Source organism: Nannobrachium achirus, assembly GCF_963921795.1.
Source record: "Nannobrachium achirus genome assembly, chromosome: 18".
Classification (NCBI taxonomy): domain Eukaryota; kingdom Metazoa; phylum Chordata; class Actinopteri; order Myctophiformes; family Myctophidae; genus Nannobrachium; species Nannobrachium achirus.
This window is the reverse complement of record NC_137825.1, coordinates 22,103,018-22,174,642: the sequence shown is the minus strand read 5'-3', so window position 1 is coordinate 22,174,642 and position 71,625 is coordinate 22,103,018. Positions and strand designations below refer to the sequence as shown.

General features: G+C 41.9%; 5 protein-coding genes across 6 annotated transcripts in view; 3 read left to right on the top strand and 2 right to left on the bottom strand.

Annotated features, from left to right (window-relative positions):
* The window catches only part of fbxl15 (F-box and leucine-rich repeat protein 15), a 5,870-nt gene extending 1,825 nt beyond the window's left edge, over window positions 1-4,045 (bottom strand). The window contains exons 1-3 of one of the 2 annotated variants that reach the window (XM_080747855.1): window positions 3,915-4,045; window positions 3,535-3,694; window positions 2,271-2,773 (exon numbers count right to left, since the gene is read on the bottom strand). In XM_080747855.1, coding sequence (XP_080603981.1) covers window positions 2,271-2,773; window positions 3,535-3,694; window positions 3,915-3,943 — 692 coding nt within the window. In that variant the 5' untranslated portion in view covers window positions 3,944-4,045. The remainder of the gene's footprint in view (window positions 1-2,270; window positions 2,774-3,534; window positions 3,695-3,914) is intronic. The other variant, XM_080747854.1, reaches the window with a different exon arrangement.
* Window positions 4,046-9,547: 5,502 nt separating this feature from the next.
* gpx9 (glutathione peroxidase 9) lies at window positions 9,548-11,160 on the top strand. The gene is made up of 5 exons (XM_080748249.1): window positions 9,548-9,818; window positions 9,954-10,047; window positions 10,604-10,734; window positions 10,857-10,987; window positions 11,077-11,160. Exons 1-5 carry the CDS (start codon window positions 9,687-9,689, stop codon window positions 11,150-11,152), a joined length of 564 nt encoding a protein of 187 aa, XP_080604375.1. The 5' UTR covers window positions 9,548-9,686; the 3' UTR covers window positions 11,153-11,160.
* A 1,161-nt stretch (window positions 11,161-12,321) lies between these two features.
* On the top strand, window positions 12,322-18,011 carry ndufb8 (NADH:ubiquinone oxidoreductase subunit B8; the record flags this gene model as incomplete). The annotated part of the gene is given in 6 exon segments (XM_080746985.1): window positions 12,322-12,343; window positions 12,346-12,456; window positions 12,957-13,083; window positions 13,609-13,708; window positions 15,465-15,620; window positions 17,862-18,011. Coding segments are annotated over 6 exon segments (612 nt in total). The 3' UTR covers window positions 17,958-18,011.
* Window positions 18,012-19,437: 1,426 nt separating this feature from the next.
* On the top strand, window positions 19,438-50,500 carry sec31b (SEC31 homolog B, COPII coat complex component). Its single transcript, XM_080747573.1, has 26 exons — window positions 19,438-19,532; window positions 20,964-21,068; window positions 21,732-21,855; window positions 23,092-23,284; window positions 23,771-23,866; window positions 28,156-28,296; window positions 28,821-28,963; window positions 29,087-29,186; window positions 29,311-29,472; window positions 30,183-30,335; window positions 31,182-31,415; window positions 34,687-34,761; window positions 34,907-34,999; window positions 35,408-35,528; window positions 36,003-36,181; window positions 37,112-37,238; window positions 38,198-38,343; window positions 38,896-39,069; window positions 40,448-40,603; window positions 41,013-41,208; window positions 42,401-42,802; window positions 44,058-44,122; window positions 45,364-45,489; window positions 46,572-46,691; window positions 47,420-47,491; window positions 48,833-50,500. The coding sequence occupies exons 2-26, from the start codon at window positions 20,990-20,992 to the stop codon at window positions 49,010-49,012; spliced, it is 3,657 nt and encodes a 1,218-aa protein (XP_080603699.1). The 5' UTR covers window positions 19,438-19,532; window positions 20,964-20,989; the 3' UTR covers window positions 49,013-50,500.
* Window positions 50,501-61,346: 10,846 nt separating this feature from the next.
* On the bottom strand, window positions 61,347-66,641 carry scd (stearoyl-CoA desaturase (delta-9-desaturase)). The gene is made up of 6 exons (XM_080747104.1): window positions 66,511-66,641; window positions 65,981-66,253; window positions 64,163-64,293; window positions 63,305-63,510; window positions 62,384-62,616; window positions 61,347-61,737 (listed from the first exon to the last, which is right to left on the bottom strand). The coding sequence occupies exons 2-6, from the start codon at window positions 66,246-66,248 to the stop codon at window positions 61,532-61,534; spliced, it is 1,044 nt and encodes a 347-aa protein (XP_080603230.1). The 5' UTR covers window positions 66,249-66,253; window positions 66,511-66,641; the 3' UTR covers window positions 61,347-61,531.
* Between the last annotated feature and the right edge of the window lie 4,984 nt (window positions 66,642-71,625).

Sequence of the window (71,625 nt, the reverse complement as noted above, 5' to 3'; positions counted from 1 at the left end):
GTATGTCTTGATAATTGGTAAAACAAACTTTTGGCCTATTTGTGGCTTATCATCACATCCAACCATCTTAACACCTTCTAAGCCTGGCCGTACTCCCTCGGACTTCCTACTGGGTCCCATCAGCCACGCCGTCTATTCCCGGACTTTTGATATAAATTATAATAAAAAAAAAAAAAACATCGGAAATTCTTCTCTGTGTCTTTTTGGAGCGATCTGAAAGGGTTAATATGCTCTGACAGTCATTTTCTGGTGCTGGGTGTGATACTCCTAATATCCAGCAGGCCACGCCGTTGACTCACATTCTGGATGGATGGCTGGCCAGGAGGAGCCTCATCCTCTCCCCAGTGTTGAAACTCAGCAAGAAGCTCAAACAAGATGGCTGGTCTTTGTCTCTGTTCGTGGATCGCGGTTTCAATCACGTTCGGGCGCCGCTTCTCTATCGCTCCTTTCCCTGCTTCGCCGCACGTAAACGAATGGAATTGATCTCCCCTCCGCCTCGCCAAAGTAAGATCGCCGACCTCTGCAGGATGAATATGTACGCTGTGTCGAGCACTCCAGTACGTGTTGTTATCATGTGGGCTTTGTTTTTTTAAAACATGTTTGTAAATAAATGGCTTATTTCTTCGGCGCTACCTCTGTTCAGAGGGTTCTGCCGCGGCTTGCAACGTGTTAAGATACTCAGCTAGTGGGGAATGCTCTCTTCCCTGGTGAGAATTGCCCCTTTATATAGGGCTTGTTTGTGTATTGTATGACATCACGCCACATCATCAGCTGTGGACTCTGTGATGTCATCGTATCTCCATATATGGCCATCTCCGTATATGGAGATATAAGTCGTCCATGCCCAGGTATGGGCTGGTGAGGTCAGACTTTGTGTGATGGGTAGGTTATCTCCATATATGGAGATTCAACATTCCAGGTGTAAAGGTGGTTGCACACTGCTGCGTTTTTCGGGCCGAATATCGGAGTGAATTTCGGAGCACGCAAATAAAAAAATCAACCTCACGTTATGTCAGTCACGTTTGCACACTGCCGCCCGTTTCGCGCACCACTCGGTCCCTTGCTCTCTCTATCTCTCTCTCTCTCCTTGCCCTGAAAAACGCATTTCGCAACGAAAAACGCAGCAGTGTGCAACCACCTTAACTATGGCTGCCCGTATGACGTGAGAGGTGGAGGCTGTGATATTTGTGGAGATAAGCGACCAACTTATCTCCCGATTAGGGAGTCTTACTGGTACTGTAGGCAGCAGTGGTGGTGAAAGTACTCTTTTTACTTTAAGTACCGGTAAAAAGTCTCAATACTGCAAAGTAGCGTTACAAGTAAAAGTCCGGAATTCCACATTTACTTGAGTAAGTACAAAAGTATTGGTATCATACCAAAAGTAGAAAGTAGTCATTATGTAGAATGTCCCGTTTCACAAGTTTTCAAATGTGTACAAATCTTTTGGCAATAGCAGATCTAGAAGCTCACAATGTGTCTCATCATTCATGACACATTGTGAGCTTGTAGATCAGCTATTTTTAAATGGACGAAATGTAGATAGTGCCAATGTATGTTTTCTAATAATAATCTAAATCTACAAAGTAACTAGTAGCTCAAAGAGTAGAAGTAAAAGTAGGCCTACTGAAAATTGGAAATACTCCAGTAAAGTTAAACAATACCGTTGTATTGTACTAAAGTGCAGTTACAAGAGTAAATGTACTTTACTTTAAACCACTGGTAGGTAGGTCTGCAAAGAAAAGAAAACATCAGATAATGTGGGGTGGCTGATGCCAAAGGGTGCAGCAAGGGTGGCACAAGGTCTGACCTGATTTAATACAGTTCTTAGTTGCGTGACAGCAGTTAAACAAGCTCACAACATGTCGCAGTGTGACATGTTGTGAGATTGTAGATCTTATTCTATGAATAGTATAGAAAGGGAAGATATGAGATTTTCTTTTTTTGCATAATCAATTTAAGTTTGTCCAAAAGAACACTTTTTTCAGTAATTTGAGAACTACATTATCAAGGCAAAATGTTGAAATGTGCAGCAAGGGTGGCACAAAGTTTGATTCTACTTGCCTGATTTATTCTTTATTAATTAAACTGACGTCGCGCACTGAACATAGCAGATCTACCACATGCTCACTTGTAGATCGACTATCTTCGGTGCACAACCACCAGCATGCAACCAAGTATAACTCAGGTTTCTCTATGCAGTGGATGACTCTGTGGAGCACAGAATAAATGAAATCTACCGTCCCATCATGTTGATAATCACAAAGTAGTACCTGATGGACTGGTTCCTAACCCGCAGGCAACCCGTCAGGTCCAGCTGCTCCAGGCCCCTGCAGTTCTTGGCCACCTCCTCCACGGACTCGTCAGTGACATTGGCGTTGACTGCCACCGACAGAGACCTCAACTTGAGACACTTCTTGGCCAGGTAGCAGATGGCCTCGTCCTTCAGCTGGCGGCAGGCGGTGAGGTCGATGGACTGCAGCCCCCCGCAGTGGTCAGCCAGGCTGCGCAGCGACAGGCTGTCCACCCACTCGCAGTGCGCCAGGCCCAGGTGCTGGAGGTGCGCGCAGCTCAAGGACACCGCCACCAGGGAGTGGCGGGTGAGCCTGACGCATCCCTTCATGTCCACTCTCAGCAGGTGCTGGTTCTGGCCAATCACTGGCAGCAGCTCCTTGTCCGTCACCCAATCTGAGCAGTTGTGAAGTGACAGGTTTTGGAGAACTTTGTTGTCCTTCAGCATGGAGCAAAATGCCTCCTTGGGTATGCAAGAACCAATCTATGAATGTAATCACAGAGCGGGGGAAAAAAGGCAGTTTCAATAAATAACCAAACTAAACCTTTGCTATCAATGTTTGTCTCTCTCTCTGGGACAGTGGTTCTCAACATTTTTCCGGCCGCAACCCCCCAAAATAATCATATGAACTGAGGACCCCCTAGCCTGACTGCAAGCGTCAGACTTTTCACACACTACGTTTCACTTAGGGGGTGGTAATGTGCGGACTGATTTATCAGGCTAAGGACCCCCCACCCTGACAAGCACTTGGAATGGAAGGAGTTGATCGTTTGACTCCATTCCACTGATAAATATTGGGAAAATAGCCGATCTACTGTACAAGCTTGTACTGTAGATGGGCTATTTTCAAAATCTTCGCCTTTTTCTTATGTTGTTTGACAATGTGGCCAATGTAGACCAGTTTTTATAGTAGCCTATAGTTTGTTTGTTGATTACTTTTGATGCAGTAATGGTCCTTTTATTTTTTCATTTATTTTTTGGTATTTTTTTAGGTCCCAAAATTAAAAAGGTCACATTTAAAGTCCTGGGACATGGTCCAGGCACGTTCTCGCTCCCTGTTTCCTGTCTGTCTCAACTGTAATCTATAAATAAAGCCTCCCAAAATATCTTTAAAATATCAAAAATCTAAAAATAAGAAAAATAATACAAAGGAAAAAAATTATAATAACCCAAATCATGTGCAAGGATGTGAGAGACATTGCAATGGAATATTTTCTCCATCCCTCATCATCAAACACACCTACCTGTGATAGATCAAAGGTCCGACAGTTGGCCATGTACACCTGGATGAGGGCATGGAATTGCTTGCCCACTCTCTGGATCCTGACCAGCTCTTGCAGGGGCAAATGGCATAAGATATGTGGAACTAATACATCCTCCCAGGGCAGATCCAAAAGATGACAACTGAAGGAAAAGAGGGAGACAAATGCAGTCCGTTTAATCAACAACATCACCAGCTACACCACGGAACCATCAACACACTGCTACCCATAGCAGCATTGTTTGCCAAATCGTTGTTTTATCAGCTGATTGCTGCTCGCATTAGAGCTAACATTAGCCTGCTATAGCTACGTAACTGCTGATTTTGTGATTATAAAGAAATCGGAAGCATATATGCAACAACCTTCGCACCCTGGTTTCTTCATCTTCCATTTTGACTCTGCAATCGTATATGTTAAACTAGATAAACTGTTATTCTTCATATAGTTATAAGACAGAGACAATGGAGTGGAGCAACTTCAGCTGCCGTTAGCTGTAGACTTGTTTACAACACTTCCGGGTTCGGCAGCGATGGTTCATTCCAGTGAGTGATTCCCACTGATGTATAAATAGTTTATTATAGGATGGTACGCATCACGGCATCAATGTCGTATCAGTTAGGGTGGGGGGATAATCATCAAGTTCAAAATTTGAACACACCCATTTGGGACATGATTAACACTATCAATACAAGACTTTTGACACCAAAAGTAACTCTGTATCTTGAAAATAACCCCCCACCCCTTGAAAATCAAAAAATCCCCCAAAAAGGGGCATTTTCTGCCAATTCCGCCTGGTATGCATGATAGATCATAATTGAAGCATAAAATATTTTTTTGTAGCTGGGCTCTGACAACAAAAATGAGTAGCTAATACCAGGGGTCTTCCACAGGGGGTCTGGGACCCCTAGGTGTCCTCAGAGTTACTAAAGGGACCAGCCGAATCTCTGGTCACCCCAACCTCCCAGTCAGCCAAGACATCTGACTGTAAAATACCCTCCACTCTCTGAATTCCATCCATTTTCTTCAATTGGTGGAAGCTCTTGGCAATTTGTCAGGTATCATTTATACTGTATTGTGACGTAGTTGGCATGGAGGATATGTGGTAGCAGTGCAGCTCCAAGTTCTTTCTTTGACTGAAATCCCATCCCATTACCCTGCATTATCACAGATGCAGGGTTGTTGGACCAAAGTGTTCCAATGACTCCAATGTTGATGGAAATAAGTAAGCCTTGCCCAGCCCTGAGGCTCATAGGGCAGGAGTCTGTCCTGTTTCTGTGAGGCTGCTTGATGACAGTGGACATGACAATAGTTTGTCACAGGGACATACCCCAATCCAGCCTTTGATGCTGAGGTCATACATTCAAGATGTATGACAAGGTCCATAAATGGAGTTCCCTGATGTCTTCAATATTAAGCCCTTATCTAACAGGACTTCATATGGGAATGCCTATATATGGAGGCCACAAATCGGCCACATACCACACTAACAGAATCCATATATGGCCAAGACAGATGGCCAAGACAGCCCATATCTGTGTGACTGGTTCTACAGACAGGGATCTCCATGTATGGGCATAAAAGGGTATGTTGTCAGTTGTCATGGACATCATAACAAATAACTGAGTAAGCATGTATCTCCATATACAGTACATGGATCTCCATATATGGGTACCAGGGGTCTACATGGGTAACAGGTCCGATATACATCACTGGCCAGATGGCAAAGAATTGGCGCCCTGAGGCATCTTACTAATAAATAATACTGAGAATACTAATAAACCATCAAGTACACTACATAAACCCAGGATACATAAAACTAACAGTTTCTAATATTATTCTTGCAAGAATAGGGCCAAAACTGAAACAGCCGTTCGGATGGCCCCCTGTAGTAACTCTGAGGACACCTGGGGGTCCCGGACCCTGTGGAAGACCCCTGGTATTAGCTACTCATTTTTGTTGTCAGGTACAGAGCCCAGGTACAGGTACAAAAGCTTTTATGCTTCAATTATGATCTAATTTGACACTGTTCTGGAGCAGGAGCAGAGCAAGGACTGTACTGAGATAGGCTCAGGGGTCATTCCGGGGGTCCCAAGTGAGGAGAGACCCCCACCAAAAGTCATAAAGGTTATTCTGGCTGCTTCAAAAGTGCAATATATGAACTTAGAATGTTTTAAAACCTTCAAAACAACTCTAATATTATGAAAATTGGACATTAACTGGCTGACAGACTGTTCTGCAAGGTCATAAAATAGATGACCCCCCCAGAAAGGGGGCAGGGGTCAGGAAAATCTGACACCCATCATTTTCTGACAGTTTGGTCCCTATAAAAGCCAAAGCAGTAAAAAGAAAATACATTTTAGCAAAGAAATCCTTAGAAGTACACTTCTTATCACACCATGTAGTAACTCCGAGGACCCCCAGGGGTCCCGAAGCCCCTGTGGAAGACCCCTGGTATTTGTTACTACTTTTTTTTGTTTTCAGAAAAAAACTTTTATGCATCAATTATGATCTAATATGACATTGTTCTGGAGCAGGAGCAGAGCGAGTACTGAGATAGGCTCAGGGGTCCATCTGGGGGTCCCAGATGAGGAAAGACCCCAACCAAAAGTCAGAAAGCTTATTCTGGCTGCTTCAAAAGTGTAATAAATGAACTCATAATGTTTTAAAACCTACAAAACAACCCCAATATTAAGAAAATTGGACATTAACTGGCTGGCGTACTGTTCTGGGAGGTCCCAAACTAGTTGACCCCCAGAAAGGGGGTGGGGGTCCGGAAAAGTTGACACCCATCATTTTCTCATAGTTTGGACTCTATAGAACCAGGATCTGCAAAAAAATCAATTTTAGCACAAAAATCCTACGGGAGCTGTTTTTTGGACGCATCGCACCACACTATGAGCTATTCTTAATGTTTTCCTATATACTGTTGAATAAATACTTTAAAACTCATTTGGGAACTATAGTGCTCTTCCGAGCACAGGTCTCCACCAGGAGACAATAACAACAATTTATTGCCTCCACCAGCCGAAGGCTGAGGGGAGAGTATGTTTTCGCCCCTGTCCGTGCGTCCGTGACGTCAACCATACTATGACGTCTATGGTGACGTCATGGACAAACTTTGGGGACGGACGGACGGACGCACGGACGCACGGACGGAGGGGAAAACATACTCTCCCCTCAGCCTTCGGCTGGTGGAGACAATTAATTAACACAATAAATAGAAGAACTGTTACACCTCAAAGTAACACTGTACCTTGAAAATAATCCCTCATCCCGCTTTAAAATTAAAGATAAAACGAAATAATTCAGTTTTCTGGCTTTTCCACGCATACGCAGTCCACGTATGCCGAACACGTCACACGTACATCGCACTGGGCGCACCCGCCTTCCCCACTGGGTCTGAGTCTCTCCGTTTTACCCGTGCTCTTTTGGACTTCCTCACGTGGATGTCCCTGCAGTAGCTTCCTTGGCCTCCTGTGAGGACGACCAAGCCTGCAAGAACCCCCAATGACTGGGGCACCCGGCGATTCTCATGAGACCGCAGCCGACACCTTGAGTCCTTGAGGGCTACTGAGAGTACTGTGTGAGACTCTGGTGTCTATGGGTGCGCCGTCACTGGACAGGGTTCTCCTCCCGCCCTTGGTGCGACTGTCGAACTCCTCCTGCCAGTGCGTCCTGACCACGTTGTGCTGCCCGGGCAGGGACTGGCCCTCGTACAGCGGGCGTGAGGGGTTGGCGACAATTTTGGCTACCCACCAGACCTGTCTTGAAACACGGACCAAGGAGTCTAACTCGTGTGCGAGTCGTAGGGCTCACTCGAAAGTCGAAACCCTGTGGCGCAATTAAAGTGAAGGATGGCCCAGGCTGCCCCAGGTGGGATTGTGCGCGCTCCACACGATGGAACCCGAAAGATGGTGAACTATGGCTGGCTGGGCAAAGCCAGAGGAAACTTTGGTGGAGTCCCGACGTGCAACTCGGTCGTCCGACCTGAGTATAGGGGCAAAAGATGAATCAAACTCTCTAACTAATCGCTCATCACACCCCATTAAAGTGGGGGTGTGATGCCACTATGATGATACGCGATGAGTAGGAGGGCAGCCGCGGTGACACAGAAGCCGCGGGTGCAGATCTTGGTGGTAGTAGCACATGTTCAAAGGGTTCCATGTGAACCCAATGCTCCCACTCGCCATACCGATGCACAACCTGTCATGCCAATAGGGCTGAGTCAGATTGGCAGGGCTGTTGTGTGCCGGGTCTTGGCTGTACTAACTACGGGGGTTACAATCACCCCTCCCAATCCTCCCGAAGTGTGAAGCGCATCTTCACGCTGCAGACCGCTGCACACAACGTCCCTCCATGTCCCTCGTGTCCCTCATGCAAGGATATCACAGGCACATGCAGAGTGGGGTGGGGTTGCTTTTGCCTCAACGTGCACTTTTGGATGCAAAAAAACGTTTTGATTCCAAGTTATATATATGCTAGCTACTGTATATTTCTGGTGTGAAATGGCACGAGGGACCCCACAAAAAGACCACCCCCAAAATCGACACGTGCTGTGCACCCACAGAAGTGCCCATCTGTGTGGTTCGAACACCTGACCACTCAGTGCCCTCTGCACAGCCCTGCGTGCCACTGCCTATAATATGGCTGAGCCAATTGGCAGGGCTGTTTGTGCGCCGGATCTTGACTTGACTAACTATGGGGGCTACACTTGCAGTCAACCAGGAGCCATAATGCATTATGTAAATGTACTTTATTACATTATAACCTTGCAACATCTACCAGGTGAACCAAAGTCCTGTCTTAAGATTTTCTATATATTTTTTTAATGAAAATTGGGGAAAAAAACATGTCCGATTCAGTTTCTTGGATGGGGTGGGGGGTTTATGTCATCCTAGGTACCAACTCCCAATACAAAATATCTCCCAAATGACCCAATGCACCATCACTGAAGTGGGCGTAATCATTTTCCAAAGTTTTTAATTTTAGGCCATTTATCCCCCCACCCTATATCAGTGGTTCATTTTGTGTGTGTGTGTGTGTGTGTGTGTGTGTGTGTGTGTGTGTGTGTGTGTGTGTGTGTGTGTGTGTGCTTGCGTGCGTGCGTGCGTGCGTGCGCGTGTGTGTGCATTTCCTATGTGCCCTTTCATGCTTTAAAATGATAAATAAATAAATACAATATAGTGTTTAGATTATGGAATGTAGTATGCCTACATTTTGGGAAATGCATTGCCCATCAACTAGTGGTTCTCAAATTTTTTCAAGTCAAGCAAGGACCCCCAAATTGACATTTGAAAAGATATGCCAGGGAATGGGGGTGTCTGTAGCCTAATGCAATAGTGAATGTCAAGCCTAATGTCAAACTGGGAGTTCTTGAAATTAAAGTGGTTGGGAATCTTTTATGGGGGGATAAGAGAAGATATTTTACAGCTCTAGCATGCAGTGATTCCCAACCATTTTCTTCTTTTAAATTTAACTACCAGTTGCATGCATTAGGCTATGGACCCCCATTTAATGGCATTTCTATCTTTGAGACCCCTATCTATTATTGTAAAATCAATGTTAACACTCTGGATCTGAGAGTGGAACCAAATGGACCTGTTGTAGCCTACACTCTCTGAGTTACAGACCCATAGGGTCCATTTGGTTCCTAAATATCATTTAACTTGTGGGGACCCCCTGAAACTCCCTCAAGCACCCCTGGTGGTCCCCGGACCTCCCTTTGAGAAACAATGCACCATACCACTAAGACACTGACATTGACATTAATAACATCATTGTTGGTTTAAAGCTGGTCATAAAACCCTAAGCACATTTTAAGTAGGCTACTGTTCTGAATTTAAATTCCCTGATATCTCTGTAGCCTTGGGTACCAAGTTGATGTTAGTAGTTGTCAATTGAAGATTATGTAAAAAGTATGCCAGGAAATGAGTAGGTTCTGCAGGCCGATGCATGTTGAACAAATGACCATCCTGTCAATTCACCTCTAGGTATACGGAACAATGGAATCAGTCATGCTGAACAGCTGCTGACTCCAGAGTTATGTTTCACTGAATGCAGTGAGCCCACTGGATGGCTTTGTGAATGCCCACGTTTGACAGACTACACGCTGTTTTTCAAGCTAAGGAGCAAGTATGGCGGATAAATCAATCTATGATTTCTGTGCCGAGGAGCTGGATGGACAATCTGTTCCGCTAAGTGACTACAGGGGCAAGGTGCTTCTGATTGTGAACCTTGCCACCTTTTGAGGATCAACAATCGAGGAGGTAATACTTTTGGAAGACCACCAATGACTGTCACATCACATCATCACAATTGATGAAACATTCCGCTAATTGATTATTTTTTGTAAAGATGTCTGAGGTGATGTGTTATTATTCCCCTTTTTTTCCTTTTCTCAGTACCACCGACTGAATGCACTCATGGAAATGTATGGTGACCTCAACTTTACCGTGCTAGGATTCTCCTGTAACCAGTTTGGGCTGCAGGCACCTGGTATGAATGCTACGAATGTTGAACATAATTGACTGACAGACTTCAGGGATTATACAGAAATAGTTCTCATTTAGTTTGAATCGTCTGTTACCGTACAGTACAGCTAGTTCTCTAATGGTTTAATCATTTGAGGACGTTCTGTGAACATAGCAGATCTACAAGCTCGCAACGCATCGCAACACAAGACCTTTTAAGCTTGTAGATCAGCTATTTTCAGTAGAGTGAAATACTAGTGGACCTAGTATAGAACCCTGGGAGTTCCCAGTCAACTAGGGTTTAGTTAATAGCCCATCAGCATCAACATGACACTTCAGGTCTAATTTCATGTGTGAGTCCCGCAGGGGAAACAGGATTGGTTGAGGTCTAACCCTAACACTAACCCGTTTGAAAGTAATCTATGTGACGCTTTTTCTTTTTAATGTTGGAGAATATTTCCGAAACAATGCTTTAAACAGTTTGTGTGGTTGGGGTCCATAGCTCTTTTTCTCAGTTTCATTCTAGCCACAAAAAACAAACAAACAAAAGCTGTGAATTAAGTGTATCTCTTCTCCTTCAGACGTAAATCATGAAACTCTCAATGTTCTGAAGTATGTGAGACCTGGCGGAGGATTTGAACCAAAGTTTCCTCTCTTTGGCAAGGTCGAAGTAAATGGATTAAATGAAGAACCACTTTTTGCCTATCTCAAGGTGATGTATTTTTCATCCAACTTAGCTTTGTTTTGTCTTATTGGTGAATATCATATTTGTAAAAACACCATCTAATATAATGTTACCAATACCAAGATGCTGTTATTTCTCTTTTCCACCAGGACGCTTTACCATTTGTGAACCCTGTTATTGGAGATACAAAGAGATTCTTTTGGTCACCCATCAAAGTCAATGACATTCGGTGGAACTTTGAAAAGTTCTTGATTACAGCAGACGGTGTGCCCTATAGACGGTTAGTCATGCACTAGATGTTCTCCTGGGTTTCTCCTAATTTTGAATTATATAAAAGTACAGCCATTCATTTTGTTTTGTTTGTTTCAGGTATGAACTTCACTGTCCCTGTGAGAAATTGGAACGTGATATCGCAGAACTTCTCTCAATGCAGTTGTCCCATTGATTCTTCACTTTCAAGTGTCCTTTAATGTCAGTGGCAGTGTGAAGATCCCCCAGTAAATGCAGACTTGCACCTGAGCTGGATCTGATGAGAAGTGGAAAAGGACTCAGAGGTTCAGTGCATTCACTCTGAGGCCAGCTTCCCTTCAGCCACTGGGAACAGTTTAAGTGTAGACCTATAAACTATTGTCAATGAGAGACTGTTATTCTGAAATAAAATGTGAAGAGTTTGTTTTACTGTTTGGCTTCTTTATTTATTGTGAGCAAATCATGTGGATCAATATTAGAGTGGCAAATGCATTTACCGTACATGATTCAAAGAGCTATGTTGTGCACGTGCAATGGTCGCTGGCACCAGACAGAATGAGTAACAATAAAGGAATAAAGCCTGCACACTTTTGGTATTTGATGCATTCCCAAGACAAAAAAAAAACATTATTGTAAATGTATCCCTGTGGTGGAATTCAGATTAATCAATAATCAATGATTGAGAAAATGAGGAGACAAGACAATATATTGGGTGGTGGTGGTGGTGGTCAAGTTTATGTAAAATTATATCATGGACAGAAGTAACTCTGGTCCATAGCGTTAGTGGAGTTCTCACTCCACTAACGCTATGGACCAGAGCTAGGACAGAAGTACAGTTTATCACTCTGGGAAGTGGTAAAGTAGTTCATCTATACTCTTACATGCCGTACAGTATGAGTATCAATGATGTGTCATAAGGCTAGATATTAATATAATCAATGAATACATGATCCACTCTATAACGTCACACATAATCAATCATGATAATCTCTAATCTACTACACCACCATTGATTCCCAAATGCATTTGGGTCCCCAGCCATCCGGAATCAATGGAGGTACATTTATTGTAATCAATTTTTTTGTCATAGGAATGCGACAAATACCAAAACAATATTATTGAACTCAAGTCTCCATGGCGTGAGTAATCAAGTGAGTAATTAATTACTTTTTACACCACTGCACCACAGTAGAACAGCACATCAAAGTAGTTACAGTCATGTGTGTGGGTGAGACACTGGTTTATCAGAGTCGTCTAATCAGAGAGTCCTGCCACTGCGGGGTCAGAAACAGTGAAGTTAGAAGGCTCTGTGGTTTATGAAAGGTCAAATGTCCCTTTCTGCGACCCATAGCTCACATCCTGCGCATGCGTAGTCTTATTCCTGTCAGAGACGGCGGCCAGTAAACATGGCTGGTGTTGTTGGTTTCCAGCGATGGGTTCGAGCTCTGACAAGAGCGAGAGGAGCTGGGATGCCAGCCCTCCTGTCGGCGAGCAGAGCAGGCAAGTATACCCTGTAATGAATTGATGAAGCTGCGGTCACAGTATGTTCCAGCTTAGTTTCAGACATCGTTTTCGTGTCAGAGTAGCCATAACCTTGACAAGCTAACGCTAGCTTATTCTCCCCTAGCGGCCACCGTAGCCTCTGTGATGATGATCATCACTGTGTTCCAGTGTTTCTCAAACTTTCAAATTTCAAGGTCTCCCCTTAACTCTGACAGTGTACAAATGGAACCAAATTGACGCGCCAGGGTTCATTAGTTTCCATTTGTACACTGTCAGAGTTAGACATTGTATGGGTCAATTTAGCTCTGGTCCATCGGTGACGCGATGGACCAGAGAGAGGGTCAATTTAGACCCCCTAAAAAGGAACCCACAGAGTCCCTGGAATCCACTTTGAGAAACACTGCTGTATTCTACTATCTTGTTGAGTATTTTCTGTTTAACTTGATTAAATGAAAATGTCATTAAAATTCACACATGTCTTATTATCCACGTCTCAGCCTCGGGACCTTCTAAGGGCATGCTTCCTGGCCCATATCCCAACACACCTGAAGAGAGAGCTGCTGCAGCTAAGAAATACAACATGAGAGTTGAGGACTATGAGCCTCATCCTGATAACGGCGAGGGGTGAGATGGATTCGTCTTGCACTATTAGTTAACTAAACAAAACAACGTTTTCCTGACGAAAGGAGAGTATGTGCGTTGGTGTTCATCATTGGCACTGCTTGCATTTGACTGCACAATTTGACTATATTTGAATGTTTTTAAAATGTTTTAAACACAGCCTTGTACGTTACATTACAAACGGTTGCAGCTGTGCAGCATACTGTACATATGTATCTAGCAGATACTATCTACATATCTAATTTAATGTACAAGCTAGTGTGACTTTTTTCTATCTAAATTTAGACAAATATTTAACACATTTTGACTTTACTTTTAGGGGTTATTTTGATCAATCTGAATCTGTATAGACATGATTCCTGCGATGATATGAATTGAAATGAATTTTCCTCATTAAATAAATCCAGTGTTTCTATATGCATCTATTTGGAAAAGAAATGACAGTCAGCAAGTCACATGGCAAGTTGTAACTTTGGCAGTGAGTGTGACTGTTTACTGACATACCATAACTTTCTTTTTCCCCCGTAGCTTTGGTGATTATCCTAAGCTCCCAGATAGATCTCAGCATGAGAGAGACCCCTGGTATCAATGGGACCATCCTGATCTGAGGAGGAACTGGGGCGAGCCAGTAAGTTAATGCAGCTGTAATGCAGGGAATTTATTTTAAATTTGTCTTTAGCCCCTTCCCAATTCAGAGTGCGCACCCTTCAAAGTGCGAGCCTAGCTAGGGTAGGGTAGGGTATTGCCCTGTGAAGAGCACATAGGACACACGTTTTGCCTGTGAAATGGGACAGCACTGCTGAGTGCGGAGCCAAGCCGAGGGCTTCCGAAAGGAAAAACCTAGTTTTTCCATCACTGTACTTTTTTTTGGGGGGGTTTAAATCTTTAGACTATGGACATTTTAATTGTGGACACTCAGTTGTTTTCAGTTTGATTTGGGTTGAATCGTGGGGGCGCGTTGCATTGTCGAACTCCACTATCCAACAAAGTGCTTGAAGCTTCCACGGTGGCTGTATGCTTAGAAACGGGGGAAAATAGTGCACATTCAAAGGGTAGGTTTGAAGGGGTCTACGAAATGGGACAGCACTCAGCGCGCCCCAGTGACATCATCGCACTTGAAACCCACACTTAGTAGTGTCCAAGGGAAGGGGTGAGAAGGGGCTTTAGTGTCTTCAACAAGCTAAAGATGGCTCAACTAAGAGTTTCTGAGTGACAACCTGTTCCATTAAAAGGCGCGCGCACACACACACACACACACACACACACACACACACACACACACACACACACACACACACACACACACACACACACACACACACACAAAGCTTGAATGCCATTTGGTGGTTTTATATGGAACATAAACCATAATACATTTCACTCTATTGAAATATTGTCCACTGCTGAATCTGGTTTTCGTGTAGACCTGTTTCCCATTAACCCATTTAGACTTGAGGCCTTCTAAATCCTAACCTAAGTTTTCAGATAACTAATTTTTAAATAATTCCTGTAGCAATATACATAGCAACTATACTAGCATCCCTCTTCCGGGCATGATGATTAACAATGTGTCTCGTGAGCCTGTAGATCAGCTATTGTTGTCATTGGTGTAGAGGGCAGAAAGGATCAGCTTGTACTGTAAATGTGGGTATAAGTAATACCCACATTCTTATAAGTAAAGAATGTGATTAATTTTTACACCACTGCACCACAGTAGTAGTAAGTACAGCACAACAAAGTAGTTACAGTCATATGTGTGCTATTTTTGTTGAAGTGATTTAGTGTAGAGGGGAAAAGTAAAGACCCCTGCGGGACTGCGGTCAACAACGCTCTTTTTTTCCCTCAAAGTAATAATTGCTACAGAGAATTAGCACAGTAACAGGGATCTCCTTGTCTCTCCAGCTCTTTAATAAATAGAAAATACACTTTCAGGTCAGGATTTCAGGCCATTTTCATCCAATCAGGAGAGAGAGCAAAGTGAAATTGGAAGTGATGAAATTATAAAATCAGCTGAAAAATTATGAATGGGAACACTATAAAATCGAAGCTGATAAATTGGGTCCTGATGGGATGTAATTATGACCCACTTGAAAATGTACTTGTTTTTATAAAGAGCTGGGGAGACCCATGTTACTGAACAAACTCTTTGGTACTAATGCCATACTATCAGTAGTTGTAGTAATAGAAGTGATATCATGTTTTAATTTTAAATAATATTTTATAAACTTCCAAGGTACCTCACACACCCCTTTGTACTGTCATGTATGTATCTTCAGATGCATTTAAGTCTGTGAGCACTGCTGTAAACACTGTTTGAATTTAGATATCATGAACGGATTCCTCTTAACAATATTGTTGCTTTGGTTTTTCTCATCTTCTTGTAGATGCACTGGAACTTTGACATGTTCATCAGAAACCGAGTGGACACCTCTCCCAGCCCTGTTCCTTGGCACACAATGGTCAAACATCTGTTCGGCTTCATTGGCTTCATGCTGTTTATGTTCTACGTCGGCGAACAATTCCCAGCATACCAAGCTGTTGTAAGTACAGGAAACCATAGTGTTTATTTGTTGTCTCGTTCATGATCGATTTACAGCGTTTCACCTGAGGTGCCAGGACATTTAACAGGTTATTGTAACTAATGCCGGAGTTGCATACTAGTGTTGCACACAGACAATAGCAGATCTACAAGCTCACGTGTCACAGTGTGACACGTGAGCTTGTCGATCTGCTATGTGTGTGTGTTGTGTGTACAACAGAGTATACGTAAATCAGGCATAACAGTGAAAGCGGGTCTACAGTTTGAGATACAAGAGAGATGCAGTTCTTTGAGATTTTATGAAACCATCTATCTGCTCTTTCATCCATCTCCGTCCTTTGTGAACTGCTCTAAAAAAGAAAACACCTCTTCAGACTTCCCTTCAGACTTCCCCATCTAATCCTTTTTCCATTGTATTCACCTTTATTCTTTTAATAACATTTCTTATTCTTTTGTAGCCATTTTTTCTTCATTTCTTTGCTTTAATAAAGTTATATTTTGTACAAAGAAAAGTGCTATAAGTTGGATGTTTTATTGTCTCCACCAGCCGAAGGCTGAGGGGAGAGTATGTTTTCCCCTCCGTCCGTCCGTCCGTGCGTCCGTCCGTCCGTGTGTCCGTGTGTCCGTCCGTGTGTGTGTGTGTCCTCGCAGTTTGTGTGCAGCTAATCTCAGTCGCCGTTGGCCCGGTCGCTGCCAAAGTGAGCACACACATTCCCTGGATGCCAATCTAGAACCTCTGCCCTAAATTTTTCAAATGGGCTTTTTCTAGCGCCACCTAGTGGCCGATGTTCGCAAGACACATTTCTGTGCACTACTCTTACAGATTTTGTCCAAAAATCCTACAAATCGGTAGGCAGTATCTCGACAGTCATGTGATCGACACGGATCTGTCCGATTTTGCATATTCCATCCTGATTGGCTAAGATTGGCTTCCAAAGTTTGTGGGATTGAGCCGTTTTGAACAAAATGCCTCAAATCACAAACGCAAAGTGCAATTATCATGAAATCGCGCACACACGTTACCACTAGGCCGAGGAAGAAATGCCACTTAATTTTTTTTTAATCAGCCTCATGGTGGCGCTATAACAGCCCGATTTGTGGTTTTACCTATAACTCCACCGATCAGTTTCAAACTTTGTAAGCGCACTCCCTAGAGGCTAAGGATAAACCTTTGCCCTGCATTTTTCACATCAGCCTTTTATAGCGCCACCTTTGGGCTGACTTATGTAAAACACATTTTTGGATATTACTCCTTGAGATTTTATCCAAAAATCATGCAAATCGGTACACAGTATCTCTATAGTCATGTGATCAAGTCCGATCCGTCTGATATTTCACATTCCATCCTGATTGGCTAATATTAGCTTCCAAAGTTTGCAGGATTGCTCCGTTTTTGAACAAAATGCCTCAAATCAGCAACGCAGCTTGCGATTACCGTGACATTTGCCACACATATTCCCACTAGGTCAAGGAACAAATGCTACCTTTTTAACATTGTCCTGTTATAGCGCCACCAGCAGGTAGACTTTAGCAAAACTCATTTTTGGAACACAATGCTTGAAATCATGCATGCAGCGTCCGATTGCCATGAAAGATCTAAGGTGAAGAACATATGCCACCCTTTTTACATTGGCCTATTATACAGTAGCACCACCAGGACGCACGGCCTGGTGGAGACCTGTGCTCGGAAGAGCACTGCTTCTAGTTATTGTCTGTACTTTCGCCCATGGTCTGAAAATGTCTGTACATTTAGGATGGTGTCAATGTATCACACAGGCCTCGGGTCTGTTATAGATGATGGTAGTGTTTCACTGCTGGAAACAAATACCAGGTGTTTTTGTGTCAGCGTTTGTGTCACTTTGGGCTGAAAGCCAAATCCAGTATTGAAAATGTACTAGGTTATTTCATTCAGAAAGAACAGATAAATATATATTTACTGATAAGCTAGCACTTTCTTTCCTCTACATTAGAGGCTTAGAAGTCTGTAATCTGACTAAATAAATATGTAGGCAACTGAAAAATGGTGAAAGTTGTCTGAATGGAACTTTTTGCAAGCTTGTTTCGTCAGACTATAATCTGTATTAATGGTTAATGTTGTGGAAAGTAAATTCCATAAGTTTAAACTTTCAATTTAAAATTCTACCCTTTTTTAAATTTTCTATCCATTGTCAAGGAAACTTGTTTTTCAACCAGCAGCGGAACATATTCATATCTTCGATATTTTGTTTTGTTTTTGTTCTAGGGACCGAAGCAGTACCCATACAATAACCTGTATCTGGAGAGAGGAGGAGACCCTAACAAACAGCCCGAAGAAGAAGTCAAAAATTATGAAATTTAATGTCTAAACTGTCACTCTACTGTATATATATTTCTGTCTCCATTAAAGTCTATAAACATATGTCACTTTCTTTTGCATTGTGTGTCCAGTTAGTTACTCTTATTTCACACTTCTAATTTGCTCAGGATAAGAGCGTCTGATAAATGCCTACCATACTTTGTTGTTTTGTTGTTTTCAAGTATTGCTTATTCTAACATAATAAATTATAATTATGATATACTTTTATGCTGTACCTTTTAGAGTAGGGCAGTGGTTTCAAGGTTGGTGTTGATGTAGCTTTGGATCGAGATGATTGATTGACATACTGAATGAGTTGATTGATTGACATACTGAATGAGTTTAGTTTTGTGATGTCTCATTCGACCAGCTCAGTGGCCTTGTGGTTAGAGTGTCCGCCCTGAGACTGGGAGGTCGGGGGTTTAATTCCCCGGCCGGGTCATACCAAAGACTATAAAAATGGGACCCAATGCCTCCCTGCTTGGCACTCAGCATCAAGGGTTGGATTGGGGGGGTTGATCACCACCACCAATGGGGATCCTGTCTGTCTGTCTGTCTGTCTGTCTGTCTGTCTGTCTGTCTGTCTGTCTGTCTGTCTGTCTGTCTGACCAGCTCAGTGGCCTTGTGGTTAGAGTGTCCGCCCTGAGACTGGGAGGTCGGGGGTTCAATTCCCCGGCCGGGTCATACCAAAGACTATAAAAATGGGACCCAATGCCTCCCTGCTTGGCACTCAGCATCAAGGGTTGGATTGGGGGGGTTGATCACCACCAATGGGGGTCCAGGGACTGCAGATGGAAATTAGCCCACAGCGGGCTAAATCTGGCTCATTTACATTGAAGTGAAAACTGACATGTCCATTAATGAGCAAGGTCCCTGTCAAATAAACAGATCTTAACTCTTATTCAGGGCGTTTCATTCAGTGTGCAGTGAGTGGTCCTCATGGACTGAAGAATAGAACACAGGTATTCAGCAGGTGTCCGGGACCCCTAGGGGGTCCTCCAAAACTGAGTGATAGAACCTTTTTTCCCTTTTTTATATTAACCGCTTGAACTCTAGGGTCCATATTATGAGAACTTTTGCCAAAAATAGCAGATTGGCTATTTTCAGCAAAAGTTCTTTGGTTATTTGGTTTGGTGTAGAGGGGAAAAAGAGCAGACTATACAGAATGAAAGGTCAAGTTTATTAAGTATTGTTGGTTAAATGGTTAAATATCTGAAAACAAATTGACATGAATCCAAAATACACTGATGATTGTGCTGTCAAACGATGAAACTATGTGGAATCTATGAAAAAGTTGTGGGGGTCCCTGCTTCATCTCCCTCTCAACTAAAGGGTCCCTGTCTTCTTTGCCAGTACCCCCTGGCATAGAAGACAAGTCATGAGAAAAGTTTACTCGGGTCAAAAGAGGACATGATGCGCGTTGTCAGACAGTGACCCTCGTCGGCCACCGTAGTGAAGTGACAACACGGCAACTAGTGCTTAGGTTGTCGCTGGTCGAAGCGGCTAGCAGCAGCAGCAGTGGATAGCTGTTTTATTTTCATATTCTTGACCATTGGGACTTCAAATAACGACTCTGACGTGAGTGCTATCATATTCTAATGACCGTCGATGGTTTAAAAAACGATACAGACAAAATATTTGTCCGCTCTGTGGCAAGTTATCAACACAAGGCCAACTAGGTGGGTCTATTAGCTAGCTAGCAGCGGCTAGCTTCAGGCTCTGACTTGACTATACGCGGAACATTGACGTGTTATTTAGAAGAGCTTAGCAAATAGTTACACGTCTCCTTAACAGCGCCTGCATGGGGTTCAAAGTACCAAACGATTCATTTAAATCAGTGGTTCTCAAACGTGTTCCCGTGTCAGGGACCCCCAAATTAGTGTTATTTGGTCGCGGACGCGGACGGACCCTCATCTGAAAAGATTTTGTGACAGATAGCAGTCCCATAAGGGAATTTTGTGATGTCAACAACTTTATTCAGAATTGTTCAGGATTTTTCAAAAAGATGTTGAAAATAGCAGATCTACAAGCTCACATCGTGTTGCTAAGTAGTGTGGTTGAGTTCAGTCAGAGAAGAGACACGTACTGTTGTGCATGTACCAGGTGATCATCAGCTTATTGCTCAAGCCAAAGCAAGCAGGGTGTGGAGTGAACATTAGTGCAGACGTGTTACCGTTATGTTGTTAATAATGGCTCGTGTGTCGACTGTGTGTATCTGTGTCTAATCTGGTTTAGACACGTATCCTCTGCAAAGTAAACGACAAACGAAACGCTATTATAGTTTAATCAGAAAACCTTTTCATGTTGTTAAGGACCTGCAACAGTTAATATGTTTTTTTTGTCTCTCGATTTGATCCCGATTTGAAAATAGTTTGTGCATATCCAAAGCAGGCTATTTTTGTGGAGGGAAAAAAATACATAATAAAAAAGTGGTTTTAAGTGTTTAAACTGCTCCTCAGTTAGCTGTAGACCCCCTGGAACCCCTCCAGGATCCCAGGGGTTACCTGGAACCACTTTGACAACCAGTGAGGTAAATAGCTAATATGCTAATATAACAGTGTAATATACTCTGCATCAGTAGGGAAGCACCCTAACAGTCGCAATCATTTCCTTATTGCAAAATCCTCAAGTTTATTTGCCAGAATTGCCACATCACAAGTTATCGAAATCTAAAAGGGTAGGTAAGATTATTTTCCATAAGTTCTCCCAAAGTTTATAGCCACACAAATGGATAAATAAACTGGGAGATGGGGGGACAATCATATCAATTACAGTACATAAAGTGCATGCTCAACAACAGAAAAACAAGAAAAACTAACCTTAACAGTCTCTTATGCAAGTAAGATAAATCCTGTAGCTCTGTTATAGAAAACTATATAGATGACTGTAAGCATTAACTTACTTGGACAAGTAATCAATAACTCAATGAATCACCAATGGAGCTAAGCATGGAAGTTTTAATTGAATTGGAAATCCACCGCAATTAAAGCTGTTTGATTGTCTGTCCAGGACCTTGCAAACAGCAGTGCAGGAAGATGAGACTGAAGGAGATTCAGAGGACCGCCCACCAGGCCTGGAGTCCTGCAAGCCACCATCCCATCTACCTGGCATTAGGTAGGTACATCTAAGTAACCCACCATCCCATCTACCTGGCATTAGGTAGGTACATCTAAGTAACCCACCATCCCATCTACCTGGCATTAGGTAGCTGCAATAACCGAATTGTCATGAGTTGTACACTCTGGGAGTGTACAAATATGGGTCCATTTGGCCCATTTGTACACTCAGAATTATATCTGCATAGACCAACACTGACTGTGTGTGCATGCTTCAACCCAGGGGTCTTCAATGTTTTCAGGCCAAGGACCCCTTAGCTGACAGTTAGATGAACAGGGACCCCCACTATTGTATAAAATTGTGCTCAGATTTTCATCGATTTAATCGATAGTCACGTTTGACAGCACTGTCATCAGTCTATGTTGGAATTGTGTTAATTTGTTTTTTCAGACATTTAACCACTTAAATCGATGATACTTAGTAAATGTTACCTTTCACTCCAAACCTATTTGCCAAAAATAGCAGATCTACAAGCTCTCAACACCTCGCAGCGCGAGGCATTGAGAGCTTGTAGATCGGCGATCGGCTTGTAGATCGGCGACCCCCTGTTGAAGACCCTTGCTTTAACCGGCATTTCTTCTTGCCTATCCTTGCCTCAACAAATGTATGAAACACGTAGGTTTACATTTGTACCATTTTCTTTGTGTGTCAATACAACAGGCACGTCAGCTCACCAGCTCGATGCCTCCTTCAACACCACTGCTGCACTTGAGATATTTGAGGTGGACTTTTCTGATCCCTCCCTGGACATGAAGCTCAAAGGGTCATTACCGACCACAAACAGGTGAGGAGGAGGTTCTTGAGTTCGTGCAGTCTGAGGAAGAGTCTGAGGAATTTGAAGTTTTGAATTTAGCAGCCATGATGTGTTTATTTTATAACCTCACTATGTAATTTTTTTTAATGAATACAATGTTATTTTTTCCAATCTGCATAGTATAGGTATGTTAATACTTTTACAATTAGGTCTGGTTGTATTTTGTCTCCCTGCTCTTCTATTGAGCCTTTTAGATGGCTGTCAAAGGTCACCTAGACAGTAGACACAGGATTTGACAAAACATTTGACCTTAAAAATGTCCCTGTGCAAACAGGCCTGCTCTATTAGCTCAATGGTAAAAATGTCAGTGCTTGAACCAGTTTCAAATCTGGAGTAGAAGAGGAAAGTTACATAGGGCTTGCCTTTGCAACAAAAATATATATTATACAGTAAATGTATTAATGTATGTATGTATTCGTTAATTAATTGGTTAATGAATTAATTCATTTTCTAAACATAAAAAAGGTCACATTTCTGGCATAGACGATGTACTCCAAGAATAGTTTGTTACAGTACCTTTTCCAGTGGTCGGTAGACAGAGAAGCTTATCTGCCTCACAACTAAAGATTTATCAGCATTTGGCTTGTTAAGGAGAAAAAACGGCTGGTGTTTCTGGATGTAATCCAGTTAGAATGTACATGTGTTGTACAGTTCTAAATATTAAACCAACTTGAGGCATGGTATATTTCATAAAAAACAAAGAAAGCCTCATTGACGCTTACGCCAAGTTAAATCGAAGGTGCCAAAGCCTTTGCTCTCTCTTTCTCTCTCCGTTAACCTACACCTCAATCAGCAAGGCTGAGCTCTTGAACTTGAACTTGTAATAGGGTACCTTTGCACATCGTTCTCCTCATCCCTATGTTTGCAGTTTAAAGCACTGCTGTCATCAGCTAACACGTGCAAACGAACACAGGGTTACTGTAGTTTCACAGACAAACCTATTATTCTTCAGGATCTGTGCAGACCGTCTGTTTCATTTAATTTACGTTTATCAAAAGAGAATTTAGAACTGTCAAACTGCAATACATGGTTGAACATGTCAATGCCTTTATGTCATATACGCATTCTGTTGTTGGTGGTCTGTGATGCTCTTCGACATTCAAAAATAGAACCTGGCTATAAAAGACACATCAACAGATTTTGTCTTTGTGTCAGGGCATATAATTTGAAATAAATACTCCTTCTCACCTTTCTCTATTCCAATAGGTTAAACAGTATCATTTGGGTTAATTTTGGATTGGGAGCAGACGATTCTGAAGGAAGACTGATTGGTGGCAGTGAGAACGGCACATTAACGGTATATAACCCAGAAGCCATCATATCCGGGGGAGACGCAATTGTGGGACAGTCTGACAAACACACAGGTCCCATCAGAGCACTTGACTTCAACCCCTTTAAGGTAATCAATGTCATCAAGGTGAAGCCATCCCATAGCACACTGTTTCACTGTTTCGTTTTTGAAAAAAAAAGTTTTAAAATGTTTAATATGTTAAACTTTAAAAAATATATATTTTACCCCTTTTGTTAAATCAATAAATGGTTTAATATTGCATAAGTTAATCAAATTTAAGACAACTTTTGAACTACTGGTCATAGTGTGGGAAAAATCCTAAAATGAAATATAGATTTTACTGTATTATACTTAGTTGGGTACGGTGTCACACACTGACAATAGTAGATCTGCAAGCTCACAACGTGACCTTGTAGGTGTTTGACACTGACGGGCAACTGTGTACAAATATGGCTTTCAGATCATGATGTTAAATATTTATAGTTTTGTAATAAACAACTCGAGGGTTTTTCTAAATATGCTAGTGGTCTAGAACTCAGAAAAGGTGGAGAACACTGCCTTAGTTCACTATTCCACTTCTTTATTCTCTTTCAGAGCAATCTCCTCGCATCAGGAGCCAATGACTCAGAAATATACATCTGGGATCTCAACAATTTTAACAACCCAATGACGCCTGGAACAAAGACACAGGTAACTGGATGAGTGATATTTTAGGACTGTAAACATTGATTTTTTTCTTTAAAAATATTCTATTGCTTTTTTTTGATAATTTGAATGATCTTGACGCAGTTTAAAAATGTATATTTGTAATTGTTTTTATATATGAACAAATCAACCGTGAAAAAGTTGAATATATCTTTTAGAAAAAACTAAATTGGTTTGACCACTTTGTTCTACATTGGTGTCATGCACCAATTACATTGCATGCAATGTAATTGCAAATAAAAAAGCATAATTTTGTGCTTATATTTTGGTATTTCTTTTATATCTTTGCCAATAATTACATGCCCAAATTCTTTTCCCGAAAATCATTATTATTGATTGTAATAACCAAATAAATCAACTAGTTCTATTATCTTATCTTATCATACACATGTTCTACATTAACAGCCCACCTAGTTAATGTTTTTGGGGCTGCTGGGGTGCTTATGTTGCTTAAATGCTGACCCAAATTGGCTCTTGAAGTAGAAAGAACAATCCCACAACAGAAGTTGAGTTGAACTGTCGTCTCCCTGTTCCCTTACCTTTTTGTAGCCGTGTGAGGTAAGAATGAAAGTTACCGTCTGGTGTGTGGTGTGTTTAATTATCTTGTGCTTGTGCGAACAATAATAATATAATAATTGTACTTTTCAGGTGGACGATTCCATCTTTGTTTTATTAAATAATCTCAAAGATCATAAACAGTAAAATTTGGATGTAATTCTTTGACTGTAATGAACATCTAAAAATGTCTGATTTCAGTGTGTGGCTTCCTTTGATGTAGATGTGGGTGGGTGACGTGACGTAACGTTTTCGCTGTCCTCGGTGTCAAACATGTATAAATAAAAAATATATTTGTCAAAAACCTTCTGAATATTGTGCAGGACATTAAGCTTTATGTGAACTTACTCAAGATTAAAACATTTCATTCCTCATTTCTTCAGAATCTTCAACCAAACATGGCAAAACTCATATGGTGTGACTGTCCTGACCTTGTTTCTCAAAGTGGGAACTTGAATAAAACTAAGAAAAAGAATTGCTAAAAATCATTTTAAAATGAATTTAGGCTAAAAAAAATGTCTATTTTGAGCCTATATCTTTTCAAAGTCAAAGCATAATGTTTTCAGTCATTTCTGATCAAAAACATTTTGTCCCCCAACCCAAAATCATTTGGTGTGACACTAGTTTGGAAAAATTAAACAGGCAATTATTTGGACACCTATTGGCTAGAGAGGTCCTTCTTCTGTAAGGCTATTCAGCACTCCCAGCACAACTGCAAGACAGGTGTCTGAGGTGAGTTATGATTTTAACATTTTCATGAAATGCCATCTTGTTGAAACGTTGACAAACTCACCATTCTGGATGTCTTTTGGTGTGACACCTTTTCTTTAAAAAAAGCTTAAGTTATTTGAAGTTTTGGTCATATTTCCATGTAGATCTAGGCTGCTTTGTTATAGCTAGCATGCTGTTAGCATGCTAATGTGTACATAGTAGCCTCAAGGTAAACCTAAATGGAGAAAACAGTAATATGGTGTGACACTTAATCATATGGTGTGACATGTCTGCTTGTCACACCATATGACTTGACTGTCACACCATATGATTTATACTGTATTTAACTACAGATATAACAACAAATAACAAAGTTCCATGTTTCTTTTGTACATTTAAACATTTGTTTTAAACATTTGTACATAAAATGTAATTTAGCTTCATTCAGTGATACTTCAAATTCATCAGACAGAGCAGAAACCCCTTCACAGAAACCTTAACATATTGTTTCAATCTAAACAATATTTTCTCTTTGTCTTAAACTATACATTCCATTTTCTTTTGTCAGATGGAAAATGACAAGTGCTGAGAGAACGAGAAAGTACAGGGAGAAACTAAACAATGACCCAGCAAGGAGAGAGGAGCCAAAGGGGCGAGACTGCATTTTCTACGAAGAGCAGGAGGTTGTCTGTGGCATAGCAGAACCGCAACAAGGCAGCCGGTTTGCTACCCTCACCAAATACGACTGGCTGATGTACAATACAGTCTAAATGTATAATCTAATCTGATCTAATACTTTTGTACTTTGACTCACTGGACTGGACAGTGGACAGTGTTAAGGTAGGACCCGAGACAAAACTAGCGAAAATAGGTGATCTACAAGCTCTCAACACGTTGTGCTGCGAGAGCTTGTAGATCAGCTATTTTCAGAGTTGCGCAACCCAGCACTCTTTAGCTAGTGGAGATGTGGTGTAATGTCATGATTCCTAATTACATTTGTTCAACACAAAATGCTGTGTTCAAGTTCAGGAGACTTCGGAAAAAAGCAATTTACCTGAATGCTGAGTTCTGTTTCCACTAATTGGTGTTAATAAAATGTTGCCTTCAATGCCTTGGCTCCAAGTGTGGCTATGCGCCTTATTGTCCCTTTAGGATCCTTCTGCCGTGGGCCGGCAGAAGACTTAGGTGTGCGTAGCATTCCTGTGCACATCCTCATCATCCATCTACTACTACAATTCTTTCTTATCCCATGTTAAAGCCCTACAATAATATCCTGTTCAGAAATATTAAGGCCATGTTATCCTGGGTAATTGTTTAATCAATCAGTAAAGTTCAGTACTCACTAATAGGTAGGTTAAAACACAGTTTGCTTTGACACATGAAGATATGATCATACGGTGTGACACTAAATCATTTGGTGTGACATTCCAAATAGTGAGAAATCATACCTTTATTAATGATTAAACCAAAAAAATGTTTATGGATTACATAGAGAATATTATCAGGAAGAGTCACAAATATTTGTGTAATTTTAGAGAAAGTTTTGACAGAATACATTTAAAATATGTTGTAAGATCATGAACATGGGCCTCACACAGAGTGTCGATTATGAAAAAAATATACAGATATAATTAATTTTCAAAAAACTATAGTGGATCACTGGTTAGTTATGATAAAGGACTTTGATAAAGTGAGTAACTTAAGAAAGATGTACTCCATTTTCATTTTATGAACAATTATTTTCATGTCACACCATATGACGATTTTAGGCACAAGTACAACAAACTGCTGAATAAAGTCTGATTCCAATAAAATATCTAAAAACAAAATGTATTTCCATAAGGTTGAGAGTGAGTAGAACAAAAGTAAATAACTTTTATGCCTGCAATTTAAAGTTTTTTTAAAAACACATTTTTTGGGGCGTCACGTCACTGACCCATGTATTGATTGATGTGTGTGTGACGGCACTTAATGTTTAAAAATCATAATGTAATCAGAATGGCATTTTAATGAAATACAAGAGATTTGTGCACGTATTTACAGTAGATTTCAACCTGCGTGTGTGTGTGTCTCATCCCAGTGCATCATCAGCGTCAGCTGTTTGGAATTAAATCTTAAGTTAATATTTACATTGATAGCATGGCATGTGAACTGTGATTACATCATTTGACTATCAGATGACTGCTGCTGGCAGTCAGTGGTGGACAAAGTCAATTTTACTCAAGTATTCAAAATTACAAATTACGAAGTATTTCTTTTTAGAACATTTTCAAAAGATGTTAAAAAAGAATCAGAACATTTCTAAAATAGTGATCTACCAGATCGGCCATTTTCACTATATTTGTAATATGGCGTAATTCATAATATTCATAACTTCCTAGAAATGAAGTTGAGTCAAAAGTACAATATTTCTATTTGAAATGTAGAAATGTTACAATCTATGTTGTAATGAGTGAAAGTCATATGCTTGTGTTAATTCTGACAGCAAATTTAGATTTAGTTTAGTCATAGATAATCTGAGGGATAAAATGAAAATTCGTCATATTTTAGTCATCTGAAAACCTTTTGTTGAATAAATATAGATTTTAGAAATTATACATTTATAGATTTTAGTCTACTAAATCTACAGTTGAATTTGTTGACAAAAATGTAATTTGCCGTGCCTTGATGGCGTCATAATGGCAGATTTTACACTTGGTTGCATGCTCAAAATAAGCTTGCGATGCATTGTGATTACTGTAGATCTGCTATTTTCAGATCACAACCAAACATAAAATGACTTTTGGATCTACTGGATCTTTTCTCCACTAGTCCCTCCCTAACATTTTAGTCTAGTTTATACTCATTGCCGAAATTGTCAATCTATTTAGTCTAAGTTTTAGTCATCATAGCTTGGCCTTTGTTTAGTTTTTATTTAGTTTTCGTTATCAGTGGAAAAAAGGGTAGTCGAAGGAACTTTTCATCATAGTTTCAGTCCACGAAAGTGACTCTTCCTCCTTGCTTTGCAGCCTGCTGAGGACATCAGTGTTGTGTCGTGGAACAGGCAGGTCCAGCACATCCTGGCCTCCGCAGACCCCAGTGGCAAGGCAGTGGTCTGGGACCTGAGGAAGAACGAACCCATCATCAAGATCAGTGACCACAGCAACAGGGTGGGTGTGGATGCATTCACATGAGCAACACAGCAAAACCCTAACTAAATAAAGTGTTTAGGTTGGGATGCCGGTTTTATCCAATCAGGAGAGAGGACTCCTACTGGATGCAAGATAAACAAGTGAAATGGGAAGTGATGAAACAACAAAACTTGAACACTATAGAATTGAAGCTGATGAATTGTCTTTGTGAGATTCTCTTACCTGATTGGATAAAATTGGTATCCTGACCTGAATTTAAAGATTTCTGTTTACCAAAGAACTGCCTAGAGAGACAGATATATGTACATACCCATGTCACTCAACAAATAATCTATAGCAAAAATTACTTCCTATATATGTAGCTCTATATTCCGTTGGAATATAGAGCTACATAAACGTATAAATTAAACCACCTCTAAATGCACTCTCAGGAGTTTACAGTGAAGACTTGACCGCTTCCATACCAATGAGATTCCACACCAAAGCAAATCTGTATATTGGTATATATATATATGCGTCTCAAGGATTTTATGTATTTCTAGATGCACTGTTCAGGAATGCTGTGGCACCCTGATGTGGCCACACAGCTGGTCTTGGCCTCTGAAGACGATCGTCTGCCAGTGATGCAGATGTGGGATCTGCGCTTCGCCACGTCCCCCCTCAAAGTCTTCGAGAACCACACAAGGTAAAGGCTATCATTATTTCCCTATTTCACGATGAATACATTTTGGGGGGGGGGGGGCTATTATTACTATATTACTGTATTTTGGCTTTTAAGTTAATGTTTTGGGATTTATTGTCTTTTTAGGGGAATTCTGTCTATATCCTGGAGCCAAGCGGACTCGGAGCTCCTTCTCAGTAGCGCCAAAGACAACCGCATCCTCTGCTGGAATCCCAACACTGGAGAAGTATGTCCCTGCTGGCAGCTGCTTCTTTTTGAACTTCTTGATTCATTTTGTGCGATTTATTGTTATAATAGAATAGCACACCACCATTGTTATTAACATATTGCACGTCTCTTCTTGGTTCCAGGTCATTTATGAGCTTCCTACGATCAACCAGTGGTGTTTTGATGTCCAGTGGTGTCCCAGGAACCCAGCTCTGCTGTCGGCTGCCTCGTTTGACGGGAGGATCAGTGTCTACTCTGTGATGGGAGGGAGCCTGGAGGCTCAGCAGCAAAGCACTGTCGATAAGGTATAGGCTTGCATGTCTCTTACTTTATACTTACCGTATGTTCCCTTAGGTCAGGGGTCTTCAACAGGGGGTCCTGCAATCCTAGGGGGTCCTCACAACTCCTCAGAGATACTGCAGGGGCACTGCCAAATCTCTGTGTGATAGGAACTTTATAATTTATTTGGTTACATTAATCACTTGAACCCTCCCTATTCTGGGAGAGCATTATCCGAAAATGGCAGATCTACGACACATTGTGAGCTTGTAGAACGGCTGTTATCGGCCCAAGAGGTTCGGTTTACAGGGAGAAAAGAGTAGACAGGTCAAGTTTACAAAGTATTGAGGGTAGTTAAATGTCTGAAAACACACATTTAACTTGAATCCAATATGTAGTGGGGGTCCCTGCTTCATCTCTCTCAGCTAAAAGGTCCTTGGCCTGAAAAACGTTGAAGACCCCTACCTTAAGTTTATGTGTTGGAAAGCGATGTCATATTTATCAGTGGATGAATGTTTTGTCCTGGGCCCACACATGACTTGTACTTTTGCTTGGCTTTCTGGTCAGGTCTTGACCACCCTATTTCTATAATTAAATAGCTGAAACAGCTGATGGGCGTGAGCTTGTAGATTGCTATTTGTCCTACGACGACGTATACCGTATAAAGCGTACGTGGTTCAGAAAACCCTCTAACTTGTACAGTACTTCCTGCACTAAACCTTTGTGTTTCACACAGATATCCTCCTCGTTTGACTCAATGGACCCCTTTGGGACAGGACAAGCACTTCCTCCCCTCCAAGTTCCTCAGCCCACAACGCAGACCACCATCGTTCCCCCTCTGAAAAAGCCGCCCAAGTGGATCCGCAGGCCAGTGGGGGCTTCGTTTGCTGTGAGTTTGACAACTCTGGGAAAAAAATCATTGCACGCAAGAAAATGAACCACTTAGGTTTGACATGCAGGTTTCATGGATTAAAGTTATCAGCGTCGACGACTGTCTGATTTCAGTCATTTGCATTCCATAGAAGTTCCATAGAATGTCTTCTATGGAAACATGCCATGCACCGAAAATATAATTTTTCCAATCTTACCTGTTGTGAGCTTGTAGATAGCCTATTTTCGGTTATTCATTATTTTACAATCGCCGTCAGATATTTATTAATTCAGGTCGGTAACCACTGCCAGTGTTTTTCATGGATTTTTACCTTATTTTGAAGACCCACGGAAGCCACTACGTGCCCACGTGGTGTAATTTCATGCTGTTCAAGCTTCTCCCTGGGGTGTCTTCTTTCACCCAGAGAAGAAAAATTGTTAATGCCGCTTAGATACGGCCCTGTGGAAAAAAAGTGTTTCACGACAACCGACGCAATCTAGAGATAAATTCCGAGATAACACGATTTTAGTGCAGAGAATTGCATAGAAGCTAATGGAGGCTTTCACTTCCTGATGACATCATCTCCTAAAGCATCATGGGAAACTGAGTTCCTGCATAACTCCGGGGTACAGGAGACGGCGATGTAATATAAAACAATGAAAAGACCAATTGAGGGACATACTAAATGGCAGAATTTTGAAAAGCGAGTGCCGCGCTGCGAGCTTGTAGATCTGCTATTTTTGAAAAACCATGAAAATTTGTGCAAGTCTGAGCTTGTATATCAGCTATTTTTCAGTAGCTAAAGTATAAAATAACCCCAAGGCCTAAATGCTTTAATCCATGTGGTTTTTCTTCCGTGTCCAGTTCGGTGGGAAGCTGATCACGTTTGAGAACCCCAAGCCGGCGGCGGTGCAGAGCCCCCAGCCCGTGGTCCCCAGACAGGTGGTGGTCAGCCAGGTGACCACGGAGACCCAGTTCGTCCAGCGCTCCCGGGAGCTGCAGGCGGCGCTGGAGTCAGGCTCCTTCGCCAGCTACTGCCAGGGGAAGATTCAACATGCACAGACGGAGGCCGACCAGGACATATGGAAGTTCCTTCTGGTAAGCTTTATAGCGTTTATCTATAGACTATGTATATCTTACTAATATAATAGGAGAGACAGGCCATGGAGCCCATGAAAGCCTATTCCCAGCAAACCAGTAAACGTAACGGTTCCCCGCTTGGCATGTACATTGCTCAATACTCTGGCAAGCAACTAAGCTATGTTTGCCGCCATGATTGTACTTAAATGTCATACAATTAATATAAAACGTAATTTTTTATACAGGCATATATTTTAGCCACCTCTCGCTAGGACCCCCCTCCCACCCTACTGCGCATGTGTGACTGCAGTGCACGCAGTAGAGATGGGATTTATGGCTCTCTGAAGTGAGCCGGATCTCTGGGATCCGTTCCTTTCAAAGAGCCGTTCAAAAGACTGGCTCATTTGAGTTACTATGTAGATTTTGATTATGATTACAAATAACTTCAACCCTATATAAATGTATTTCTGACATACATATGTAGCCTACATACCTGCTATTTGAAAATAGCCGATCTACAAGCTCACAAATGATTTTTTTTTTCTTTTTTTTTACATTTTATTCTTTGGAAAACCTGTGAAACAGGACATTCTTAAAGTACATTTTGATACCAATACTTTTGTACTTTTACTTAACATTCCAAGTTTCTACTTGTGGCAGAGTATTTCCACATGGATTGCAGTATTGATATTTTTTTTACTTAAGTAAAGAATTTGAGTACTTTTCCCACCACTGTTCATTTACAAAAGGAACGGCTCCCTACTACGAACCGGATCCCATCGTTCATTTCAAAGAGCCGTTCACAAGACTTGATTCGTTCGTGAACGTCCTATATCTAAGACACAGTAGCAGCAGTAGCAGGCAGACAATCGTATGGCATTTTTGGACACAACACGGATAGTATTGTTATTGCACAAGATACACACGCTGCAAACACATAAACAGCTTTTAGAAACACTTTTTCCCTTTCGGTTTTCGGCGGCGGCGGGGGGCGCGACCGGACCGTTTTAATGCCTCGGATCGGATACAGACAGAGAAAGATACACCGTCCTCCGTCCTGTGTGTGTGTGTGTGTGCGTGCGTGCGTGCGTGCGCTGCAGTGAAAACCTGTCTCTTTCTCTGTCTCTCCGATCCATGTTCACAAAAAACATTGCCTCACTCCATAACCACTGGATCGTGCATCATAATAATGCATAGAGCACGCACGCCGAACGCACAGTGACACATTCGCGATCGTGCAAATGCTATGGTGTAACTAAATAGCCTACGCATGTAACATTGTGTTGACGGAGGGACGCTGCTCTAACGTGCAAGCTTCAATCGTTATGTTGCTTTCTGCAATGGAGAGCAGGAGTAGGATGAGGAATAGTGGAATACACAAAAAACATACCAGCGAGGCATTTATGTAATTTCCAACATCAAAAACCCCAAATATTAACAACAATCAACGGGTCGACATGTCTCAGAACGTGCCTACTTTCGCCATTTGATTTGTCCTGACTCCTATTATATTGGTGCTAAAAAAGACTAACTCACTTTCAGACAGCCCAGACCGGGTGGGGAGGTGGGGCCACGGCCGCTTAAGGCAGTGGTTCTCAACCTTTTCAGGTCGCGACCCCCAAAATAATCATATTTTAACTGGGGACCCCCCCCACCCTGACGAGCACGTGGAATTGTAGGAGTTGGCATTACATTTAATTTGACTTGATCTATTCCATTGTGAAAATAGCCGATCTACATGCTCATAACGCCTCGCGATCTGCTATTTTCACAATTTCTGCCTCTAATATTTGACAATTTGACCAATGTTTGACCAGAGGTACTAAAAAGGTCTTTAAAGTTTTAAATTGTCACTTAAGAAATGTGCAGATACCCTGTATAGTATACTGTAGGTTGGTCTGTTTACTGTTGAGTGAGAAAACAGTGTTAAGAGTGAGTTAACATTTAGCTAATCATCTGGGGACCCACCAAAATAATTTGGGGACCCCTTTGGGGGTCTCGACCCACAGGTTCAGAACCACTGGCTTATGGGACTGGAGGAGGTTGTGTTATTATTTAGGTGGCGTAGAAAATTACAGTAACTATATATATATATTTTACCATTAGTGTCCATGTGTACCTTTTTGTTAATGATAAATCTTGGATATTATCTCACTACCTTAATCAGAATACGTACCAGCCAGTCTGTCCGCATTTCTGCTAACTCTGCGTCCGACTGTCCGTTGTTCTATTGTGTAAAAAACATAATACAAAAATGCCTCGCTGATCATCTACTTTTCCTGTGGCTGGGCAGGTGGCGCAGGGCCGGCCCTAGGTGGCTGTCAGGGGCCCCACGCAGTCAGGGCCGTGTTTTGCTGTAGACCATTCCCTTTAACTGGCCAATAGGGATATGTGGGCACTTGGAGAGGTGGCCACCTAGACAACTGGGCACTAGGGACATAAAGGGGAGCACACACTGAACGCGGGCAGCTGCGCAGCGTCGCATCGCGGTATCGACGCACGTGAAGTGCTGCGCGGTAACCCCAACTGGATGCGGCGCGCTGCCACACAGCACATCCATTTCCCCCGGTGGGGAGAAGCATGGGAGAACATGTTCAACGCGCGGCAACGCTGGTCAAATAGAACAGTGGCGTATCGGCACGGCAGACGAGGCGTTCCGCGCCGCCTCCGCGTCCAGCGTGTGTTCCCCTTAAGCCCCCACAGGGGGCTTTTTTTCTAGTCTATGTAACGGAGGTGATCCGAACCTCCCCACCCGGTTTAGAACCCGGGTCTCCCGCGTGAAAGTCCAATATCTTAACCATCACTCCAAAGGGATATCCCTATGGAACGAGAGCAGATACTAGACTTTTGAGGCTTCGCGCTGGGGCTGCGACTCTCTCCGCCACATCTATATATACGTGCCCTCTGGTATCTTAGATGGTTAACAACTCAACACCTATATTATACTTAGTTGCCCGGGGGGACCACAATTATCTTTTTCACAATAATTGTGATGTGTAATTTAAATAATCCCATCCCTACCCATTATCAGTCTTTGTTTCAGTTTTGTCAAATGGTTTTGTAGTGTATTTTTCCAGCTTTCTTTATGTTTTGTTGAATTAGGTTGGACTTCATAATTGGCTGATTGTTCTCTCACCCCCACATGATTAGTTTTATCTTATTTGATCATTTTCCTCCTTTATATCTTATTATAAGCTAATTATATAATTCTCTGTCCATCAATTGGGTTAGAACATATATTTTGTCTTTGTAAACTGTAAAAGTAAAATTAACCTCTTAACGTTTACAGGTCAACTTTGAAGACGAAGCCCGTGTTAAATTCCTCAGACTTTTGGGTTTCAACAAAGATGATTTGGACAGAAAGGTAATAATGTAATTGTTTTACTTTTTTTATTTACGTATAATGTATTTTTACTGGTAAATAAAGTTTATATACTCTAATTGAAATTACAATTAAATTATCTCTTTCAACCTCTCAACTTAGTCTTAACTGGATTCTTTTCATCTAGATTTCTAAATGTCTGGGGAAGAGTTTGCAGCCTAACGGACATGGAGTGGATGCTAAAGATTTGGCTGAAAAGATGCAGCAGCTTTCCACAGAGGTCAGGAGTCCTTGAAAAACAAATAATATAAATTGTCTAAATTGTTGTATCAAAAAAGGAATTGAGAGCCTGTACTCTTAGAAATATTATAGATAGAATATATTTTCAATCTTTTAATGAAACATTCAGAGTCATTGAACTTTTTGAGGCTATCATTTAGTTTTTGTCGAATCAAGTTGCTGTTGTATTTGCGTAGTATACCCATGGATTAAAGTTCTCAGTCGCCACAACTGATTTCAGTCATTTGGATTCCATAGAAGCCCAGCATGTCTTCTATGGAAGCATGTTGTACAGCAAAAATTGCCAATCTACAAGCTCTGCTCTCAATGAGTCTAATCGCACTTTAGGACTTGCCCATACAAAATCTTTCAGTGGTGAGATCTTATTTTTTACTCATTGTACTTGCAGAGGGGCGAGGAGGCCAGCGCTGCAGGTGACATCAGGACATCTGGCTCAACCTCACCGCTGGACTTCTTCAGTAACATCCCCAAGGAGAGGAGTCCCAACTTTCAGATCCCTGTCTCATCTGGTAAAACTTTAAACGTTTCAAGTATTCCATGTTTTATCTCGCTGTTGGATATCTGCAATTCATACCTGTGTTCCTTCCTTGTTGCTTTTAGTTTTTTGTACAGCCAATACATTTTTACCCCCTTTTTCTCCCCAATTTAGTTAGTTATGCCAATTAATTCCTCCTCACACACATATCTGTATGCTACTGACTCACCTGCCAGTGAGGAGCCCCCACCGGGAGGACGTAGGGATTCGTCCTACTCCTCCCGCCCCAACACTCCTTGCTGGCAGATGCTACACCAACCCATAGGATTACGTGCAGTGACATTTATCAGCCCGAACAAGGGCCAATTGTGTTCGCATAGACGCCCGAAAAAGCTGTATGCACCACTGTGGATTCGAACCCACAACCTCCGTGGTGGTGGGCAGGGACCACCCGAGTGCTTGTGTTACGGAACGCTCATGTGCTTTTTTTTTTCTTCCCTTGTTGCAGACACCGATGGATTGATCAGCCAGGCTCTGCTGGTGGGGAACTTTGAGGGCGCCGTGGACCTGTGTCTGAACGCCGGCCGCTACGCCGAGGCCATCCTGCTGGCCATCAGCGGGGGAGAGGAGCTGCTGCAGAAGACCCAGCAGAGATACCTGGACGAGCAGCGCAACAGCATCTCCATGGTGAGACCTCACACATGGTTGTTTTTAGTAAATGGTAAATGGTGCATTTATATAGCGCCTTTATCCAAGGCTCTTTACAGAGCTTGTGCATTACATTCACCCATTCACACACACACATTCATAGTTTCATACTCTGATGGCGGAGGAAAGCATGCAAGGCACCAACCTGCTCACCGGGAGCAACTTGGGGTTCAGAGTCTTGCTCAAGGACTCTTCAACACTAACTCTGGCCGGGGAGCCTGGGATTGAACTGGGAACCCTTCGGGAACCCTCCGTGTTTTCAGACGGCAACTCTACCCCTGAGCCACTGCCGTCTGTAGTAGAGTTGTTCCCTTACCGATACCAGTATCTTAACCTATTTAGGACAGGAAACCCCTTTGTTTGCCTTTCATGAAAGGGAAGCCATCTTGGGGTTCTTGTTCATGTACAGCATATAGCAACATATATTTTCAGAAAACTTAGGTCAGGATTTAGAGGGTGTTCTAGAATCGTCCTCAGTCCTAAATGGGGTAAATGGGAGGTCAAAAAGTGCAATATCTTCCAAAAACCTCTATTTTATTAAAGTTTCTATATTTGAGAACATTTAAACCAAAGCTGTGGAGAATATTGGATGAGGCTTATCTTTTTTACAGACATAGCAAGTCTGCTACTGCAGTTCACACTTGTATCATGTTCCCTCTCCCTGAACGATTCTAGTAAAGTGCAATGTTCAAACAGGCAAACACAGGATAAATTATTATTACACTTGACTGCACTCTGATGTTGTAAAGAAATCCAAATAATAAATGTCCAATATCTCAGCCAAACTGACGTATTGCTTGGCTTCTGATCCTTTTAATTACTCTAACCACGCTATAGATCGATCATGCACGTCCAGCCTTCTTATCGGTATTGTACAGTACGTTGACTCTGTTCTGTCTGCTTCTGCAGCTCATCTCGTCGGTAGTGACGCAGAACTGGAAAGACATTGTGCAGAGCTGTGAGCTGGACAACTGGAAGGAGGCCCTCGCAGCTCTCCTGACCTACGCTCACCCAGAAGAGTTTGCGTACCTGTGTGGTAAGTTCAGATGCAGACAGTGGTGTAAAGTAACTAAGTGTAGGATACTGTACTTTAGTACAATTTTGTCAGGGTATTTTCTTTCTTTCTTTTTCCTTTACTTTACTAGAGCATTTCCAGTTTTCAGTACTTTGCCTCTGAGATATAGTGGAGTAGAAGTAAAATATTGTACTTTTACTCCACTATAATTATTTTAAAACTTAAGCTACTGGTTACTCTGTAGATTTAATTATTATTACAAAACAAATTATTACAAAACATACATTAACCCTAATATACATTTCGGCCATTTGAGAATAGCCGATCTACAAGCTCACAATGTGTCGCGATGTTACGCTGTGTGAGCTTGTAGGCGGCTATTAATACATACATACAACAATACATACAAAGTGACATTCTGGATGAGTACTTTCTACTTTAGGTACTTTAAGTACAGTGCATTTTGTTATTGATACCTTTACTTAAAGGAGCTATAGTCAACTTTTTCATTGTAGGGCCGACACTTTGTTTACATCCTAGTTTATAGACTAGAATGTAAACAAAGTGTCGGTCTGACAATGGCCAAAATTATTATTTTATCATTATTTTACCCTTTTTGTGGTAATTTTTGAATAGAAACACATATATGAAGGTTATTTTTTTATAAAATATTTTCGAAACATTATTTTTATTTTAGCATCCGTTTTTCAAGAAAAAGTCGACTATAGCTCCTTTAAGTAAAAAAAGAAACACTGTTGGTAAGTTGTTCGGGAGAAGCACAGCGCATGAATCACACCGCGACTCGTCTCGTCTTGCCTCGAGGCGAAGTTGCACCAACTAGTTCCAGAGGGGTTTGTAATTACCTGCCCTCTCTTTACATGTCTACATCTGTCCCCAACCTCCTCATTCTCTTTCTCAACCCCCCCAATTCCCCCCTGTCTTTTGTCCTCCTTTCATCCTCTCCGCCTGCCCCTCCGTAGACACTCTGGGAGCGCGTTTGGAGGGTGAGGGAGCAGAGAAGCGATGCCTGCAGGCATGTCTCTGTTACATCTGCTCTGGGAACGTGGAGAAGCTGGTGGAATGCTGGGCTCTGCAGAAGGACTGCTCCAGCCCCCTCGGTCTGGAGGTATTGTTGTACGGCCTTGGGTTGTAAACATCCAAAGTCAAGATGTTCATATATAGGGGGCTGAGCCTTGGGTCGCCTTCTATTCCAAATAATCACTGATGTGTTTTCTCACACTTTAGTAAACTCCTTGAAACGAGTTCTCACATAGAGCAGTGGTTCTCAACCTTGTTGGTCGGGACCCCCAGCCAGGGTATAAACTACTGGTCAAACATTGACCAAATTGTCAAATAATATAAGAGGCAAAATTATTCTACAAGCAAAAAATCTACAAGTTTGCAACAGCGAGACGCTTTGAGCATGTAGATCTGCTATTTTCCACAATAGTTATCTGTGGAACAAACTAAATGTAATGCCTCAACTACAATGTCAAGTGCATGTCAGGGTGGGGGGGGGGTCCCCAGTTCAAATATGATTATTTTCTGTATATGATTATTTTCTGCAGTCCCCAGTTCAGATATGATTATTTTGGGGGGGTCGCGGCTTGAAAAGGTTGAGAACCACTGACATAGAATGATGCATGATTTGACACGTTTGTGTGTTCGTGTTCGGCAGGATCTGGTGGAGAAGGTGATGGTCCTGCGCAAATCGATCGAGCGCCTTCGCAACACTGAGGTGTCTGTACAGAGCAACGTCTTGGCAGAGAAACTAACCTGTTATGCTGGTATCCTGGCTGCAGAGGGGAGCCTGGCCACTGCCATGTCATACTTGCCTGAGAACTCAGACCAGGTAAGAGAGGCCAGAGCAACACACCTTGTTCAAAACCCAGATCATACATTCTCTGTCACGATCCAACGCTTTTTCTCTTTTTTTCAGATTGTAATGTGTGTGCATATATTAGGGATGGCATGGGTAATCAACTAGATGATACTAGTATTATGTATCAACCTATTTTCCTAATACAATACTACTAAGGGCTCTTATCCCTTATCAGTAAACCTTTTACAATTACCTTTTACAACATTTGGGATTCGTTTCGGCTTTGTCTGAGACAGAACAGTAAAATGTATATTTCCCCGCCAAATTCCCTAATATGAATCTTGTAGTTACACTTTAATCCATGGGGTGGCACTGTTTCTATGTTGTAGGATGCCTTGTTCCCAGTATGGCAACTATGTCTTCCTAACTAACCCAATATACTTTACCAGGGGTTGACACTAAGGTCTCAGAGGCACATGCCTGTCGGGCAAGTACAGGTCATGTTCTACTTGCCCAAAGGTTATGCCCAATTGCCCACTTGCCCGAAAAGTACAGTAAATTGTCCATTATAAAATGATAGGTACGATTTTAATTACCGCTTCTTTGCTTTCTGGGTCTGTGCGATAAAAATGTCATACTGTACCTCAATACTTACAAATCCAAAAACCAAATACCTACATAGCTACGATTGAATATGTCTATGGTTTATATTTTTAAATGTAGCAACAGTAAAAACAGCACATTATAGGTAAACAGTGCTCTTATTTTACATTCCGCAGACCAGAAGACAGAGCATGCTGGGCACGTTCAGGTGTTTAGACAAATATCTCTTGTGTTTATAGACGGTTGCGTCGTCCTCTCAAATGAGCACTTGCCCGGTCGGACAACCTGAGAGCAAACTTCACCTGCCCCCAGGTTTTATTTACCTGCCGGGGGCAGGTTGGCAAGCCTTAGTGTCAATGCCTGCTTTACTCTTTGGAGAAAGAAAAATGAAGAGAATGTCATGTCCAAACTCTGTCAAACAAAGCTGCTTTACAGAAACAATTCGTTTTGACATTCCTTTTTATGGAGCACAATGCCTTGTAAGATCGTAGATCTGCTATTCTAGTAGTGCAACACCGGCATGCAACTAAGCATAAATCAGTTCACGTGAGTGTGAGCAGGTGTAACTGTAACCTGCTGTACATTGTATAACATGAGTGGAACACCCTGGCCTGCAGCTCAGTTATTAAATGTCCAACCACAAGTCCAAGTCAACAGCATACGTACTTCCTGTACACATATCGTCGCTCTCGGGCAGAAACCTCTTACCGAGTGCGCCATCGTGCCCCCAATTATTATAACTACAATTTAGTCATTTAGCATTTAGTGCATACTGATACTGCATGTGTTATTTCTGTGTCTCCAGCCAGGGATTATGATGCTGAAAGACAGGCTGTTCCATGCTCAGGGAGGGGCAGCGGTGGGACAGCAGCCCCCCGTCCCCTACGACAAAGTGGACTTGTCTCCGGCCCAGCCCACTCCTGCTGCTCAGCCACCTGCACCACAAAAAGCACAAGTCATGGTATTACACTCTCAGTGACTCAGTGAAAAAAGAAAACGAAAAAAGAATTTGGAATCCAGTATTTAAAATGAATGTTAACTACCTACACAATATTGCACTGTTCTAATTAATTGGTTCTCAAAGTGGGGTCTGGGGGGTCCCCAGCAAAATGTGTTAATATAGCATCAAAATCAGTCCTATATTCGCTATTTGCAAAAGAAATGGAAAGATTTTGAATATTTTTAAAAGATCTTTGCATCAAAATCTTGTATGGGGATCCCTGGCACAAGATATTTTCAGATGGGGGTCCACGGCCAAAATACATATTGATTTGGGGGTCCTTGACATGAAAAGGTTTTGAGAACCACTGTTGTAAACGGATGTCTTTTAAAAGACTCGAAATGATTAAGCCTTGACCCTTGCACCACAGGGTCAGTACCAGCCTGCTCCTCCTGCCCAGATGGCTCCTGTTGGGCAACCTCCAATGCCCTCGGTTTTCACTCCACAAGCTGCTCCTGCCAACAGCGGGCCTGGCCTGCCTCCTCCTTCCTCCACTGTCCTCCCCCCTAGCGCACCACGCCTTGGCTTACGGCCTCCCTACCCCCAGCATCCCGCTACTGCTCCAGGTCTGCCATGCTGCTACTATACATGATTATTCTGTCTATTATTACTTTTTCCATTCATTGAATAATTGAGAAGCACTTTTGTTTTGTGTGAGCAATGTTTTCAAAATGTACGAATAAGTTCCAATTCAGGCTTTTGCAAATCCCGCCCCATTCTGCCCTGTTACTATGGTGGGACATTAACCCTGGGCAGATTGTTTTTATAGTGGCAGTGAATGGGATTTTTTTATTTTTTCATAGCCTCATTACAGCTATATAAAGTACCAAAGGAAAAACATCTAGGTGATATTAATAAAAAGGGAAGACAAAGGTACAGTAGTTACATTGCAAAACAGGGGGTTTCCCCGAAAATATATGTTTTAATTTGTTTAATCCCAGTGGGACAGAATCACCCATTGCAGATTCTTTTATAGTGGCAGTGAATGGGATTTTTTTATTTTTTCATAGCCTCATTACAGCTATATAAAGTACCCCAAAAAACACATCTACGTGATATTAATAAAAAGGGAAGAAAACGGTACAGTAATTACATAGCAAAACAGTAGTTTCCCCCCGAAAATATATGTTTTAATTAGTTTAATCCTCTGGATCAGAGAGAGAATAGAAATAGAAAGAGAAAGCGCGTTGCATCTTGGGTAGGAAGAGGACAGCCAGATTATAGTTCTCCTCACATAATAGGCTGGCTTTTCGTAATTCTGCCCATTTAAAATATATGTACCCAATCGTAACTCTTAGTTACATTGATAAGGTCCATGTGAACTAGTCTGTTGAAGCTTATTCATTACAATGATCGCAAACGCTATGGTCGCGAGCGGCCTGGCCGAGCTCCGCAGTGCGGACAGCCGGTGAAAGACGGCTGCCACTTTCTCCGACTGCAGAACTCCACCCAAAAAGTGAATGTATTTTTCTGGTTGGCCAGTCAGGGAGTCTCAGGGACCAATCAGAAGGCTGACAAACGGTGAATTGACTTGAAGTGACTGCGCCGATTAGTCGAATTAACCACTTGAAGCCTATTTTAATGTCATCAAAGCAACGCGTTATGAACTTGTAGATCAGCTATTTTAGACTATTTTTAAAATCTGTATTTTTTTAATAATCAGTTAAATGAGTTTGATTAACTGTTGTAGCCTATGTCTGTTCACTCATGACATGAGTTAGGGTGACGTCTTGTGTTTCGTCCTCTCTCTCTCATCAGGCATCATTCAGCAGCCGTTCCATCCCCAGCCGCTGGGCGGACCCCCAGCCTTCCCTCCGCCAGGTCCTTCTATGCCAGCCACTAACCTATCGGGACCCCCGCTGCCGTCTCACTCATGTGCCCCCGGGGGCCTGCCCCCCATGCCCAGCCCCGGGGTGCCGCCGACGATAGGCTTCATACCCTCCACGTCTTTGCCGTCAGGCCCCATCATGCCTCCGTGCTCCCAGCCCGGAGCCCCTGTCCCCATGTACCCTGGGCCACCAGCGCACAGCCAGGGCCCCGCACCGCCCGCCATGGCAGCTAGTCCGTACCCGTCCCTCGGCCCGGGATACCCACAGGGAGGGCCTGGAGCTCCTTCTGCCAATCCCTACCCTGCTTCTGCTGTCCTTCCACCTCCCACAGGTAGACCACACAGCACCGCAGAGCCCACAGCCAGTGCGGACCACACACACACACTGTTTACTGTTTAGCACATCGGTTCCCAAACCTTTTTAGCCCCTGACCCAAAAGAGAAAATTCCCCATTTCCGCTTAAAAGTTATACATTTGTGGAAGTTATGGAATTTCTTTTAATGTAGGAAAAACTAAAAATATGCGTTCCTTCGCAACAAAGTGCTGGATCCGAGGAAACGGCATGAACATGAACACTAGTAGTCAACAAATGGCACTTGACAGAGAAATATGATGAAGTGCTACAAACTGTACAAACTAGGAACCCCCAACCTTCATTCCATTTGCCACATAAGTTGCACTGAGCAAAGCTCTGTGTAACCTTAACCATGTTATGGACGGAACATGTTGTCAATGGATAATCCCTCCTGTTGAGATGTCCTATTATTCATTTTGACTTTCAGGACACTTTCCTTGGCTGAGTTCCCACTGTGACGATCAAGGTGACAGGGTTAAGGGCCGTCCACACCAAGAACGTTAACTATAACGCCATAGCTATAACGATAATGATATGAGCATCCACTCTGATGTACCCATTACGTTCTGTTGAACGTGATCGTTTACCAAATCACTCTGAATTTTGTTTAACTATTTTTTATAGTTATTGTGTATATATATTTATACTCGGTGTGGATAGCCATTTAGGGTGGATATATGACATAAGCGTGTAATTGATAGTGTTTGCTTTTGCAGCTACTTGCTTGAGGTTAATGTAATGACTTAAGAATAGATATAAACTAAAGCAACCTCTTGTGCATAGCTGAGCCCATGTTTCAGCCTAATTTGGTTTAGCATTTTCCACACACCCTCTGGTGCTGGTGGTGACATACAGATACAGTCTATACATATATACGTTACGTTTAGCTAATAACCCAACTAATGAAAATAAACTTTTTTCTTTTTTTATTATTATATATAAAATATTTAACATCCATAGCCATGATATAATCATGTTGTACCACAGGCAATTTGCGCTTGGCCATTTGCCGTAATCTTTTTGGTTTTGTTGTTGTTTTATGTTGCGGTGGTACTCGATTAACAGGCAGAAATTGTACCACATAAACCTTTTCCCTCCTTGAAATGCTTTTGCCGTATAGACTAATCTTGGTTACTCGTTTGATAAAGGCTCATCTTTGGCTGCTTGGGGGTATTTGATTGGAGGGGAATAAATGCCCAGATGATCTAATACTGTATCCACTGTGTTACAGGAGCCCTAGACGGATGGAATGATCCTCCAGCAGTGCTACGAGGTGGACCCAGGAAAGGGAAGAAGGTACATTTTGTGCTTCCTTTTTTTCGTCAACCCCAATTTAGTCGTTATGCCAACTAATTCACCTGCCAGTGAGGAGCCCCCTCACTAGTCTAGAGCCTTCGTTCTACTCCTCCCGCCCCCAACACTCCCTGCTGACAGGTGTCGCCCCAACCCGTAGGATTATGTTACGTGCAAAGACAAATATCCCCCTCCCCGCCTGGCTTCCCTCCCCCAAACATGGGCCAATCATATTTCGTACAGACGCTCGTCAAAGCCATTATGCACAGCAGTGGATTCGAACCCACAACCTTTGCTCTTATTGCCGTAGAATAGTCTGCACCTCACTCTGCAGAACACTGATGCTTAATGTATGCTCCATCGTACATTTGTGTGTCTCCTGCCAAATATCACGATAACACTTTGAATTCATATTGGCCAGCTCTAGGTTCTCCTATCTTGACAAAGGGGGAATGGAGAACCCAGGACAGTGGTAGTAAGTGTGGTGTAATAAATAGAATGTGTTCATAAGTGCATAACCTGTGCACTGTTGATGATAACCCGGTGAACTTCGCATGGACTTTGCATTAACAAGTGTGACGTTTTTGCAGCATGTTGCCTACTGATTATTAGGTCTTGATATCAGTAACCCCTTTAATAGTATTCATATTAACAGGATAATCTGAGAGTGTTTTGGTGTAGATATAATGAAAATAAAAATGAATATAAATGAGTAACTGAGATAAGAGTTGCGATATTGGTGTTCAATTTCTTAAAAAAAAAAAGAGAAAAGGTTTTATGAGATGCTATGAACAAGGTCAATGCTGCAGCATACTTCTTACCGAAATAAAGTTTGTCGAAGTCATAGAACAAAATGAAGACAAATGTGGAGAAAAGGAACATTTGGCACTGCATTGCTGCAGCTTGTTTTGAGCCATACAAGATTTCCAACCAGCCGAACATCACTGCAGAAGACATCAATGTATGTTTTGTTATCAAAACCTACAAATGGTAAACGGTGTATTTATTTAACGCCTTTATCCAAGGCGCACGCTATGTATCTAACGTTCAGCAGTCAAAGCAGAGCCGCATTGAATATAAAACATTTTGTCCACAGAACTGAGAACCGAAAAGAAAAGTGACTTGTTTTGAAGTATGCTGCCAGCTTTAGTGTCATGTGCACACAGCTCATTATCTGAGCATGTTGACCGCTAGCATGTTTTCTTAACCCTGCTCCTGCTGGGTGGGCTGTCTTCTATGTGCAGGTCCCTGATAACTACACTCCCCCTGCGCCCATCACTGCCCCTGTGATGGGCTTCCCAGTTGAGGCCCCCCAGCCACATGAGCACCCCCAGGTTCCTCCAGGGGCCCCTCAGGAGCCCAGTGTACAGGTCGGTGGCAATTAGCGTCTGTAATTTCTTTTTTTGCATCTGTTGCTATACTGTAATGTCATCGCTGTTGGGTTTTTTCGTAAATTAAAGCCCTACTTGATTGATCTACAATTTTAATCCTGAAAAGTAATAGTTTTGGACATTTGAGGTTTCCACCCGATACCCCAGGGTCATACCATACCAATTCCAGTGTCAGAAAAGCTGGTACACATCCGGCTTAAAATTCTGGTATTGATCAGCTGGTATGGATCTGTATCAGTCTGTCATTCCAATACCATGTCATTTATCACATGATGATATGTAATTTACAGTCATCAATTATTTTGTATTTTGAATGCTTTAGTTGATGTTGCACGACTGTTTTATACTTGTACTTTATTATTTTACTAATATTTTTTACTAATAACTTGTAGCTGCGCTTAAACAATAATCATTGTAATTTTGATTCTATTCCTCCTAGATTCTTTTAGAATTACACACTGGTATCGGATCTGTACTCTATATTGACCAATGCGCAAGTTCTGTGTATCGGGTAGTGGTTATGGGTAGGGATGGAGCTCGTTATTTTTTTTTTATAATGAGCACCTTATCGATCCTGGTAATTGATCCGGGCTTTTATCGAGCCCACAATTGAGCGTTTTCGAATATTTTGTGGAAATGAGACGACAAATTGAGAACATATTAACTGATATCTTTTTTTATTAGCCAGTTTTTGCAACTGGGAGTTTGTTGCTGACCATTATCTATGAAGATGATAATTGACAAAAGTAACAAATATCATTAAATATCATTAAAACAATCATTCATTAGTGTGTAATAAGTGTTTAATGGCTTTATATTATGAATAGTACTGTAATAATTTCTTGATCGCCTCTTGTCTTGATTGTTTAAACATGACGGCATGGGCCGCTATGCTCGATAACAAGCTTGATAAGCCCAAAGCTTATTGATACCGGGTACTCAATACATCTGTTATCAGGTTATCGAGCTACCCTTGTTTAGGGCTCCATCCCTAGTTATGGGTATCGGGAAGGAAGAAAATGTCTCTCTAGTGATTTTGTTGGTTGAATTTGTTCCCTCAGCTCCTACAGCAGCTGCCAGCAGAGAGGGTGGAGGAGCGGGAGATCCCTGCTGAACACATGGTGCTCAGAAGCACCTTCGACAGCCTGGTGCAGCGCTGCCAGCTAGCTGCAGCAGATCCAGTAAGTCTCTTTTTGTCACACTGGTGGTGTTCAGAGTCTCGTTGCTGTCGGGCAGAAACCTCCCATCCCTAATAATCTAAGCTTTTGTGTTTTCTTTTTTAATTAACACCTAGGGATCGGACGATACGTAATATTATCGTTTATCGTGATAATAAACACTCATGATAATCGTATCGTGGAGATTTCGATTTATCGTGATATCGTCCTCCATTTTGCACTGGGATCAATTCACTGTTTATTTGCCGAGCTGCATATCCGGTACCACTTAAACCCTCTATAATTGGTAAAAAGTACAAATATACAGTACATACTTGATACAGTCTTTTTTTCACTCCCTATCAAATGTCTTTGCCAAAAAATAGCCGATCTACAAGCTCACGATGCGTTGTGAGCTTGTAGATCTGCTATTTTTTGGCAAATGTTCCGCCCCAGGATAATGAATTTAGATTTTCTCGATGATATCGTAAATCGCGATTTCTTTTGTCACAATAATCGTGATATGAAATGTTCATATCGTCCCATCCTTATTGACACCCTACTTGATCATAACTACGGCGTCAAACAATAGTAGCTGATCCACAAGCTCAAAAGGGGTCGCTTCGTGCCACGTCTCCTGCTTGTCAATCCGCTACTTTTGCATTAAAAAAATAATTTAGACTATTTGTTTTCATGCAGTTAATATGAGATTATTAAAAAGATGTTTTGTTTTTTTCCGCATTGCATTGCAGCAAACAAAAAGGAAACTTGATGACGCAGCCAAGCGTCTGGGATACCTATACGACAAGCTGAGAGATAATTCGGTAAGGAATGGTCAACATATTGAATAGTAATTCAGTCAAGTCAAGTCCCTCCTTTGTATTTGGACAGTAAAGGAGAAGCTTTCTGTTGTTCTGTCTCTGATACTCTCGATTATTGTAATCACAAGCCACTCTAAACGCTAGAGACTGGTGAGAATCAAATAGCCTGCTTTGCTGAAAATGGGTGGAAACAACTTAGAGATTAAAAAAAGAAGTAACTCAAAGCAGTAGGCTTTAATTTTATGAGCATAGATTTTCTCCACTGTTTCAGACACTACATTGAATTCACATTCCCCATTTCCCCCCAGACTTTTATTTCTTTTAGGAAGAACATTGATAGCCAGCTCTCTTCAAGGATGCCCTGATTACAACATGATCACAACATATATAGAAAAGAGCCTATATGAAATAAAGTAAAGTGCAATATAACCAAATAAATCACACCTAGTGTGAAGTTAGCAGTGCTATTTATGAGTTCATTTCATTAAGCATCCCGTGAAGTTTGGCCAATGTGATCCTGGGTGTGCAATAAAACTTTGAGCACTTTGTGCCGAAACGTTGGCCAGATGTAGGCCGCGGCTTCAGAACCCGGACAACAAACTTTGAGTGCTTTGTGCCAAGATGTAGGCAAGAATCGCCAGATTCCACGATCCAGAGCCCGGACAAAGCCAGATGTTGGAGCTTAGCTCCTTCCAGGAGCACCGCTCAAAAAAAAATCAAATATGCATCCTTAAGTAGTATAAAAACCAATTGATCCTGGAGTTTGTTCCATTTGTCTGGGGCATAGAAGATGAAAGCAGTCTTTCCTTGTTCACTGTTCATTCTTGGAGTGATAAGTCTAATGTGTGTCTGTGAGCGTGTTTTGATATCCTGTAGTTTTTGTTTGTCTGGCAACGCAAGTACTCGAGTATTATCCAGCAATCACTTTGTATTGAATAAAGGGAGTCCAGACAAGGCTCTGTCGGGTGGAAACCTTGTATGTCCAAAACACTTACTTTTCAGATTTTCAAATTCAAAAATAGCAAAGGTAGCAGATCAACAACCTCAAAACACATTGCTTTGCAATACTTAACCAGCTGAGTGCCTTGTGGTTAGTGTCCGCCCTGAGACCGGGAGGTCGGGTCACACCAAAGCCAGTGCCTCCCTGCTTGACACTCAGCATTAAGGGTTGTGTTGGGACTGTCGGGGGTAAGTCGCTGCGACATACTAGAGTCATGTCCAGGGGGTGTACTTCTACATCAAGCTGCCTCACGCTAAGGAAACAAGATAAAAAAAACAAGAAACGCTTGTGCACCTATAATATATGAATACCACGTCATATCTTCTCCTCTGCTCCTCTGCTAGCTGTCGCAGCACATCCTGGGCGGGCTGCATGAGATCAGCCGCTGTGTGGCCAACCAGAGCTACCAGCGCGGCCTGGAGATCCACACCCAGGTGGTCAGCAGCAGCAACTTCAGCGAGATCTCCGCCTTCATGCCCATCCTCAAAGTAGTCATGACCATCGCCAACAAGCTGGGTGTCTAAAAGAAAGCAGTGGTTCTCAAAAAAAAAAGAATCGTGTCGAGGACCCCCCTCCAAATTGATAAGTATTTGGCCGTGGACCCCCACCCCCCCATTTGAAAAGGCTTTGTGCCAGGGACCTCCCAGAAGAAGCAAAGATTTGAGTTTAAAATGTTGCTTTAAATATATATATATATATATATATATATATATATATTCAAATATTTGCACAATTTAAAATAAGATGCAGATCTACAAGCTCACTTTGTGCCGCGCTATGGGCTTGTACATCTGCAATTTTTGAACAGCCAAAGTATAAAATGTGTTTAAAGTGGTTAAAATTATTGTGACTCCTCCTGGGGGTCCGCTGCCGGACCCCACTTTGAGAACCACTGGTCTAAAAGCACCGTTTATACTTTGTCGCACAACCACGATGCTAGCCGGGAAAACGGCCGATCTACAAGCTCACAGCGCTTCACATCGCGACTCATGTGTGAGCTTATAGCTCTGCCGTTTTCGGCGAGCAACACTCGCAGGACAAACACAACCAAACTTCAGTGTTATTGATCCTATTGTTGTTATATAGATTATTTATTTCTTTTTGAGCTAATAATGATGACATGTGCTTTGATAATAATTACCATTAATATAAAAAGATTGTGGTATTCTTTATGTAACCTACTCCTTTTTCTAAGGAATCTGCAAGCTTGCGTGGTGAGTTTGGTGTTTCTGAGAGAGTTGTGAATGTTACTGTGGTAGTTAGTGCACAATGAGGTGAATGTGGTGTGGAAGTTGTGATCCTGTGTAATTGTGAGATTGGGGAATATTGGTGTAAAAAATAAAAGTGACTGGAACCAAGGCTTTGGTTGCGCAGGTGGCCACGCGATACACTGTATACAATATATTACATATATATGACGGTCCTCTCACTTTAGCTGTAGTTGATTTCCCCCAGCTTTTGTTTTTCAAAAATATAGTAATGCTACTGCCAAACTTGTGTGGGGCTAGTGGTTATCTCCAAAGCAAGGTTGGGAGAGAAAAAAAAACAAGCGTGGGAATACATCATCTGGCCGCACTTTATGTCATCTGTGATGAGACTTCTCCAACATCGCTTTGCTGAAGATGAATTATGTCAACGCACACAGCAGATTCAGGACATTCACGTCAACGGAAAAAAACTAAATAACTTAACGTTTTACACATACTGTATGGCTTAAATGTTTTTTGTCTATTTAACTGTGCCATTGGGGTTTTCGGGCCAAAGCACTGCAACGGAATGTAATTCAATGATGATTATCAAGGTAATAGATTTTATTCTTTCAGAGCCAGGGGCGTCACAAGGGGGGTTGGGGGGAAAGTGGGACTGAGTTACTAGGGCCCAAGGTAGAGAGGCCTTAATTATTTTATACTTTAGCTATTGAAAAATAGCAGATATACAAGCTCACAGCGCGGCTGCGAGCTTGTAGATCTGTTATTTTTGAAAAGTCGTGAAAATGAGTGCAAATCTTTGAATATATGTATTTTTTAAGCGAGTGGTCCCTGGGGGGGGGGGGGGGGGTCCCTGGAACTAAATATTTTGAGATATACATATCATTTTGGGGGTCCTTCACATGAAAGAGTTTGAGCACCAGTGACATAGAAACATAGGTTTTTCAAAGAACCTTATAGAAGGATTTGAAATATTCAAAGACTTGCACACATTTTCACGATTTTTCAAAAATAGCAGATCTACAAGCTTTTGCTCGCTGTGAGCTTGTAGATCTGCAATTTTTCAATAGTTAAAGCACAAAATGTGAGTGAATCCTTGTGCCCAGGGCCCAGAATTTGGTGCGACACCCCTGAACGGAGCTGCTGCAGAGTGGCTTGTATGATTTTTTTCCCCCCCTCCGTTAGCTGTGCACTTCTTAAGTGTGCATGCATCTATTGTTAACTGCAGTTTTTTGTGTTATTCTGACTCACTCAAGTCTTGCGCATTTCTACAAGTATCTGCCTTCCCAATGTTAAACTATCCCGGTCCACCTCGCATACTGTACCCCTCTCTGCTGAACCCATTTGACTCTTCTTGTTTTAGTTTAGAAGATAGGACAATATAAACAACTCAAGTGTGTTGAATTGTTGAGAGTGGTTACAATTTGAGGAAACGTAAGTGTGCTCTACTGAAGTTTTGTGAGTAGTATTCTTTAAGTCGAAGGACACAAGCAGGTGAATGTCTGTATAAGCATTTGGCAGCGGAAGGCATTGAAGTGCCTCAGTGCTCATTTTGGTTGCACAGATATTTATACAATCCATGTTGCTTTTATTATTTTCTGTATCTTTTCCAATAAAATATAATTTAAAAGAACTAAGACTTTCAATTCTTCTTTTGTGCATTATCGTCCTTGATTGGATAATTCTTCTTCTTTTGTGTATCATAGTCCTTGATGATTGGGTAATGTTAACAGTTAATTTATTGCACATACAGTATCATTGTATGTGCTGGAGTTGTGCCGCTTAAGGGTGACCTGAGTGGTCAGCGCCATCTAGTGGACAACTCATTGGGTGACATGTGGTGAAGATGGTTTGTCATCAGAATATGTAACTGATTGAAGCTCTTATGTGGTGTGGACACGCTGGTGCCTCTTCAGGTACCTTGACTGACTGAAACCTTTCTCACACTGTTTACACACAAAGGGTTTTTCTCCATTGTGGGTACGCTGGTGTGTCTTCAGGTGACCTAACTGACTGAAACCCTTGTCACACTGTTTACATTGGAAAGGCTTATGTTTGGTCGGTGTGGACGTGCTGGACATGATGTATCGACAGACAGCCCGATTTTCTCATTCTTTTATAGTCTTTTGGAGAGGTTACTCTGTATTTTTCAAGGGTTTCCCATTGGATGATGTAAACACAGCCAGACAGAAGTCCTTGTCTGTTTTTATAGTCCATTTATAGTCCTTACCCCACCCGTTACCGTTACTACAGGCTTAAACACAGACCCTCACAGACATACATAGATTTGTATGGCCGTATATGGCCTACTTGTGCGCCAGCAGAGCGGGCGTTGTAATTTATATTGACGTAACTAAGAATGCTGGTCCCTCATTGGCTGTTGATGGTGATGATGACTGTGTTAATTCAAGGGTTTTGGAACCTGACCAATGACTTATAGTCTGGTCAAAGTGTCATGTGAAGCTCATCAATCCACCAATCCTCAAGCTTATCGGACATATGCTATACTACGGGCATAGGCGGCCCCTCTCATGGCCCTTATATGCTTTATGCAAGGGTGTCCTGTAAGGCAGGGCAATTTTATTTGTATCACACAGTGCTGGTGTTGAGACTGAGAGACCGGTTGTTCACCTCTCTCCTGTAGGCTGTCTCATTATTGGCCATCAGGCCTATCGCTGTGTTATCAGTGAAACTGATCGCTCGTGGCCACAGTCTAGATCAGGGTTTCTCAAAGTGGGTGCTGTGAGTGACGCAAGTCCAGGTGCCTCAGAATACTACTTTGATAATATCTGGAATTTGTCAATATCACTTCAGTTTAACCACTTATATACTTGAATTGAGGTTTGTTCAGTAACCCGAGTTGCACTGTACTTAGTGTGATCTTTTTCAGTACACCATGTCTCTTCAACAGAAATAGCAGATCTACAAGCTCACAAGGTGACGTGTTGTGAGCTTGTAGAATGGCTAGTTTTGGTGAATGTTCCTCCATTTTAGGAGGTTTCTATCCAAGTTCATTTTCAGTGAGTAGTGTTGTGGCTTATATGGCGTCATCTATGGATCTGTTTTGGTGGTGGTTGTCTAGGGTTATAATGGGCTCTAATGCCTGACAGCGAGTCCCCAGTTCGATTCACGGCACTCCGCTACTCTCTCTCTCTCTATCTGCACTGTTTCTGTCAAATAAAGGTTCAGAAAAGACGCTGTTGCCAGGAGGAATCTGCAATAAAAGAAGCATTGAGCAACAAAAACAATGTAGTGCCTCAAATAAATTAGCTATCACACAAAATCACAACACTTGTGGTCAAGAAAAAATAATTAAGTAACACAAGTAACAAAAAAGATCACAACCAGTGTGAAGTGAGCGGTGCTATTTATGAGTTCATTTCATTAAGGGTCCCCGCGTGACCTTGGCCATAGGTACAAACAGACACCAATTGACGAATCACAGTTCGGACAGACAGACAAAGCCAGACGGAGCGCGTCGGTATTTCTACAAGTCATCTTTTGGACAACCAATCCTAACCCTAACCTCCGTGGGGTGAGCAGCGATACCTGCCCCTGAGCAAAGCTACCCAGTGTCTGATAGGCTGAGTCAGCTGCGCGAAGAACCACAGCATTATATAAAATGGTACACTTCTGGAAGACCTAGTCTTAATCATGTCATGAGGGTAGGCCTACTAGACTACTATTAGCTATGTAGACGTTCTTTCTCGTAAGGACGTTAATGACGTTCTCCGTTTGTTTCATTACGGACTCCAGGTGCTCCTTGGGGACCGTCTTTGGCACGTTACATTTGACACCGGAGAAGCCCTTGCACTGACCATGCAACGTTTCACTGTTATAATTGACATCCGGGCCCGAGAGGCCCTTGCACTGATCGTGCAGTGTTTCAAAGTTGTTCTTCAGGGAGTGAATGATGAGCTGTTTCTGCGCGTCAGGCAGCAGTTCCATGTCTTCCTTCTCTATCTGTTCCTTAACATAATCGTCATACCTCTTCTGATGTTGGTCGATCTCTTCCTGGCACTGCTGTAGGTACTTGGTAGTCTCTCTGCACTCTTTTGTAATGTTGGGTGTGTGAGCGGGTTTCATGACAAGGGGGTTGGATATGTAGACAGGCTTAGACTCCAAGAGATTAATGAGGTTCTCCAGTTGTTTCATCCCAGACTCCAGGCAGTCCTTGCGGCGTTTTTTCCCCGGTGTGTCAATGTGAAACGGGAGGCTCTGGTACTGTTGAAGCCGCTCGTCAAAGCTCTTCTTCAGGCTCTCAATGATGGTTCGTCCCTCCACCTCAGACATGCTCCTCATGGCTTCCCGATTCAACACGCCTTGTACATAGTTGTCATAATCCTTCTGATCTCTCCAGTCGTCATTGCGCTGCACCAGGTATTCAGGGGTCTCTCCATAGTCCCTTTTGTTGATGTACTTGGGTCCTGAGGGCTCGGGGAGATGCCGTCCTCCCCTCCTCGCGTCCCGCTGTTTCATAGCTTCCGGATTCGTGTGTTCATAGCTGTCATGTTCCTGCTGAGCTCTCCAGCTTTCCTTGCGTTGCTTCAGGTACTCGGGGGTCTCTCCAAAGTCCTTCTTCCTGCTGTATATGGGGAGAAGACCTGAGGTCTTAAGGAGGTGTCTGTCCCCCCTCCTTGTGTCTACATAGACAGGCGGCGGTAGCTTCCTCGGCACTGATCTGATATTCTCAATGATATTTGACTTCACAAAATCCTTATCACATTTCATAGGCCTCCTTGGTGTCGGTGCCGATGTTATCCAGTCAATGATTGACTCCTTTTTAGGTAAGGACATACCTGGGTTATATAGAAAGGAACACAAAAGGAATGCTTTTGTGCGTATGTCTGTGGGGATGACACATGGACTTTGCGGTATTGCTATTTAACTTTTTGTGTTGCATTAGAGGTTAGTCAGCCGTTATAAAGATCATTAGGGATATAGCATGACGTCACCAGCAATGTCCAATACCACTGTTTCTCAACCTCAGGTCCGGGGCCCCGCATGGAGCCTTACGGGCCTGTTACTCAGAGAGTGTTCAAGTTGGGTTCCACTTGTACATGTCTTAATACCGATGTTGCTATTTCAGTCATTGCCATGGGCATGTTTTGTTAAAGAATTATTTGTACAAACTGATAATAACGAAAGGCATAATGTGCTGAAGGCTAAGTGCAGAAACTCCTTCCCACCACACCGCCATCATAGGCTGTCTGGAAGTCCACATTTGGGCAGCGGTTTGGGTTACGTCTGTGCTTACGTTATAGGCCTCTATATAACAATGTCCAGTAACCACAAAGGTCCATAAATGGACTAACTCACATGAGTATAAATATAGAAGTCTGTATTGGTATTCTACCTATATACTGGGAGCAAACCATTAAAGCCATCAGGGGTGAATATGGAGGCAGAGTTGGAAGCCCTCCGCAAAGAGAACGCTGCCCTCAAACAGGAGTTGATCATCCTCAAGGAAGAGTTAAATGCCCTCAAGGAAAAGATGCAGATGCAAGAGAGCCTCCATGAGGACCTGCAGAACCTCATGAATTGGGAGCCGGGCCCAGAATTGACTGAGGACTTTGGTGATTATTGATTGGACACAATAAGGACAGGATCTTAAAGCAAAACACTTTGCAGAACCTAATTTCTGAAGAAACTGGAGAGACTAAATGAGGACAGGGTAATAGTACAGCAAAGCATGATCAATCATATAACCCGGTTTAATTCTTTTCAGTTTTCATTTATTTACTAGTGGGATTGATCTCTTAATTGGGAGAGGCCAGTTATTGTCACTATTCTTTATTATCATATCTTTATTCAAATTGAATTTATTTTTCCTCCAAAGAACTTTGGTACGCTTTCACGTACAAGCTACAGGCCTGAGCTGGGTGAGGCATTGAGAATACTTATCATACTGTATGTCCTGACTCGTACTGTTGATACTGCAAAGGTTTGGGGTGGACTTAGCAGGACCATATTTTTTTCTTTCTTTTTATTAGAAGACGGTAGAGTAGAGTAGACGGTAGAGTGTACAGAGACAGGAAAACGAGGCCCCCAGATCATTGATATAATACTCTAAGGGCCTTGTTTCCAGGTTCAGACCAGGGCCAGCTGTGGGTAAGGTAACCGGAACAGTCGCCCCATTCGTTTCGCTGACCGCTCGCCCCCATCAGTTCTTGTATTGTTTTCCTTTTACTGTGGTTAAGGTTAGGAATAAGTTCAGGGTTGGGCATAGTTTTGTGAGGTTACATTTAGGAATACGTTTATGTTTAGACATAGCTTTACTGGGGTTGTGTTTAAGAATAAGGTTAGGTTTAGGCATACTTTTACTGAGGTTGCGTTTAGGATTAAAGTTAGGTTTAGGCATACTGTAGTTTTACAGAGGTTACGTTTAGGGAAACCTGGTGGCGACCATTCCAAATTTGACTCGAGGCGACCGTGTTTTGTGGCGAGCGTTCTTGTATTCGTGGGGAACTGGATCCTTCCATCTTTTTTATGGCGTGGCTCTGCAAGAGACTAACCGTCTACGAGAGGGTCTCTGTGTGTACTTGTATCTGTGTGTCTGACAGTCTCGCAGACCACTGGAAATCAGAGCCAAACCTTGTATGCATGCTTCAAAATTGTTTATGCTTTTTAAATATATTGAATATATATCTGAACAAGAAATGACACAGTCCTTTGATAACGGCTTGTGCCTTGTGGACTGGCCTTGTGGGGCAGTTTAGTAGCCTTGTGGAATCCACTGGGAACTGAAATCTGTCTTAAACCATTTATATTATTATAATAAATATATAAAGTCTCCTGCAATTTGCAGGAGATTCTGACATTGTCTGTCTATTATTGTGGGCTCGCTGAAAGGCGGGACCAGTATGTTATACCAAATCTTTATAGGTCAAGTTTATTCTCCTCAGAAAAATGACCGACAGTCCAAGGACAGGGCCCTTAGCTAATGAGGAGCAGTGTTCTTGGTGGCATCACCATCAACAAGTGCAACCTGATATAGACTAAATAACAACAACACTTGGGCTCGAGACCAATATGTGTTATATCAGTATGTTATACCAAAACTTTATGGACCAAGATTATCTCCTCAATGACCGACAGTACAAAGGCAGGGCCCTTAGCCAATGAAGAACAGCCAAAGGGCAGATCTTTGTGCCCATACATGGTGTTCCATGCGAACCCACACTGTAGGTTCGTAGAATATGTATGGAAAAAGGGAAAGGGACCTGGATATTGAATAGGGGCACTGTCCCAAAAAAGGTTGAAAAACGTTGGCCTAATTCTACTACAACCATGGCTGCAGCATCTGTGTATGTACAGTAGGTGGCGGCAATAGACCTCGAAGCTATCACTCATCATACACGGGGAAAGTTTATGCTCAGACTTAATTTTAACTCTGTGGTTCAGATATGGTCGATCTGTCCAGACTTGCTCCCTGCCTGTAATTGTGTGACCTGAACATTTGGATTGGCCTCGGGGGATCGTCAGTTAACGCCCGTCGCTGATTGGCCGAGTTGAATCAGACGCTGTAAGCAGTCGTAGCAGGTGATGCATGGCGTGAACTTCTTGTCCTGTAGTAACCCTCATGGCTGGGGTGAGGTGATGATGTAACTAACTTCCCCTCACCTCGCATCATACGAGCGAGGAGTCAACTGTGTTTTAAATCTGGCTAGCTACCATTTAGGACAGTCAGTGGTTCTCAACCTGTGGGTTAGGCCGGGTCCCCATGCATGAGTGAATTTAACTTTATAGGCCTATTGGACTTCTAGGAACTTTTTAATAGGCCCTACCTAAAAAAAAGAAGAAAAAAAAAAGACCATTAGGCCTACTGCATCAAAAGTAGGCCTAATGGTCAAATTAGCCAAAATTGGCAAATAATATAATTCTTTTTGAAAATAGCAGATCTACAAGCTCACAACAAGGTGTTAGATCTGCAAATTTCACAATATTTATCTGTGGAACAGTCAAATGTAATGCCTCAACGCAAATGTTTATTTTTTTATATATCTGTAGGCCTATGTCTTAATTGTTGATCTTTGTGTGTGTAATCTCGTCAGCATTGCAAATGAGGCTGAACCTCAATGCTGTTTCAATCAATCAATCAATCAATCAATCAATCAACTCAATTCCAAGCACTTGTCAGAGTCCCCAGTTCAAATATCATGATTATTTGGGGGGGTCACAGCCTGAAAACAGGCTGAGAACCACAGATTCTTTAGGGGACTGTATGTAGACAGTTATGCTGCACCAGTGATCCAACTGTTATAATATGGAGAGCTCTATCTGTCTATCCCTGGAAAAAAAGGCTTGGCCTCATCAATATAAGCTAATCACAGCAGTACATGCCCAATCGCTCATATATGGACTTTTGGGGGTTACAGGAAAAAGTCCACTGAATTAACTGCAAAAATGTGCAGCAAAACATACCATTTGGTATCGGAAAAAAAAAATGATGCAAAAAGTTACATTATATAGTCCATTATATAGTCACTTAAAATTAAGCACCTTTAATTAATAATTTCACATTGACTGTAGTGTAGTAGTCACAACATGAATTTCTTATTGTTATATCATGAATGGAAATAAAATATAATATTTGACAAATTGCCAGTGAGGGAGAGGAAGAAACAAAAAAAAGTGCTATTTTGCCAGATTTGACAGTGATGGGATAGAAAGGAAAGTCATTTGCAGAGGAAAAGTTAATGCACACAAAATAAATAAATAAACAGCAGCAATCAATGCAATTACAAGTTTATTGAAAATACCTCTGAATTGTATTTCAGAATATATTTCATATTTTACATCATTCAGAAGACTTAACAACCATTTGTTCCCCTAACAACGAAGAAGAATAAATAACTTTTGAAGCTCTGAACACCAGACGTTCTTTGCATTGCTCGTGGTATAAACTTCTATGCTTGGTGGGTTCTAAAATGCTCCAACATTCCTAGTTTCATATTGAGATGTCTTAAAACTAGTTGGCACATCCATCAGGGTCACTTTTCACAAGTTTTAAATTGATCTGGATAAATAATTGATTAAACATTGCACTTGCTTTTCTTTTTCTTCTCCCCTTTTTCCATTAAAACAGGATAGACCAGTATAGTTTCCATTTGCATTCATTTTAATGTGGCCAATCCCGCAGTTCACCTCTTTGGTCGATCACAGTGGTTCTCAAGACTTTTTTATTTCAAGGACCCCCGCAACTCTTGAGAGTTACAGACCCTGTAAGGGTCCATTTGGAACGCCCCCTCAGGGAACTCTGAGGATCCCCGGACCCCATGTTGAGAACCACTGGTGGTCTGTCTTAAAATACTCATGCATGTATAAAACGGCACAAATTATTCCACGCAGTGCACACGGTTGTAAAACCTGAACTTAAGTCAGATCAGCTGAATGGTAATTGTACCTTGTATTTTGGAATAGGATGTGACTCAAGACCAGGAATGGATCAGGAAGTCATAATAAGGCATTAGGTAGGGTCCTGATCTTTTGGCCAAAATAAATAGACGCTGTGTTCAAATGCAATTTTTGTAGACAGTCCACCAAATCTGAAACTTTTAAAACCTACTGTACCAAACAAATTGCTCTGGAGAGCCAGAGGACATCAATAAATAAATACATAAATGTGCATATACCAGCAGGAAGCCAGGATAAAAAGCAACGCTCCTCAAATTATTTTTTGTGACAATCAACTCTGTAGAACACCAAAGGGAAACTATACCATTTCTCACAAAAACAGTACAGCAACAGTTCTGATTATCAAAAAGCTATGCTACTTCACAGTACGTTACAAAGATAGACGCAGTGCAGCAGTTTTGCCATTAGAATGACAGGAGGAGAAAAAAAGCAGTATACCACAACACCCACGACCATGCAAGGCATGTTTTTGTAACACCCAGAACTGTTGCATGAACGGTTGCTACCGTTTCCAGAACCGGTTTTATCCCACTTGTCAAGAGCATGGTATGTGCACTTCACGTCTGCTATACATTTACACTACTAGTGGTTCTCAAAACGTTTTAATTTCAAGGACCACCATAACTCCTGAGAGTACAAATGGAACCAAATGGACCCGTGAGAGTTCATTCGGTTCCATTTGTACACTCTCAGAGTTACAGACCCTTACGGGTCCATTTGGAACCCCCTCGAGTAACCCAGAGGGTCTCTGTACCTCACTTTAAGAGCCAGTGAGGTATATATATATAGGAATACATAGGAATCGTTAAAGGGAAATTAAAATCTTAAAGGATCCCAACCCTACCCCCAAGATTCTGCTGTTTGCTCTGGCCGTCTCCCCGTGCTGTCTTTCAGGAACAAGAGGACAGGGAGGACAGATCTCAAGAACAGCAAAAAGCGACTGATACTACCATATTTAAAATGTCGAGCAGAAAAGCAACATCGAGCTACATAATGTGCAATAGATGGCCTCTATGCATGGCGATCCAAAACAAAAAAGTCACTTGGCACATTTCTGGGTACAATGGCATGTTTGTTTAGAAATAACAAAGATAGGTTAATTGCAAAAGGTCTTGTTTTGAGAGATATTCAACATTTAAAAGTTAACAATGAATGGCAGTTTCAATTTAGTTTGTGAAAATGGGTCCCTAAGACTGTCCTGAGATAATGCTACTGAATAATCCCATGAGAGTCAATAAGTTATACCAACATGAGGTTATGTGTACTGTATTCTATGTAGTCAATGGCTAATGTCTATATTTAACCACTTAAAACACTTTATGCTTAGTTGATACTAAGAGTTGCTCCTTTCCCACCTACACCAAATCTCTTCGGCAAAAATAGCAGGTCTACAAGCTCTCAACGTGTCACACTGGGACCCATTATGAGCTTGTAGATCTGATCTTATGTTCACCCCCAGAATAGGGAACGTTAGGGTTCATGTGGTTTAGAATATTTTTTGTTTTGTTTTGTTTTATTACTCTATGGATGAGAATTTATAAAGGAAGTAATAAAAGCTTTTTTTTTCTTTGTAATTATAAAAGCTCATTTGGAAACATGCTCTTCACTCGTTTTCTTGTAAAGTGTATTAAGTAGATCAGTATCATGAGCTGTAAAATGCATTAAGGTCTGGGTTCCCTCAATTTGAGTTATTTTCAAGTAAATAATAATAATTCAACAGGGCAGTAAGTAATTCATACTGTTATTGCCCTTTTTTGTCTTTTTCTCTCATTGAAGAAAACTAAACTGAGGGCAAGTTGCTTAAAGTAGGGTTAATTGAAATAGCTGTAAAACGTTAGCTGTAAACAGTAATAACAAAGGCCATAGTATCCAAATAAGCATCATACCCAATGGAATGACACACTGGTATTCTATATTTCAGTGCTCTATTCATTGTAAATATATAGTAGTATTGACTGAATAATATTAATTTGCTTAGATCCAGCAAACACACTACATGAAAACTGCCACAAATGGTTTGAGGGTGTGGTTGACTGTTGAAATGATGCTATTTCAGTCCTATAGACACAAAGTCCAAAGACATTTCTGACTGATTGCCTCTGCAATGATTTGTATCACTGCAACAAAACCAGCTGTCCTAACTATAAGAGCGATGGCTACGCTAGGAGCGTGGGCAAAACATCTTTTGTCGCAGCTACACACCACCAAAAAACATGAGAAATGAGTTCAAGACTCAGTGACATTTATCTTTAAGATACAATAGATTGTACAGATGTCAATGGAGTGTTGAGGGCATGGATGTAGTAGCTACACAAAAGAAAACAGAGCTCCTCCAATATTTACACTATTTTACTAGTTGGTTTCCTCGTTTTAGCGTGTTTGTCTCGAAGCTGACCCACATCTCGGAAGGTAACTTCTTTAGCCATGTGCGCTTCTGTGGCTCCCGTCTCCCGTGCGCTGTAACCTGGCATGGACTACTTCGCGGGATACCCTCTTGGGGTCGCTGGCCAGGCCCAGGTAGCACATGGTGTCGATGAAGAGCGTGGTGAGGTTGATCTTGCAGCCAAACTCGCTCGTCGCGTAGTCAAAGGGAAACGTGTGGTGGTAGTTGTGAAATCCCTCACCTTAAAGAGACAGTAAAAAGCAGTCAGTGCATGCAAGTTTAGTGCTTATCGGAGCAAATGAAGGAATAAAGAATAAAGAATTGATTGAGCTCATGAATGCAACCAAGGTTATGTTTTGTACCCATTAAAACCTGGGAAATCAGCTGTGTCATTTTAGATGTTTGCATTGGCTGCTTTGTGCCACACTAAAGGCTTGTACATCTGCTATTGAAAAAGTGTTTTAATTACAAAAAGGTTTGAGAACTACTGGTTTAGAAGGCATTTTCAGAATCGGACTTAATGGGATACAGCTAATATATGGGACACACTGCGATTTAAGGTGGTCCTGAAGGTTTATTGTTCATTCGAGCACAAGGAACTGTTGTTTTTACACTTGATTTTCAGTGGCCACATCAAATAGCTTGTTTTTACCACCCAAACCATACATAATAAAATAAGGAGGGACAAAGTCTTCTTGAACACACACTGTCGACACACATCATGCGCTAATGGGCTGTGTTCTGAGAGAAAACACCTATGTTCCCTTGTTCCCCAATCAAATTCTAATGAATATGCATGACAAACCTTATGTCCATTCCATTACCTACTGTACAACATACAACACTTTATTTTTTTGTTTGTATTTTATAAGGCTGAATGTTCATACCTATGGCGCTGAACGCGACAAACTTGTTCTCCCTGGGGTTGATCTTTTGGTCGTAGGGTCTGTTCCCCCACATGTGAGCGGCGCTGTTGACCAGCCAGGTGGCGTTCAGGACCAGGGTGTACCTCAGCAGAGCTGGGACGAAGTATGCCACCCACAGTGACTCCCCCCACAGGTACCAAGGCACCATCATGGGCACGCCAAAGCACAGGAGCAACACAGACGGCTTGTAATACCTAGAGGGGAGAGCACAACCCATGAAGGCACTAAACCACTTTACCATTATTCTTAAGTGGAATTTGTTTAGTTTTTTTTTATTCCCTCAGTCAGAACCAAGCCCCCAGAACGGCTTGTAAATATTGAAGCTACTGCCCTACTGTGTGTACTGTGTGCCCTTATCTCTTGTGATTGGGAATTTCAAATTTCAAATCCCCTCCCCTTTGAAATCTCTTGTCAATGGGACAATGTCAGACTGAAATCAGGCTACAGAAAGAGTTAAAATTAGGTTTTTATGTGGCCACACCCACCAGTTCATTAAGTATGCCTGGTTGTCATGGTGGGTGGTGACCCAGCTCCCACAGTGTTGGGTGAATGGTAAAAGGGGGATGTGATGATATAGGCCTATGTCATTTTATCTGTGTTTTTGCATCGGCACTTTTGACCCATGAGGTGTCAGAAGAAACCCAAAATACAAAAAGAATACATAATTGCTCATAACAACCACACTAGGGGGTCTAATGAAGTACTGTCAACCTCCTAGACACATGAAAACCAGAAAAAGTACAAAACTATGGCACCGCCTCTTTAACATTTTCTAATACAAAACAGTTTAAATCAACAACGCCACAAAAAGAAAAGGAAGGAATACAACAAAAAAAACATTTAGACAGATACTTCCACTTTGGCTGATTTAAATGTACTTACTTCCTTTGAAACATCACAACTTTGTCCGCCTTTAGGTCACTGAGCTCCAACTTGCGACCCTTTTCAATGACGTCAGGGTGTTTGCGCACCAGCAACCAGCCAATGTGGGCATAAAAGAAGCCTCGCGTGGCGTTGTGAGGGTCAGCATCGGTCTCTGAATATTTGTGGTGAACCCTGTGGTCTCGAGCCCATTCAAAGATATCATTCTGTGGGTTGAAGCAAAGACAAAGATTACACACGCTGTGTAGTCAAGATGGTACTTACACTGTTATGATAACTGCCATTATGATATTACTCCCAACTATGTCTGTGCGTGTGTGTATGACTGTCTGTGACCTTAAAGGGATATTTCACTTTTAACATGTTTGGGATTATTTAAACGTCTACTCAGGCTTTTATGAGCAACCCAGAAAGTTGGCTTGATTCAGGATTATATTGGATATTTGACTTCATAATCCATTTCAACCATGATAGATCCATCGAAAACACCTGTCCTTGGTTCTGGTGACTGATATTGTCCTTCTAATGCGTGAGGGGCCATGTTTTTCAATTACTTTTTTCATTCATTTTATATAATTTACAAAAACTAAAGAAAAACTAAAAGCGTTATAAAAAAACACTACAAAACCAAGAACATGTGTTTTCGAAGAATCTATCATGGTTAAAGTGGATTTTGAAGTTACAATGGGTTTGTATAGGAATTCAGAGGGCGTGTCTGATAAAATTAACAGCAAATAAGTAAATACTGAATCAAGCAACTCAAAAGCTGTCTGGGGTGTTCACAAAAGCCTGAGTAGACGTTAAAAAGACCCCAAACATGTTTGAAAGTGAAATAACCCTTTAACGCTGTGCAGTTACCTGGAAGGCCATGGAGTTAGCAACAGCGAGGAAGATTCTTAGGGGCAGTGAGGCCTTATAAGACCTGTGGCTCCACAGTCGATGAGCCCCTGCAGTCACTCCTAAAGCACTTATCAAAAAGCAAAACACGGCTGCGGAAAGAAACAAAGGAATTCATCATCAACACTATAATAACTTTCTTGCACTTTCACACCCCTTGTCATGAATCGTTTATTGTACTCCGATGACTCACTGTGCAAAAATTAATCCGTGGGCGTCAACACATCGCTACTAAAGTCGACAATCTGGGTGTACACGGAACTAATTGGATGAATTGAATACATAGGACCTCAATGGGGAAGTCATCCTGGGCTTATTGGGTATTTGGGTCATTCTTTTGTATAAATCTCTGCCACATGCTTTTTTTTTGTAGTTGTAGGCCTAGTATTCAATCAATCAACCAAAAAGCAATGCTTTTAAACCACCAGTGACCGGTGAAGAAGGAAGTATCAATTACACCTGACTGTTCATAAATGAGTTGATATGAGTTTAAGGCGGGGCATTAAACTGTGATCATGTCGACGCCCTGTCCTAGGCTAGTACATATGGGTATAACCATGGATACAGCCATTCTGAGGTTGAATTAAAGCTGAAAGCAGTGGTGATCAGGCCTTCGGACCATCATGCATGCTAGGACATTAGTTAGGGGAAGTTAGCCGAGTCTTTGACCAATTTGGAAAATAAATGCTTAGTGCTTACCAATAGCTTTCTATACAAATGTGTTCATAAAGGTGTCTACTATCACCTCTGAATTTTGTAAAACCCAACTCCCTTGGGAAACTTTGTGGGAGTTGGGATGTCATTGACTTTACTATACAGGAAAATAATACATTGACCAGGTGTCCAGTAGGTCTACTGTATGGGTTTCTGCATTCTTTAAAACTGTGTCATTATACTTCAATAAGTTCAATATGGTAGCCTACAGCAGTGGTTCTCAACCTGTTCAGGCCACGAGTCAATCTAGATCAGCTATTTTCACAATTTCTGCCTCCAATATTTGACAATTTGGCCAGTGTTTAATTTGTCATTTTAGGAGTATAATATAAAAAAGTCCTTAAACTGTCACTTTAGAAATGTGCATATACCCTCTGCTCTGTTTGTTTACTGTTGAGTGAGAAAACAATGTTGCACATTAAGTTAATCATCTGGGGACCCCCCAAAATCAGTAGGAGACCCCCCCTGTAGGCAAGAACAACTTGCCTACAGGACCATACAATTTTGTTACACAGTGAATAACTCCATTATGCATACTGTTCTCTCTCTCTCTCTCTCTCTCTCTCTCTCTCTCTCTCTCTCTCTCTCTATATATATATATATATATATATATATAGGTATGTATATATATATATATATATATATATATATATATATATATATATAATTTGCGTGGCAAAATATTATTAATTTTTGCAAAATGCAGGCAACCACTCTTCATCATTAGCCTAATGATGAAGAGTGGTTGCCTGCATTTTGCAAAAAAAAAAAAGAGGCTAATATTGTGTGGATGAATAGCCTATTGTAGTCCTATATATTATTACGCATTTAATAATATGTTGCCACACAAATTAGCCTGCGTAAACCACCTGGGATGGTGGTGGTGAAAGTGGGCTGCGTAGCGTGGTGCCTCTCGTCTCCAAGCCATATGACATAACGTTACAGCTGTGACTTTATGGCTTCAAAAATTATTCAACCACCGTCAACGGCGTTATTCAATTCAACCACATCTGCACGCAGACTATAGGCTACTTAAAAAGACACGCGCTTTCACTCAATACTTACACCAAACCAAGGTCAAGGGGGATGCTGAGGGGACTTGTGTAACGCCATACGCAGCTCCTATGTGCAATAAAGTCATTAAGATGACATTCTTCCAGACTATCATCCGCCGGGGCTTGGGGCCTTCTTTCTCTTGGTATGCGTGGTCAAAAATATCTTCTATCGTCGGCTCTGGTTCTGAAAGAACCTTATTCCCGTTGCTGCTGCTGCTGCTGGACCTGTGCTTCAGCGGATAATCTGAGACAGCCTCCGTCATGGTTTGCTCCGTCATATTGTCTGCAGGAAAAAAAGAAAAAAGACAAATATTTGTGTTATATGATCAGTTCCTTTGTGTGACCATACGGTTACAAAAGCACGTCTTGCATTAATTGCGTGCGCTGCTGCTGCTGCTGCTGTGCCGGAGCTTGGAGACAGACAGGATGGAACATGATTATGCTGTTGCATAAGCATAATATTTATATATTAGGCTACATGGAAAAAATCGAATATAGGAAACACACAGCCCATATGCATGCCTGTTGATTTATACTCACCAAATGTAAGACTTTGACGAGTCGGATTGAAAGGTTTTAATGAGTGGTAGCAGGCTATCAAGTTATGTAGCCGCCAAACTGCGACTTACAGAAGAGGAAATGAATGGAGGCTGTGATGGTGTGAAGTGCATCTGTACTGTATACTGTGAGAGTGAAGTGCGGCTCCTCTGGCTGCAATTGGAAAAGTGGGCGGTGTTGCCAGATGTATGTTTTTGCGAGAGATATAAGCAACCAGGTCCATGAAATTTCGTTGACTATAGAACTATGACGAATGTTCGTCGTTGTCGACTACAGAAACGGAATAAACACTAGCCTATGGACAGATTAAATAATAGATAGGGGTCTATCAATTCACTCTTTGTCAAGTCCCACCCCATGTCACTCTGTTACTAGGTGGGACAACAAAGCCAGGGAAGAATGTTTTTATAATGGAAGTGAATGGGAAAAAAAGATTTTTCATAGCCTCATTATTGCTATTTAAAGTACCAAAAGAAAAACATCTATGTGATATTAATAAAAAGGAACAAAAAAGTACAGTAGTTACATTGTAAAAGGGCCTTTCCCCCGAAAATACATGTTTATCTGCCCCAGTGGGAATGGGCCATTACACTGATGAAAACAAGCTAGTGAAAACAAGATTGTCTATTTCTGAAAATAGACGAGGATCTACAAGCTCACAACGTGTGGCAGCGCGGGCGCTTGTAGATCTGCTGTACAGGGCTGGATTAACCATTGGGCCGGTGGGGCCGTTGCCAGGGGCCCTTGGCTCTCAGGGGCCCTTGGGGGAACTTAGCCGAGTGGTCATTGACAATTTACTAAAATGAAATGTATAGTCTACATTTAATTAAAAATCAAAAGTGTGAGCCCCCCCCTCTGTTGTCTACAGGTGTTTTCTTGGCGCACAGATGATCATCGTGGCTTAAAATCCGAGCTGGGTAGTGCACGCCGGGAGGGAGGGGGGGTTTTGGTGTAGGGTGGGGGGCCCTGAAAAAATATCGTCCAGGGGCCCTTACGGGGGTTAATCCGTCCATGCTGCTGTAGGCCTATAGTTTTCGCCTTTGTTTTCGAGTATTTGCCGGTTTCACTGATGGGGCCAGCCCGGGGAGTCTGCGCGATAAACTGAGTCACGGGACAAACAGACAAAACCAGATGTTGTAGGAGCAACCCGGGCTGCTGCCACTTTACAGAAAAAACAAGCCCAAGTCGCTTATAATAAGCAGACATGGCAACAATGCAAGCGGCGCCTCGATACCCACCTTACGACACGTCCCATTGGCTGTCTTTTTATCTGCTGTTCACCGGTTTATTCATTCGCTGCCCACGCTGCCAGATGTATTATTGGCAGTTGGCACGGTCTGCATCCCATATCCCATGGCCCCGAAGGATGGCCGGCCTGTCGCGCTGCGATTGGCCTGCGTTGGTTGTCAAGCAACCACCGCTGGGTCTGGTAAGGTCTCTGGGCCTGCAGTGAGTGCAGGCTGACTCAGACAGTGGAAATATTGGTAGTTGTCTCCGCCAGGCCGAACACAGAGTGCGATTTCTGTGACATTTTGCACGCACATTCCCACAATAGGCACAGAACGAAATGCCACTTGAAAACTTTCACATCAGCCTCATGGTGGCGCAATAACAGGCAGATTTGTGTTTTTACCTATAACTCCACCGTGGCACCGATCAGTGTAAAACGTTGTATGCACACTCCCTAGATGCCAAGGAAAAACCTTTGCCCTGCATTTTTCACGTCTGCCTTTTATAGTGCAGACTTGTGTAAAACATTTTTACTCCTTAAAATTTTATTTTTCTGTGAAATTTGCACGCACATTCCACTAGGTCAAGGAACATATGCCAGCCTTTTCAAATTGGCCTGTTATAGCGCCACCAGTAGGTCAACTTTGCAAAACAAATTTTTGGAACAAAATGACTCAAATCATGAATGCAGTGTCATATTGCTGTGAAAGGCCGAAGAAGACATGGCACCCTTTTCACATTGGACTATTATAGCACCACCAGGAGGCCAAAATAACCTACCTGACCTGGCGGAGACCTGTGCTCGGAAGAGCACTGCTTCTAGTTGCAGGTTGCGTTTTTTTTTTGTGGCTTGTTTCTAAACTCTAGTTGTGCTTGTTTCCAAATGTTTTGATTGTTGTATAGACCAGTAGTTCTCAAAACATTTTCCTGTCAAGGACACCGAAATGAATGTGCTGTATTTGTCCACAGACAGGGGGGGGGGGGGTCTGTGCACAAATAGGCCTACACACTAATTTGAAATTTGTGTTCCAAAATATTCCACATTTTCCCCTCAAGGTTTTTTGTTGTTGAAAAAAGCAGATCTCCAAGCTTGTGGACCAGCTATTTTAAAATAGTCAATGTAGATTTAAACTATAGGCTACTCATGTGGCCTGTTGGTAATATAAGGACCCACCTGTCCTCCATCAGTCAGCTCAGACAGAGGTTGTCCTTATGCGACTTAAAGGTGTTATGACATGCCCCGAAAATATCATATATGAAACTACATCATGTACAGTATCGAGTGACTTACTGTCAGTAAGTCTGACAGTAACACACAGTACTGCAGTTATAAAAATGAGCATTAAAGCAATATTTAAATAGCCTACTTTTTTGTATTAGCACATGGATGCGTTCCATACATTCCATAGGGCTGGACCACACATGGACAAATGACCAAATAAACTTGCAAGGGGAGTTGTCCCTTTTGACTATTTGTAAAATAAATACAATATTTTAAGGTTTTTAGTTGGTAGCCTAATTTTTGTCAGGCCTATATAGAGCAATTATAACGTATTAAGGCTTATAAGGTTTAGTAGCCATAACATAAGTGTTAATATGCTGTAGCTCTATATTCCAATTGTAATATTTTAGTTTTTGTTTAATAACTGCATTGCTCCAACTCTTAATAGTAGGCTAAATACCTTTTCAGATCAGGAGACCAATTTCATCATACCGGATATGATGATGAGGAAGTCCTATTTCTAAAATAGTGAAATTAGCATGCCATTTTAGGGGTGTAACAGTAACTGCATCGATGCATCGATTATATATTTATACTGTATCAGGGCAGGAATTTCAGGGAGGCCATGAAGGCCATGGCCGTCATTGCCCCTCAGTTTGGCCTTGTGCCCCTCCAAAAATGGCATGTCCTGAGGCAGTGGCCTTAATGCCCCAGGGCCCCAGTCCAGCTGACTGTACTACTTTCTCCTCTGTCTCTGTCTTGTCAATAATATGTAGACACCAGTGTCTTGTTGAGTCCCCATTTTTAAACCAGTCCAGTGGCCTTCCATATGTAAACAGTAACATACTGTATCATATTGTTTGACTTTGTATCATTTTCAATGCAAATAAGGTGCGGGTTTGTCCATGTGCTCAAATACAATATCCATGTAGATATTTGCCAGAGAATCACTGTGTTTACTTATTTAAATTCATACATTTTCCTTTGCACCTGCACCTATTTCTGAAATCCAGAAGTCAAATCGAATGAAGCGCGTGCATTGTTTGATAAAGGTCTTTTTAGCCAAAGCTTTTCCCACAGTAAGGATGCTGATGAGTTTTTAGTGGTTAATTGTGTTCTCTCTCCCTCACCTTCCATCTGCTTCCTGTCGCTGTGATTCTTTATTGAGACTTTCAATTCTAGACTGACACACTGTTATTAAAACTGCTTGATAGACATCTTGAGCTTCTTCCATGCTCCAATAATTGTGCCTACAGTTGTTGCCTTCTCACAAAGCCACTTGCCTATTGTCCTGTAGCCCATCCCAGCCTTGTGCAGGTCTACCATTTTTTTCCCTGGGTCCTTAGACAGCTCTTTGGTCTTGCCCTAGTGGAAAAGTTGGAGTCTGATTGATTGAGTGTGTGAACAGTCTTTTATACAGGTAACCAGGCCTGACATTTCATCATTTTAGGGGCAAGGCCACTTGGCCTTTGGTGTCGTCCATTTTTTTAGGGCAAAAAGGCCAAATGCCAGGACTGGAAGGCCATCAAATAAAACAAATGTAGTCCATTGAAAGCATTTGTTGTATTTAAGTGTTATGGATGATAACCTAATCTGCAGTGAAATAGATAAATGATGGTCATCTGATCCATGCTCAGCTCAGCCCTGCACCAATCAAAGATTGATTGATTTCAGAATCTCATCTCATCTCACTACCTTAGTCAGATTGCATTCCAGACACATGTGTGTCTGTCTGTCCGTTCGTATTTCTGCTAACTCTGTGTCCAGCAATTGTTGAATTGTCTAAAAAACATACTACAAAAATCAGTAATGCTTTTTTCTTGCTGACCAAAAACATACTACAAAAAGCAGTAATGCTTCTGCCTTGCTGACCATCTATTTTTCAACCTTCAGATGTGTCTCTATTTCTCAATAATCACAAAATGTTTAATAATTTTCCCCAAATATTGGCCTGTAGGTGGTGTAGGGCCGGGCCTACAGGTTAGGAGGCTGCCTGGGGCCCCATACACTCAGGGCCGTGTTTTGCTGTAGGCAAGTTCTTCTTTTCTTTCTTCTTTAAAAAAAATAGAGATAGAGATGTTTTTGGACGGTTTGGATGGTTTTGGACTCAACCAGGCAACACTCCCTTTTCTGTGGAACATACCACGGTTTCTCAACCACTGTGCCACGGACCTTTAAAACCTTTTTAATACCTACTGCATCAAAAGTATCAACTGGTAATACATACATATATATATATATATATATATATATATATATATATATATATATATATATATATATATATATATATATATATATATATATATATATGTATATACGTACATGGGCACATTTCCAGATGTCTTCACCAAAGCCACACTCCCTTTTCTGTGGAATTTCTTGACTTCTGACTGCCCCAGTGCCCCCTGTTTCCCAAACACTAGGTCGGGACCCTATCGGACACATTTCTATGGGTCCCTTAATTTTTTGGTTTCCTACTTTTTGTTTTTAATTATTGTCTCCACCAGCCGAAGGCTGAGGGAGAGTATGTTTTCCCCTCCGTCCGTCCGTCCGTCCGTCCGTCCGTCCGTGCGTCCGTGCGTCCGTCCGTGCGTGCGTGCGTCCGTGCGTCCTCGCAGTTTGTGAGCAGCTAATCTCAGTCA

Coding starts and splice junctions, on each gene's coding strand:
- sec31b (XM_080747573.1), top strand. CDS start 20,990: ATGAGACTGAAGGAGATTCAGAGGACCGCCCACCAGGCCTGGAGTCCT. Junction 30,336..31,181: donor CAGTGGGGGCTTCGTTTGCT/GTGAGTTTGACA, acceptor TTCCGTGTCCAG/TTCGGTGGGAAGCTGATCAC. Junction 41,209..42,400: donor GCATCCCGCTACTGCTCCAG/GTCTGCCATGCT, acceptor CTCTCTCATCAG/GCATCATTCAGCAGCCGTTC.
- scd (XM_080747104.1), bottom strand. CDS start 66,248: ATGACGGAGCAAACCATGACGGAGGCTGTCTCAGATTATCCGCTGAAG. Junction 63,511..64,162: donor CTAACTCCATGGCCTTCCAG/GTAACTGCACAG, acceptor TTCAACCCACAG/AATGATATCTTTGAATGGGC. Junction 62,617..63,304: donor GTTGTGATGTTTCAAAGGAA/GTAAGTACATTT, acceptor TCTCCCCTCTAG/GTATTACAAGCCGTCTGTGT.